A 58,439-nucleotide genomic window follows, 5' to 3' on the forward strand; every position below is an offset into this window, starting at 1 on the left:
CTGCACATGCCTCCGAATACAAGTTAAATTTGTTTCTCAAACTAAAGAAACAACATCTTTGCTCTATTTTTGTTTTAAAGCTTGAAATGAAAAGGCTATGATGCATGCACACAAAACATAGTTTGGTGTATTCACTACAACGAAAAAGACATAATACAACAAGTATTATTGCAAAAAAAAATAATGGAGGTAATATATATACTATTGCATCTCTAGGTTGTTTTTAGTTGTAATAGTAATTTAAATTTATTACATCAATATGAGAGTGTAGCAATAATTATTATGTTACATCGAAATGTGTTGTTGTAATATAAATCTTATTATACATTGAGATATGTTGTTGCAATAGGTAATCTTTTATTTCACATCGAACTATATTGTTAGTATAGTTCCTAAATATGGTTTTTGAATTGCAAAACAGGTTAATGAAAAAAATAATTATTTAAGAAAATGATTTATTTATTTTTGATTTTTTTTGATAAAAAAATCAACCTATTGCAATGAGATTATTTCAACCTATTGCCTCAGAGTTTATTACAACGGCTTGCATCGACTTTTTTGCCATTAAAATAACACCTATTGCAACGAGATTTTCAAAATAAACCATTACAATATGTGGAACTTATTGCAACGAAAATCTAGTGTTGCATAAACATATTGCCTCGGAGTTTATTACATCGGCTTGCATCGACTTTTTTATCGTTGCAATAACACCTATTACAATGACATTAGTTGTTATTGCAACGATTTATTTTGTTATATTAAGTCTTTTTTCCTGTAGTGATTGATGGCATTCTGAAACGTCACTTATGATATTTTCTTTATAAAATATAAGCATTGCATCACCCTAACCCCTCTGAATACAAGTTAAATTTGTTTCTCAAACTAAAGAAACAACGTCTTTGCTTTGTTTTTATTTTAACGCTTAAAATGAAAAAGCTCTAATGCATGCACATGAAACATGGCTTGGTGTATTGATGGTATTATAAAATGTTGGTGGAGATATTTTCTCTATAAAATATCAGCATTGCATGGAATTCATTACCTCCCTCTCTCTCTCTCTCTCTCTCTCTCTCTCTCTCTCTCTCTCTCTCTCTTTGTTTTTACATATCTTATCTTCTCTTCTCCCTCTCTCAATGACAATGGCTGGCAACCATTTTATTGTCCATGTCTTCAACCTAGAAGTTGCCTTGAACATCATGACGACTGCCCCAACTGAATTTGCAGACACTGAGATTTGGTGCAGCCTTTCTAGCCAAATCTCTAAATTGGACTATCAGATAATCGTAAATGATATGATTCTGTGCAATGTAACACGAAACCGAGCTAATCGAATTATCGATCAACGCTCGGCCCCTTTTTTACCACCACCAACCATACGAATTCTGACATTGGAGGAGTTTCATACTGCCTTCGCCGAACGTGAGACTTTGTTCATGATATATGTTCCTGCTTTGCCAGTTGTCCATCTTGATGTTCGGCAAGCCATCATCAACACGGCAATGCTCAATGGTGTTGAATAAGCTTGATCAGTAGAAATGGGGAAGGAACTTGTTTCTCTGTTTTGTTTTGATGACACAAGGGATGAGGTTGCATACTAGTGGACAAAGCATCCAGTAGCTTTAACAAGAAGCACATGCCAATGACACTAGAATTCTAAATCTACCTTTAATTTATTTACCAATCTGAAGAAACTAAACTATTGTCATCTGTTTTTGTTTCAACTCCTGAAGTGAGGATAATTACTATTCCATGGTGACACCTTCCATCAAGTTCAAGTAGCTGCACATGCCTCTGAATACAAGTTAAATTTGTTTCTCAAACTAAAGAAACAACGTCTTTGCTCTGTTCTTGTTTTAATGCTTGAAATGAAAAGGTTATGATGCATGCACACGAAACATGGTTTGGTGTATTCACTAGAAGAAAAAAGATATAATGCAACAAGTATTATTGCAACAAAAAAAAAATGGAGGTAATATATACTATTGCATCTCTAGGTTGTTTTTTGTTGTAATAGTAGCTTAAATTTATTACATCAATATGAGATTGTAGCAATAATTATTATGTTACATCAAAATGTGTTGTTGTACTAGGTAACTCTTATTATACATTGAAATATGTTGTTGCAATAGGTAATCTTTTATTTCACATCGAACTATATTGTTAGTATAGTTCCTAAATATGGTTTTTGAATTGCAAAACAGGTTAATGAAAAAATGATTTATTTATTTTTAAATTTTTTTGGATAAAAAAAATCAACCTATTGCAATTAGATTTTTTCAATATATTGCCTTGGAGTTTATTAAAACGGCTTGCATCGACTTTTTTGTTATTGTAATAACACCTATTGCAATGAGATTTTCAAAATAAATCATTACAATATGTGGAACTTATTGCAATGAAAATCTAGTGTTGCATAAACTTATTGCCTCGGAGTATATTACAACGGTTTGCATCGACTTTTTTATCGTTGCAATAACACCTATTACAATGACATTAGTTGTTATTGCAACGATTTATTTTGTTGTATTAAGTCTTTTTTCTTGTAGTGATTGATGGCATTCTGAAACGTCGGTTGTGATATTTTCTTTATAAAATATAAGCATTGCATCACCCTAACCCCTTTGAATACAAGTTAAATTTGTTTCTCAAACTAAAGAACCAACGTCTTTGCTCTGGTTTTTTTTTAACGCTTAAAATGAAAAAGCTCTGATGCATGCACATGAAACATGGCTTGGTGTATTGATGGTATTCTAAAAATGTTGGTTGAGATATTCTCTTTATAAAATATCAGAATTGCATGGAATTATTACCTCTCTCTCTCTCTCTCTCTCTCTCTCTCTCTCTCTCTCTCTCTTTGTTTTTACATATCTTCTCTTCTCTTCTCCCTCTCTCAACGACAATGGCTGGCAACCATTTTACTGTCCATGTCTTTAACCCAGAAGTTGCCTTGAACATCATGGCAACTGCCCCAACTGAATTTGCAGACATTAAGATTTGGTTCCGCCTCTCTGGCCAAATCTCTAAAGAGGACTATTAGATAATCGTAAATGATATGATTCTGTGCAATGTAACACAAAACCGAGTTGATCGAATTATCGATAAACACCCAGCCCCTTTTTTACCACCACCAACCATACGAATTTTGACATTGGAGGAGTTTCATTTTGCCTTTGCGGAAGGTGAGACTCTGTTCATGATATATGTTCCTGCTCTGCCAATAGTCCATCCTGATATTCGGCAAGCCATCATCAACATGGCAATGCTCAATGGTGTTGAATAGCTTGATCAGTAGAAATGGGGAAGAAACTTGTTTCTCTGTTTTTGTTTTGATGACACAAGGGATGAGGTTGGATACTAGTGGACGAAGCATCCTGTAGCTTTAACAAGAAGCACATGCCAATGACACTAGAATTCTAAATCTACCTTTAATTTATTTACCAATCTGAAGAAACTAAACTATTGTCATCTGTTTTTGTTTCAACTCCTGAAGTGAGGATAATTACTATTCCATGGTGACACCTTGCATCAAGTTCAAGTAGCTGCACATGCCTCCGAATACAAGTTAAATTTGTTTCTCAAACTAAAGAAACAACGTCTTTGCTCTGTTTTTGTTTTAACTCTTGAAATGAAAAAGCTATGATGCATGCACACAAAACATGGCTTGGTGTATTCACTACAAGAAAAAAGACATAATACAACAAGTATTATTGCAATAGAAAAAATAATGGAGGTAATATATATACTATTGCATCTCTAGGTTGTTTTTTGTTGTAATAATAACTTAAATTTATAACATCAATATGAGATTGTAGCAATAATTATTATGTTACATCGAGATGTGTTGTTGTAATAGGTAACTCTTTTTATACATTGAGATATGTTGTTGTAATAGGTAATCTTTTATTTCACATCGAACTATATTGTTAGTATAGTTCTTAGATATGATTTTTGAATTGATAAACAGGTTAATGAAAAAGTTATTATTTAAGAAACTGATTTATTTATTTTTAAATTTTTTTGATAAAAAAAAAAATCAATCTATTGCAATGAGATTTTTTCAACCTATTGCCTCGAAATTTATTACAACGGCTTGCATCTACTTTTTTGTCATTGCAATAACACCTATTGCAACAAGATTTTCAAAATAAATCTTTGCAATATGTGGAACTTATTGTAACGAAAATCTAGTGTTGCATAAACCTATTGCCTCGAAATTTATTACAACGGCTTGCATTGACTTTTTTATCATTGCAATAACACCTATAACAATGACATTAGTTTGTGTTTGTGTTTATTTGCTTTCCAAGAATGTTTAGTTTGGTTTGTTTCTAGTTATGAGTGTAGTTATTGTTCATCCTCCTTTGTCATAGCAGCAAGTTTTAAAATTATAATTTACTCTACTCTACTCTACTCCCTCTTATTCCCCCCTCCATCCAAACGGGGCCCTATATCCCAAACAAGACAAGGAGTCCCAAGTCATAAATTAATTAATTACTCCTCCTCCTCATTTTGCTTAAGTTTTTTTTTTTTTTTTTTTGAGAGAGAGTTTCAATCTATGGCGTTTGCTCTTTGATGATAGCTTTTTATCATCAGACCAAGGCATTAATCAGTTTTTTGTGTGGATTAAACCCCAAATCTCTTATACAACTATCAGAAACTTTACTAGTTGAGCTAATTGGAACCCACTCATTCTGCTTAAGTTGATAGTGTTGTAATTTGCAAAGCTCTATATAATATAATATGAGCATATGAGTCTCTTATTAGAGTGAGCTAATGACCATACATAATAGCAATTAATAGCAATCAATAATGTTGACGTAAATAAATTTTTAAGAGTGCATTAATGATCAATGCATCATTTATAATACAGTAGGGGATGCTCTTTAAACTAATTCAACATCATCAAACTGACGATTAAAGTCCAAGTGTGTCAAATGTGAAAAGTACTAATTTTTTTAAATGGTACCAAAAGATTGAGATGTAAAGTTTTGAATTTTTGTTAGGGGAATTAGAGGTATTTAGTGTTGTATTGCGTTGCATCACTTGCTGGATCTAAATCTGGATATAAATTTTGGGCTTTTTTCGTGGTGGTGAAAATGAGAAATGCATTTCTGCTTAAAATATTCTGTAGCCATATTGCCGACTATGCTATAGTGTATTTATAGATATGGAAATATTAAAACACTTCATTTCTCGGATACTAAGTGTGCATTTGGATACCGCTTATTTTGCTGAAAACTGAAAATAATAAAAATAATAATAAAAAAGTTACTGTTTGAGCTTTGGTTACTGTTCATATGCCTAATTGCACTGTTCATGGAAACAGGCACTGGACTTAAAAAAAAAAAAGAAGCCAAAAATGCAAACAATCCAAACGCAAATGCCAAATCCAAACGGAGCTTAAGTTGAGCTCGAGCGAGTTACAACAAGATGAGAGAGAGAGAAAACAATCATCTAATGTATAAAATCCATAATTGAAGACTTATTTATAAAATCCAAAATTTTAAGAAAACAATCATTTAATGCATGGTCTTTTACATAAAATTGAAGACCCTCGACTCATTGGAAATAAGAGAAATGCCCAACATATGTTTCCAACATTCCCAAATCTCAATGATACACTTCAAAACTTTGCTTGCTACCCGCGAGGCAATCCCAATTGATTTTCAAATCGATGTAACAATAAATACAATTAACATATATGTCACTTTAACACCATAATAAATAAATAAATAAATAAATAAATTTTTTAAAATGATTTGTGATGCATTAATTTATACCTTTTATGTAGCATATATTAATATCCCTAGATTACTCATCTTAAATAGTTGGCTTAAGAATATAAGAGAAAATTTAAGACACCATTTGTCTAGAGAAAAATAGATTGATATAAGGAATCATCCAAATAACATAGGGTGTTTCTTTTAATAAAATGAGGTTATATCCTCGAAGCAAAGCTTATAAACTGTCTATGCCAATATAGTTTCAATTTAATTAAGCCTCATATAGAAATATATTTAGAGGAAGAGATCTTTCTAGTACACTTTTTCACCTGCATATAAGTAATTGGATAGGGACCAGATTAAGGGTGCACCGAACATGGGTATATCTACTGTGGATAATTTTGCTGTAGCATTTTGACTAATCACTTATAATATTTGCTCAGTTGTCACAAGTTTTGCTACTTCTTAGAAGCGTAATCTGTGATTTCATATTGTTAAACAACTCATCATTGCCAATAGGTACAAAAGAAACTGCAGATGAGGATAGAGCCCAAGGGAAGCAGGCTATATTAATCAGAGAAAGCCCAAAAGATTACTCTTTAGGCTGTTCACTAAAATTCTAGCAGCACTCAAAAGGAGTACAATTGCATTACAAGCTACATTACAGAGGAGATTCCTGGCCGAACAAGTGCATCTCAAAAAGTTACTGTTGTGTGTCAAAATGGAAGTTCAAGATAAAACAGGTCCTGCAGTAAAGCAAGTTCACATCCAAACAAATAATTAACGCTTGACCCATTGAAAGCTCTTTCTTGCTTTAGCTTTGCCCGGTTTTTTCCTTTCCACCACACGTGAGTCCCTTGTCAAGAAACCAGCTGGTAAACAAATTAGCTGTTTTAGTTTTTGATAATTATAAGATCAATATAAATTAATAATCAGAATTCAGAATGCAAGAACTAGCCTTGTAAAGATGCATGGCCACAAATTATATTTGAAAGAGCTACCCGGTAAAGTGGGAAAGAGTTTTTTTTTTTTTTTAATGTTTTCCTCAGAATATGGTGTGATGTGCAATATATGGTATATTAACCCTATTAGGCAGAAAAAAAGAATATATAAAAAGTTAATATGTATTTAGAGATTATACCATCTCTGAGTGCGGGTCGTAGGTCTGGTTCCCAATTTTGCAAGGCCCTGCTGATCCCCAACCGAATAGCTCCGACTTGACCTGTCACCAAGTTCAGGCTATTAGTTCATGAGGTCAGCAATTAAGTTACTGGTTTATAGATAGTACAAGAATATAGAGCTCATAGTCATATATTAAAAAATCAGGAAAGGAAAGGAATCAGCTTCCACTGTAATATTAATACTACAAGGCCAAAGCCCAGAAGCTATTTGTAAATTATACACTTCAACCACAACTAACACCACCCCCCCCCCCCCCCCCCTCCCCTCTCAAAAAAAAAAGTAATCAAAAAGGTCTAATAACTTAGTCCATGTATGTTTCCAACACGTGCAGGCAGAGCTAATATGATGAAATAGCCGAGATTGTCTAAATTAAATCACCAACACTCAATCACAAATATAATTTAGATTTTCTTGAGAAGATACATACATATGGGCATTTCTTCTTTCTTTACATTGGTTTTCAAAAATAAAAATAAAAAACCTAAAAAGAGGTTGGAAATTTTTCATATAAAAAGGAACACTAATGAACAAAAAAAACAAAGCAAACACTATAAACCAGGATTCAAAAAAAAATGTAAGGTTTTTCTTAGCAGGTAGTGATACAACTCAGACAAAAGTCTTGGAACTTCCCCCCACCTTTATGTAGGGGGAAGGTGCCATTTGGCCCAAAGACCATAGGTAGCGGCAAAAACCAGAAAGGTTAAGACAAAAGTCCCAACTAATATCCTCAGTAAAGATGGCACCCTTTCTGGACAAGGAAACAAGGTAATGATATTCTGAACTTGAAATGGATGTCAAGGAGCACCGATTCAGTTTATCAATTTCAATCACCTTTATAATCTATAATACATCTACAAACCTTATGAACACATCTCCTTCTGGCATCTTGTATTCCACCGCTAGCATACAGTTTAGAAAAGGTCAAGACGACTGTTTCTTATAATCTGTCACATTACAACCTCCTATTCCAGCACTCTATATGAAAAGGCAAGGGGGCTTCATATTAGGAGGGATGTTGGGAGTGACAGTCTACATTAGTGCCTTAATGGAAGTAAATTCGATACTCGGTCCATTTACCATGAGCTTCAGGATGCTCCTAACTCCATCTTCCCTTGGAAAGGAATTTGGAAAGTAAAGGTTCCTAAAAGGGTGGCTTTCTTTATGTCGACAACAGCTCATTATCAAATTCTTACTTTGGATAATCTCATGAGTAGGGGTCTCCCTTTGGCGAATCAGTGTCGTATGTGCCGTTGTAATGGGGAATCTGTGGATCATCTCCTTCTTCATTGTCATGTAGCACATTCTTTATGGGTGCATATGCTTTAGGTTTTTGGGATTCAATGGGTCATGCCAGGCTCTATAACAAGTTTATTATTTTGTTGGAGACACTAACTTGGGAAACATTATTCAGATATTTTGAATTTGGTTTCAGGTTGTTTAAGGTGGATTGTTTGGATGGAACAAATCATTGCTCCATTGATAATACTAAGAAATCATTGGTTTAGTTAAAAGGTTTGTGCCAGCGAACACTTTTTGGTTGGTCTTGGGGTTTCCTTGGATTGTTCTTCTATCATAGAGTTCCTCTTTTCTCTTAGAATAGTCTCTTGATTTTTCTGTTTCTTTGCCTTTTGTTGTTGTTGTTGTTGTTTTTTTTTTTTTTTTTTTTTTGTGTGTGCTCATGATTGTGAACACCTTGTATTCTTTCTTTTTTTTTTCTTTTTTTTTTTTGTACCCATGATTGTGAACACCTTGTATTTTTCTTTTCTTTATCTTTTATCAATAATATTACACTCATTACCTATCAAAAAAGAGATGATAACGAAAAAGAAAAATAGATGCTAATCAATTGGAGTAGGCTAATTTCAGGGAGAGTCAATTGCTAGAAACTGAGAGACAGATAGTATAAACACACCCAAGGAATCACCAATACAGTGCAGTCCTTAATGAGGTATATTTTACAGTGGTAATCATCTTAATACAGCTATTCAAGAGGGCAAAGATATGGGGACAGAAAATGCCAGGTAGAAGCAAGTTTGGATGGCTGAAGTAGAGATGTAGAATCCACAAACAATCAGTGTCAATAGACTTTCAACCAAATAGCATCTCCTCCCACATAAAAAAGAGATGGAGGGTGAGGTCATGGGTACAATCATGTATAGGTGTATCAGTTGTATATACCAATCAAAAGAAAATCAAATAAATAACAAACGCCGCACCAAGCATGCTGAGGCAGAGGAAGGAATATGATGGGAAGCAGGGATTGTGTAACATACTTTTTTTGGAAGAAATTTTATTAGAAAATACAATCTATTCCCCCAGAAATTACAATATAAGATTCAAGGAATGAACACACAAAATCAGTTGGAAAACTGAGCAACAATACTTGCTAGGTAAGGAGCTTATGAGAATGTAAAGATGGTTTGGTAAGCAAATACTGACAAAAAATATATATGATACCAGAGAGAGAGAGAGAGAGAGATGGAGTTCAATGGGTCATGCCAGGCTTTGTTGCATGTTTGCTATTTTGTTGGAGAAATTGGCTTAGGAAGTATAAATCAGATATTTGGAATTTGGTTCTAGGTTGTTTGATAAGGATTGTTAGGTCAGAGCGGAATCATCGCTTATTTAAAAATACTGAAAAATCATTGGATCATTTAAAAGATTTGTGTCAGCAAACTCTATTTGATTGGTATCGGTGTTGGGGTTCCTCAAAATGTTCATCCAGCATTTAGTTTCTTGCTTCTCTTAGTATAGCCCTTTGATTTTTTTGTCCTTCTGTTTTCTTTACTGTTTGCCCTTTTGTGTTCGTCATCGTGGATCCTTTGTTTCTTATTTTTTTATGATCAATAATACTACTCTTATTACCTATCAAAGAGAGAGAGAGAGAGAGAGAGAGAGAGACACACACGCTGAATGAAGCTGCTTTCAGTATGCTTGGCTAACATCAAAGCTATTTTTGAACCAGGCTTATGCTCAGTTAATATTTTAAGTGATCTATAATAAAGGGCAAGTAGACAAAGCAATCAAAAGAATTCAACTTGTGCTCAGTACAACTACTGGTTCTTAACATAGGAACATCTTCTTTTCTTTTTATTTTTCTTTTTGGGGAAGGCCGGATGGGGTGGGGTCAAACTCAGAAATGATGTGGAAGGAAAAACTAGTTCAACTACTGATTGCTATTGACAGAAAGATGTGAGTCGATGTAAAAGGCACTATTTTCATATGTAGATAAGTTTAAAGGCCAAAATGAAGAACAAATTATGTGTCGAGAACAAAGACAAACTAGTAATATGAGTAATGACTATACATGTATCTCAATCCTCATACGTAAGAAGAAAGCGTTGATTCTATATTGGTGTTATACGTGCAAAAGTAATGGAGAATCGGTAAACCATCTTTTACTCATTGTCCTATTGATTATGAGTTGTGGTCTATGGTGCTCACCTTGTTTGGTATCCACTAGGCGATGCCAAAGACTGTAGTTGAGCTCCTTGCTTGTTGGCAAGGAAATTTTGGTCATCATCGTAATGGTGTTATTTGGATGGCTGTCCCTCATTGTTTGATATGGTGCATTTGGCGGGAGAGAGACAACCGGTGTTTTGAAGATTCTGAAAGGACTATAGTTGATTTAAAACTTTTCTTCTTTAAATCTCTATCGAATTGGATGTCTATCACCAAAAGTCATTCTATTTCTTCGGTCTATGATTTGATGGATGCTTGTAATTTATGTATTTGATTATGTTGGTTCCCAGCTGAATACTTCCCGTATACTCGGGTGACTCATTATTAAGTTCTTGAATAAAATTTCCTTTACTTATCAAAAAAAAAAAAAAAAAAAAAGTATCTCAATCCTCATCCATTTAATAAAAGAAACCCCCTTTGAGATATTGTTTAGCTGGAAGCCTAAACGTCTACAGATGGCACGTATCCCGGTCTCGAATGGATATTTTGGATTCTCTATCTATTCTATTGTAATTTCAGGGGTACAGCCCAGTAAACAGCCAGTGTACTTTAGCAATCTTTCTCTGTTATGGAATAAATTTTCATACACTTAGAAATATAGTCCCAGCCTATTCCAGCCACACTAGCCTTACTGCCTTATCCAATCTGGCCAAAGCTTGGCTTGCATAGTTAAAAAATTAAGGATTCCCAACCCATTTTGAACTGAGATTAACCACCATGGATACACACAAGTCACTATTTCAGGACAACATGAAAATCAGAGAACAAATTGGGAAGTCTGGTCAAAAATTTAGAAGTACAAATATGAATGATCAGACTAAGAAGCATGTACTTCAAAGTTCAAAACTAAAATGATCTCATAGGTACATATATAGATTTGCTATGTATAAGTGATGGAAGACATTAAAAATTTTCTACTACCTTTAATTACCACATATATAAATATATATATATATATATATATTATATCAGTTTATACTAACATATTCAATAAAAGTAACAATATACTCAAATTGGAACGTAAAAACAAAATAAGAGAACTAAATCCTAGGTGTTTGGTTAGTAGAAGATGTCTTTGCTGAATAGAACTCAAGTAAGTGCAAAACAGAGTTGGTGGAACATCCCCTCATTCATTGCTCAGTAGCTAGGAAACTTTTAACCTTCTGTGGATTATGCCTGAATCCATGAAAGATCTATCCAAAACTCAGGAGGTTACAAGATTGACAAGCCTTCTTAGCCTATATTACATAATTTATATGGGTTTATTAATCATTTTAATTTATGCAAAATAAGATTAGCTATAAAAATATATACATGCATTTGTTTTACATTCTCCAGACGAAGCATATTCATACCATATCAAAAAGAATAATTTGGCCCAAATTAAGTCATAACAGATAGTGGGATGAAAAAAGAAGAAGCATGTGATAAGATCAAAGTGCTCCCTAATTTTCAACTTGCATAAACTGAACTCAACAAAATAAAAAATTTATACCTTTTAGCAGAATTTTAGCTACAAACACTTAACTCACCTGAGACACCACCTCCTTTCACAGTACAGTTGACATCCCAAAGGCCCAAAGTCTTTGTCTCTGAAAAAGGTCGCAGGAGTGCAGCACGATGATCAAGCATGGGAAAATAGACATCGAATTCTTTATCATTAACTACGAATTTTCCATCACCAGGTTGAAGAAAGACACGGGCTATACTGCATTTTCTCCTCCCTGTTCCATAAGCTCTTCCCTTCTCATCTACTTGTCTCACTCTTGCTTTGGCAACTTCCTCCTGTTTCTGGCGCTCTATTTCGGCTCTTGAGGATTTTCTTGTATTTTTCTCATATCGCATTTCCTCTATTTCACTTAATGGAGGTAATCCCTCAATCCCTTCTAAGTCCTTGAGGGCAATCAAACTGTCCAGCATTTCATCTGTGATTCCAGATGCAGCAATAAGGTCACCAAATGCACGATTTGGACCTGCAATCAGAAACACAGAATCAGTACACATTTCACTGCTTATTTGTAAACTTGATATGAGAAAAGTGATGGGTTTCACCATGATAGTTTAAGCTAGTAAACAACCACCAATTAAGTCAAACTTACTCAAACTCCTTTCAGTCAAGCTTGTTTTCACTCAATCAAGTTGAAGTTGTATTGGAAATTTACTAAACGTCTAAACCAAAACCAACACTTGGCTTGGCCTGGCTAAGCTACCATTCTCAATAACATAAAAAAATAAATAAAAATAAATAAAAAATAAAAAATAAAAAAATCTCAAGGAAATCAAGAAAATAAAAAGAGCATGACATTCAAATTCAACAGCAACAACCAAATCTTACTCCTATAATTTTGGTGTCTGCAATGGATTCCAGACATATTAGATAAGGTGAACCACATTTATTCTTTTCTGCCATTCTATTCTATCTAAAGCCATACTCTCTATTACTTCCTTAATTAACATTTTTTCATTACTATTTCTATCATTGTTATTTTTGGTATTCCTCTACCTTTTTCCGTTCCCTTAACTTAAATCAAACTCACCCTCTCATTGGAGAAGGTATTTGGTATCAAATGATCCCATGTTAGTGGTATCAAAAATTAATAAGTGTGAGACATATCAACAACAAATGACTAACCCACTAACAATTGAAAGACATGTGTTAGTGGGTAGTTATTTTTGAACACGTGTCTCTCTCATTTATTGGATTTTGATACGGGGTGACGGGGTATCATTTGATACAAAATACTTTTTCCTCTCGTTGGCTCCAATAACCAGCATGACATTTATATTCACCAATCAAAATTTCCTAAGCTACAAACTTAACAAAAAGCCTATATACCATGTTCAATATCGTCATTAAGAATTCTACCATCAAGTATTTACATAAAAATAGCCTTTTTATTATATTTGATTATAAATCCTGAGAAGAATTACTTGGCAAGAGAAAATAGTTGGTGAAAAGTATAAATGCAGTATTCCCATTCCTAGTCACAGACCAATAAAACAGAAATCCCATTTTTTTTCTTTCTTTGGTCTAAAAATATAGAAATGCATCCGAAATACCCATCATCCAAAATGATCAATTATATGGGGTGGTCTCATTTCTTGAAAATTGGGTATAGTAAGTCAAATTTTGCTATACTAATTTAGAAACCCATATGCAAAAACTAATATCCAAAAAACCAAAAATAAAATTATGCTCTAAATAATACAATGTACCATTGAGTACAGCAGTGAGCTCTTGTTTCTCTCTCTCTAAAATCAATGCCGCCTTTCTCTTTCCTCTCTCCTCATCATCGCCATCACCACCACCACTAGTACAGCTAACACTACTCTCACCCGCGGTATCGCCGAGCTCCCGTACACCCACCTCCTCCTCCTTCAATCCGAACACGTCGTCCTTGTCCTCGTCAACAAGGTTCCAGGGCTTGTACTCCACGTCCTCGCCACTCTTCACTCCAATCGCCTCGCTCGATTTCAACCATGAGTCCACGTCTTCGTTTCCGGCCGGAGAGTCCTGGCTGAAGAACTGGTCGAATTTCGAATCGCTCTCGTGGGAAAGGTTCCATGAAGTCGATGAAGGTGGGTCTCTGCCATTGTTGTTGGAGGAGGAGAAGAAGAATTTGGGGATGAAATTGGGGTTTGGGATTTGTGGGGTTTGGGGATGTGAATGGGATTTTGGGGAAATTAGGGTTAGACGACGGAGGTGCGAGGGTTTAGGAAGGAGACGAGAGAGCATGGTGGTGAAGGTGAATCACAGTTCACAGAGAGTGAGAGAGAGAGAGAGAGTTTAGGGAGGTTTGGACCGTTTGGTTTTGGTAGGGTTTTAGAAATGGAAAGAAGGGTCCGGGACAGTCCAATTGTAGAAATTGGGCCGGTAACTCAGATGGATTTGGCTGTCTTGGCCCGTTTGGAAGAAAGGAAACCCAATGGTCTAATAAAATTATATATATTTTTAAGATTGAAAATTTGCTAATCCGTACGTTTACACCGTCCAACAAGGACAAAAACACTAAAACTTCTATCACGTTTAAATATTAAGAGAAAAGTCACTCTGGTTCACTAAAATATTGACTAATTTAGAGCATAACATGGGCTCATGAATGCACACCTTTGGCTAATTTAATTCAATGGAGAGATAAATCAGTAGCTATTTTCATTGTGCAAGCAAGATTGGTTGAATTAGCCCATTTTTCTATAGGTTATGTGGGGGTAATAAGTCCAAGAGTACATATCCATGTATATACTGGACCAGAAACCCAATTCGAGAACAGATAAATATCTTTCTAAGAATCCGTGTTGATAAGTAAAGAGGTAAAAGCTGATCATGATCATTCAAGAAGGTGGTACGAGGAGGTATACTTCCTCGGCTGAACAAAGCCGAGGTCAGAAGGTGCTGTCTACCACCTTGAAACAATGTTCTAGGAGATTCTGTAAATAAGGCTATACATTGTGAGAGCACAGGATAAGGAAAGACCATGAAATATCTAAGAGAAAGTTGCTACCACCACATTGAATACTTTGTAACTAACTCTTTGGTCGTATTAATGAAAAAGTGATGTCTGAGCAACAGTGTTTAGCTTTACAGCTACTTCCAAAGGCTTCAAGAAGGTGCTGATAGGACAAGTATCCATACTAACAATTTAATCCATACGTGGAGGGTACAGAGAGGAGGAACGATGATATAAAAGGGAGAGAAGACCCTCGAGATGGGGGGATTGGAGAAGAATGAGAGAAAAATACTGTAGACTGAAGAACAATATTTTTAAGTTGACATTAAGTTAGATGTATAGAATAACCAATCTCCTTGGACTGAGTCTGAGGACGATTTTCCTTATATAAAACTGCTTCATCTTTATTCTATGGTCATCTTGGCCAACTACAATAGATGTACAAACTCATTAAAACCTAGATTTCAAATTCATTATCTATAAATTCATTGTATTAGACTCTTTTGGCCTATTCCTTTCCTATTTTGGGCTTAGGTACAAATTGTGTCCCTACAGGTGATATATTTACTTACGCGGCTTTCTTGATTTCCTCTACATTGGGCAAATTTGGTTAATTCTTATGTGTTATATCATCGATAATATCATTTCTTTCACTTCTCCAATAGAAAAGCTAATACCAAAATTCTAGTCTATAGGCAAAGTAGAGAGTGAAGCTTAAAACCAAAGTCCAGTAGTGTTTCCAAACGAGACAAATTGTTTTTTTTTTTTTCTCATCTACAGCCACTCAAGTAGTCTCTGATAATTGTATAAGAGATCTGACATTCAATCTCTGCCTACACCAAAAACTGATTAGTGTCTTGATCTGATAATAAAAAACTATTATTAATAGTGGATACTATAGGTTGAAACCCTTTAAAAAAAAATAGTTACTGTAAATTAGCAAAATAATTTAAACTTAATATTTTCTCTCTCCTCTCTTCACATCTTTTTTATATTTTTTTTATACAGTTGTTGAAAAGGAATAAAAAGATTAAATTTTTTTTTTTTAATGAGATAAGAAAATAATAAATAAAAAATAGGGTGAGAAATAAATTATAAAAAAATACCTGGGCAAAATGTAAAAGACAAAAACAACCACGCGTTAAAAAAAAAAAAAAAAAAAAAAAAACCTAAACGCCATACCCTTAAACCAAACGGCACACCCCTCAAAGAAAGATGAATCTCCGTTTGATGAAATACAAAGGTCTCTTCCTCCTTCCAATTATCAGCTTGACACCCCCGTTCTGTTTCGCTTCTTTTCTGCAACACCAAATACCCAAAGGTCAGCATTTTGTTACTTGCTCTTTATTTTGATGCTTTCTTCCCGATTTATCACAATCCAGGTTCTTTTTTTTTTTTTTTTTTTTCTTTTTTTAATGGGGTTTAGCCCTTGAATATTTGTAAAAAAAGAAAAAAATGTTTACCCTTGAATGGTTCACTTTTCAATGCTGCTATGAGCATCTATATCTGAAACTTAAAAAAAGTCTAAAACATGTTTTGTGCTAAAAACTAATGTTTTCACTTATTGAATTTGATTGACGCCTGTAAAACTGTTGTGTGCCCATTAAATTTTTTTTTAGATGGTTAGAGATTCTTTTTTTATTTATTTATTATTATTTATATTTTGTCATTCCTTTAATAATGACACTAATCTATAATATTTTCCAGTTTCATTGCTAAAGTTTATAGTTTAAATTGGTTAGGATTGAAAACTGATACTGTCAATGTACAAATTAACCCTCTCTCTACCAATTTTATTGGAATTCTTCTATCTCTATAATACTATTGGGATTATATTCACTTATGCTATGTTTGGAAGTTTTGAGAGAGAGAGAGAGAGGAGGGTAGAGGAAAGGAGAGTAGTGGAGAAGAGAGTAAAGAGGAATGATTATCCTCCACCTTGTTTGGATGTATTTAAAGTTAAGTAAGGGAGAAGTGAATAATTAGTTTTTTTATTTATAATTTTGTTAATTTAATAAGGGCAAATTTGGTAATTCATTTGGTTAAGTATTTTTATGTTCCACTTATCTCCCTCTAAATCTCTCCAATTTGGAGGAATTAAAAATGAGGGGCTAGAAGTAGTTCAAACCCCTCCAAATCCCTCTTCCTCCTTCCTTAAAAAACATTCAAATAAGGTAATTTAATTACTCTCCCTCCCTTTACTCTACTCCCCTCCTTTTTTTAACATCCAAAGATAGCATTAAGTATTTGAAATCACCTAAATTGAACACAATCTTTAAATTCTCCACTATTTGTGAGATTTGCATATTGTACTCTATATGTGCTTTGCTGTGTTAAAAAAAAAAAAAAAAAAAAATTTGATGCATTGTCTTAGAGATTATTATTGTGGATGTTTGATAGCAATGTTACGAACTACTACATTATGTGTATTTGAACACGAACACGAGCATAATCATAATATAACTAATGTCCTTCTTATTTTATCTAAAGTCTATAACTTCACCTTTTGATTCCATTGTACCTTTACCTTTGTCTTGGAATTTTAAAAGTTTGTATGTTTTCATTATAGATAAAAGCCTATGTTACAAAAAATATATAACAATAACAGTAGATGAAGAAGAAATTAGCTTGATGAAACTTTTTTTTTTCTTTTTTTGTGTTTCAGTAAACGGGTAACATTTAGTCAATGGGATTTGAATCTGAATTTGATGTGGTAGCTGTTCTTAATTGGTAGACTCTCTTTGAGTCCAGATTGTTCGATTAAAATCCCAAAAAAAAAACTTTTTGTCACTTGCCAAAACTTGCAAATCATTCCAAATCATTCTTAAGATATGTGGATCAGTTTTGCCAATTGAATAGTGGTTTATAGTATTGATATCATATTTCTACTCCAAATAATTCTACTGTCAACGCTTTTCATCTTTATGCATATGTAGTACCACCTTAGTACCATAGGTTTGCTATTCTCCACGACGCAAGTCACTACCATCTTAATTATTCTCTACATCATTTTGCACATGTGACCAAACCTACTTCTAGATTTTTTGTGGATGGAATGTGTGTAGGAACTCAGTTTGTATTTTGTAGAACCGGTTTTACATTGATGTTTATCAGGGTTTATGTATTTTCTGACATCTTTTTTTTTTTTTCACGTGTTTTTGTAGAAGCACAGAGGCAAATAAGACCGTTGGTTGTTGTTCAAGAAGAGTTACTGAATTAAATTGAAAGGTCAGGATAGCATAATTTTCCCTCTGTTGCTTTTATTTTTAAATGATTGTCTTTCTCATTTGTTAATGCTTGATAATTAAATAAAAAATAAAAAAATTAGACCAAAAATAGTATACCCAGATTTTCACGTATGTACTCTCTATAACAAAAAATAAAAAACTATTAAAATTACTTTTGATCATTTATAATGTTATCAAAGAAAAAAAATAGTGCAAGAGTAGCACGTCAAAGAAGACGGATGATAATGTTTGAGAAGTGAACCAAAAGAAAATGGCATGGAAGACGAAATAATTTCCAAAGTATGTGTTAGAAATGGTCCTACACAAGCTAGGAAAAACAGGAGAATGGTCGTGGGAAAAATTGGATCCATCTTCTACTAGAGTTTCATTTATATGTTTGATTTAGTTGCTCCATAGGAATGGCCAATATGCATATATTATGCCATTTCTTGAGGCGCCAATTAATTAAAGTGTCAATCATTGTAGGAAACAAAAAAGTCCAATGACATTTTTTTTTTTTTGATAAGTAACGATAAAAATATAATAGAGAAGAACACAGCCCCGTACATAGGAAATGTACTAAAGAGGCAAAAATATCAAGAAACCAAATTACAATGATCAAGCAAAATAGGAAGGGAAAGACAAGAAAAAGATGGTAAAACTAAACACCATTCCAGAAGAGTAAAAAAGAAAAAAGACTTAATCTCAAGAATGGACCGATCGCGACCCTCAAAACTTCTAGAATTCCGTTCCCGCCAGATACACCACATCAAACAGTGCGGCACCATCCTCCAAATCACTATATTGTGATGATGCCTGAAATTGCAAGCCCAACAATCCAATTGATCCACTACCCTTTGCGGCATCACCCAACAAATACCAAACAAGCCTGAAAATACAAATGACACAAACCTCAGAAATTTTTTTATGAAATTTTTTTTGTGTTAAGTTGATTTATACAACTATTATAGAATTGTTATGATATAATGTTTATACAATTAAAGTCTGAAGTTGGTTGATTTCAACACTCAATTAAATTGTATTATGCTAAAATGGATTTTTGGTATTATCTTAATATAGATTTCAAGATTAGATTTCGAAGTCTCTATGAAAGACTCCCTAAATTTAGGTTTTTTCCTTGCAAGTAATTATTTGAATTTTTTTTGGTATTATCTTAATATAAAATGTTTAAATTTTCATTTTTCACCTTTTTTTAGAAACATTAAATTTTCACTTACCATGTGTCTTTGTAATAAATAAAAGTATCCTGCACATTATGCAGGTTATAAGCTAGTATAATTAATTCAAGCTCTCATGTTTACGAGCTTGTTCACAAACACATTACTATGTTTGAGCTTGGCTTGTTTAGTAAATAAACGAACATAAACAAGCTTTTTCTTGAGCCCAGTTCAAGTTGTTCATAGATAACTTGGTTTATTTACAGCTATAAAATGATCCCTTCCCCTACTATAGAGAGAGAGCTTTGCACATACCGTAAATGGGTGTGGTTGAGTGTTGAATGATCAATGGATGTAACATGGTAATGAGATTGAGATACTCAAATTTTATCATTTTATGGGGAAATGGAGATGGAGAAGGGGATGGGGATGGAGATGAGGGCGAGGGAGGACATAGAAATAGGGGAAGACATAACACCTCCAATACCTCCACTCTCATACGCTCTCCACCACTCATTCCTCCACTCCCACTGCTACTCCTGCTTCTCCCCTCTCCCTCTCCCTCTAAATTCCAATTACAATAATACTAAAAACCACCACCATTACTACTACTGCTCCCCTGCCTGTAGTACTACTAGGGTTGTCTCCACCGAAGAACTCCGCATCCTCCAATCCCACCACCACCACCCCTTCTCCTCTGACCTCCGTGCTGCCCTCCGCTTCCTCCAATCCCATCCTGACGATCGCATTGCCGGTTTGCTCACCAATTGCCACAAACTACTACTCCAAGAGGATGATGAGTTTGCGGCCACAATTCGTGAGGGTGCCAAAGCCATAGCCACAGCCACAGACATTGCTTCAGCCTCAGCAGCACTGTGCCTTGTGCTAACTAATGGCGTGGAGGTGCAGGATTATGATGGGCGCAATCTGGGTATAGCAGTATACCCAAAAAACTTCTCATGGATCAATCACAGCTGCTCTCCCAACGCTTCTTACCACTTTTTCCTCTCTCCACCGCCACCCTGTTGCCCCAACTCCACCAAGCTTCGGATTCTTCCCCAACATACTGTCTTAACAAAAGGTGTGTTTCCCTCTCTCTCTACTCATTTTGTTCTTCTCTATTATATTTCAAACTTTAGTCAATCTTCATTGTTAATAGTAAAATGTTATAGATGATGAGGTGTGCCAGGATAATGGTCCCAAAATTGTTGTTAGGAGTATTAAGAGGATTAAGCAAGGGGAGCAAGTCACTGTTACCTACACTAACTTGTTGCAGCCTAAGGTATTCTTTTAATTATTTTAGTATTCTCTACCTTTTGGTTTATCATACCCTTTTTTTCTACTACTATTTCTTTGAATACTATAATTTCTTTTTTGTGGGAAATGTCAACACTAAACTTGGGTGATTATTACAATTATCGTGCTCAAAATTCACCTGAAGCTAAGCATTTATAGTCCAAGTACATTTCATCAAGATGTCTTTGATTCTTTGAAGTCCTTTTCAAGTCTCTGTATTATCTAAATCAATTAGATCTTTTGAACTGATATTTTACATGCAACCTTTTTCCCCAGCAAATGAGGCAATCAGAGTTATGGTCAAGGTATCGATTTATCTGCTGTTGTGAGCGATGTAGTGCTTCACCCCCAACCAATGTGGATCATACTCTGCAGGTAAGAATTGAGGGGAAAAATAAAGGCATAACATCTGTTTGTCTGAATTTTTCATGTCTTTGGATATAATCTATTGACTTATAGTTGTAATTCAATGATTTTTCCTTTTTTCTTTTTTCTTAATTTGCTTTTTGATGGACTTTGTATTGAGTTTATATTTATATTTTCCAAACCTTTGGCTGGATCTATAAATTTTTTTTACAAACACACCTTTTAACATAATTATATCAAACTTGCCAACATTCTTCTTAACATGACTTAATTAAGATTTTAACCCCAAACAGGCAAATATTGACGATTGTTATAGATTCATTTGCATGTATAAATGGTCTCATTTAACTGGACTTCATGAAGTTTAGTTCTAGGAAAATATATGTAATGTTTTCAAATTCTTTACCAAATTACTCTGATTGCTTCCTAATTTATTTTCTAACTCTAGTTCATGCTAGTTTCTGATCCCAAAAAAAAAGTTCATGCTTTTTACTGTCTTAATTACATATCTTATGTTCTCAAAAAGTAGCATAATTCTGCAACGTGGGAAATTATTGATTAGTTATCAATACTAATTGAAATTATCTCCAGTTGCTGTTATTTTTTGCTTTCCTTGCATGCTTCCTAATTCTTGTGACTTCTCAAAAACAAGCACCTTTCAATGCCTTGTGCCATTGGAAGTTTTAACCATATTTACCTTTTTCACCTAGCCTAATTCGCCTCTTTGAACCTAATGTTATCTGTCAGAGATATTACTTAGCAGAATATTACTTTTTTTTTTTTGGTTTAATGGTACGGAGATGCCTGAACTCTCTATGAAAGGGTATCTTCAACTAATTTAACTTTGTGCTATATTCCTCTCCAGGAAATTTCTTCAGCAAGTCTTGATGCTTCCAGTGTGAGTTCTGATCAAAATGTCTATCGCGACTATGCAATAAGAAGGTTGACTGATTACATTGATGATGTGATACTTCAGTATCTTTCATTTGGTGATCCCGAATTGTGTTGCGAGAAGCTTGAAAACTTGTTGACACAAGGTCTCCTTTATGAACAGTTAGAAGGCGGGGAAGTAAAATCACAACCAACCATCAAGTTGCATCCCCTGCACTTCCTCTGTCTAAATGCCTATACTACACTGGCTTCAGCATATAAAGTCCGTGCAAGTGACTTGTTGGGTCTATATTCTGAAATGGATGAGCATCTGTTGGAAGCTCTGGACTTAAGCAGGACCAGCGCAGCATACTCATTATTGCTTGCAGGTGCTACTCACCATCTGTTTCGCTTTGAATCTTCTCTAATTGCAACAGTTGCAAATTTCTGGATAAGTGCCGGGGACTCCTTATTAACTCTTTCTAGAAGTCCTGCATGGAGTGAGTTTGCAAAATGGGATCTGCCTATAGCAAACCCTCCTCTCTTGAAACACATATGCTCTAAGTGCTCACTAATGGATAATTTTAAAGCCATTCTATTTCATAGGGAAGCTCAAAATGCAGATTTTGAGGATATATCTAGTGAGTTCCTTGATTGTGTCACTATCATTACACAAAAGGTTTGGAGTTTTCTTATTCCTGGTTGCTGTTATTTGAGAGCATTTAAACATCCCATTGACTTTAGCTGGCTTGGAACTTCAAAATATTCCAGCTTAAGGGATGTTCGGCCTCATCTTTGCTGCACTGCTGAAGGACATGGTTACACCCTCCAAGAAAGGATGCATATCTTCCAGCTTGGTGTCCATTGCTTATTGTATGGAGGGTATTTAGCAAGCATATGTTACGGTCGACATTCCAATTTGACTAGTCAGGTTCAAAATATTCTAGACTGTGAAGAGTGTTTGATAAATGATTCACATGAATCAGATTGAGTTATGGATTAAAAGGAGTTTTATACTTTGTCCATGTAGTTACTGGTTAACTTGAGCTAGTATTACTAAAATATAAATACATATGATCACACAAGATAACATTTTAACAAATACCATATTTCAGGTTTTAAGTAAATGGCTGATAAAAGTATTATTACGTGTAGTATTGAGTTTTTAAGTAAAAAAAAAAACTAATATGGTAATCTCTTATTAGATGTTGTAAAATATGAGTTTTATACTTCATTCTTGTCAAATTCAACCTTTTAATATATATATATATATATATATAACTCTCAAATAATGAGTTTTTTAGGAAAGAGGACATGAAATTTGTATCTAAAAAAACAAAACAGAAGAACACATTTCCCTGATAAGCTAAAAGAAAAAGGACAAAGATTGGCCTAGGTGTAGAATGGAGACTGCATCCAATTCGTCCTTCAATAAAATCAATAACATGTTTGCAAACTTTCAACTTTGGATTCAACTCTTTTAGTTTATTTAAATTTCCCAATACCTAAAGGATTTGGATTGGATCCATTGCTCCAAATATATTGGACTAACATATGTTTACTTTTTTTTTTTTTCACCGTGTTTTCTCAAAACTTTCAATTAGAGACTAATTACTGTTCGTGTCAGGTAGGCCCACGGAGGGGTAAAGCGCTGACCCAGAAAATTATTTTCAAACCCAAGAAATTCTTTTCAAGTGCAGGTAGCAGGACTTGAACTAGGGAACACACTCAGTCATGCCCAGTATAAGCATCTTGAGATCGAGAGCCCAACCAACTCAGCCAACTCTGGGTTACATATGTTTACTTTTAACCATCTATTAACGAATAAATGCATTAAAGTTATTGGACCAAACTTTATTCTATCTCAAGAACTTTTAGATATATGTAATTGGTTGATACGAGGTCAAATGGATAAGGTCTTATGTTCACACCACAACTTTTATCGAGGAGTGTGATACATGAATACTAGTGATTAATAATCATAAAATAAAGATAAAGAGACGTACAAAAAATTAAAGCTAAAGAGGAAGAAAATGTAAAATTAAAATAAAATAATGACAAAAGAAGGACAAGATAGTTTAAAGAAAAATCCTTGAAATTCATTTTATGTATTTTTATTGAATGTGAATTTTAAAAATCTAACTAGTAAATTGAATAAACTTATTTTTTATGCATAATTTTAGATTATAAAAACTTGAAATTTAAATATTTGATTAATGATATAACTATTGATCTTTAATTTTCTTGAAATTTTACAAATATTGAAGATATAATAAAAGCATGTAATTTAATGGTTAGATTTTTAAAATTTGCGTCAAATAAAAAAAATATAGAATATAGAAAAAGTTAAAAGAGTTGAAGAGAAACTGGGAAGAATAATTTACTTTTTTATTTTTTGAAAAAAAATGAAGAATAATCTACTAAGAATGGAAAATGACTATAAATGGGTTTGTGGAGATATTGGGCTTTTGTTCTTATTTTGCAAAAATAACAGCAATATATTCCTATTTTGAAATTATTTAGGTCCATATCCCTGTTTTTGAAACTCAATTTTAATAAAATTGAGTTCGGTATAAAACTTGATATTCTCAAAATTAAGTTATTTATAAATTATTAATTGAAACTTGACTTTAGTAAAGTCGAGTTTCTATTAAAAAAAAAGATTAAGTGACAAAATATACATAAAATTTGATATTATTAATATCAGGTTTCACTTGTAATTTGATTTAAAAAAAAAAATTAAGTATTAAAATAGGGACAAACTTAAATAGTTTTAAAATATGAATAAATTTAAATAGTTTTAAAACATGAATATTATGCTAAATTTTTTACAAATGAAAGGCAAAAGCCCAATATTCCCATGGGCTTGTATATTTACATTAGAGTACTAGAGAAAGTGACAAAAGAAGGGGTAATTACGGGTTTAGATAAGAATAAAAAAAATTATAATTGCGAGTACCGTGGGGCAGGTTTATCCGTTTATGCCGTGTGCAAACCGCGCAGCACTGTTGGATGTTGACTGGGTCACGTGTGATAATTGGTGCCAAGATACGGTTCTTTCCTTTGGTGGAAAATAAAATCCACAGAAAAGCCAAAACGGACTTATTTTCCAGCTCCGCCAATTGTTGCTTTGGCTCCCACATGGAACAAAAATATCAATCAATTGCTAGACGACTAAAAGACCGAGTAAACAAAAATCAAAGCCTAGCATTTTTTGAGTTTTTTTTTTTAAGAAATAGTTTTAACCTAAGACAAGTGATTTTAATATAGACAAGAATTAAATCTCAAAATTCTATTTTAACTATTAGAAATTTAACAATTTAATTAACTGGAACATGCTTAAAGACTTGCCAATAAAAAATTCCCTTAGATTTGACTTGTACAAGAATGTGCCTTCCTCGGATAAGCACTTCATCTCAATTCCCAAATCCCAATGTTTACGTAACGTTTCTCATTCATGAAAGCAGGCAAATGGACACTGAACTTGAGTACTAAATTTTAAAATTTAACAACCCCCCATCCCACCAGCAATTCCGGTTATAGCTCATGATACTACCTCCCCCTCTTCGTATGAGAAACCGCTATCTGTCAGTCATTACAAATAGTATATACTTAGTTGCTAAGCATTCGTTTTCCATATTAACCCACCCCACCAAATCCAAGTATTTACCACCTAAGTTACTTATCATAAACAAACCTGCCTAAGCTAATAACTCAACCATATCTACCTTCCCCAAAATACCCTTTCACCAAATCCACTCTCTTCCTCCCCATTCAATCTCACAAAGGGCAATTCAGTAATTGAAACAAAAATATTCTTCTCAAGGGCGATATTGTAATAATCTTATCTGTGGGAGCTATAAATACCAGACCCAAGATTTAGACACACCCAAACATTCCAAAGCAGTCCCTTCGTTCCCATCAAATTTACCAAATTTTGCCATTATCCCATGGCCTCTCGCTACGAAGTAGAGGTGAAGATCTCCTCAGCCAGGGACCTCAAAAACGTGAATTGGCGCCACGGCCCAAACAGGCCCTACGCCGTCGTCTGGGTCGACCCGAAAAACAAGTGCTCCACCAAAGTCGACGAGGGTGGCGACACGTGTCCCAACTGGGACGAGACACTTGTCCTCCCCATACCTGGCCAAATCGACGACTACTCCACTCTCTACATCGACATCGTCCACGCCGGCTCCGAGGACGGGACCAAGCCGCTCATCGGCTCGGCTCGGCTCAAGCTGACCGAGGTCCTCGATGACGTGGGCTTCAACGGTCGCGCCCAACGGTCGCTCCAAGTGAAACGGCCATCCGGTAGGCCCCACGGGAAGATCGAAGTCAAGGTTGAAATCAGAGAGCCGCGCTACCGTGCGCCGGACCCGTACTACGCGCCGCCGTACGGGGCGGGTTCGAGGTCGAGAGACTACGCTGCTCCGCCGGCGTACGGTAACCCATACGCCGCACCGCCTCCGCCTCAGGACCCTTACTACGCGGCGGCTCCGCCAGCTGGGTACCCTTACAGCGGGTACAACCAACCCGCGCCACCAGTGCAGTACAGTCAGCCTAGCTACGGGCAGCAGAATTACGGGCAGCCGAGTTACGGTCAGCAGAACTACGGGCAGCCTGTGGAGGAGAAGAAGAGTAAGTTCGGTGGTATGGGGACAGGATTGGCTGTGGGTGCGGTCGCAGGTGTGTTGGGTGGAATCGCATTGGTTGAGGGTGCTGAATACGTGGAAGACAAGATCGCTGACGATGCGGCTGATAGGGTGGAGGAAAATCTTGACGACGAGGATGATGGTGGATACGATGGCGATGATTACTAGTCAATTTGCGATCTGATGCTGGTGGGGCCCTTTTAAATTTCTATGGGTTTTTTTTTTTTTTTTTAAAGTATTCGAAAATGCTTTGCTTTAATGGATGGACCTGGCTGGACTATGAACCAAAAAAAAAAAAGTAAAAAAAGAAAAAGCAAAAAAGAATGTGGGCCCTAGGATATTGTTATTGATGTCATCTGCTACATAAAATTTGAGCTAAAGTTTAGGACTTTGGCATGAGTTTTTGTACAATGTGTGTGACCAAACAAATGCATTGATGACTCACTTTTGCATTCGTTCACTGTTGAGCGACATTGCACAGTACACGCACGTGGCAATTGGAATTCGGACTAGGCTTATCTCGATTTATGTTTAATGCATAGGAGCATTAGACCAAACCTTAACTCTTGGATTTCAAAAGCTTCTTACTGAAATGAATGGGGTTTCTTGAGAAAAACATAGAAATTTAGAATTCAAATCTTTTTAGGCAAAAAATTAGAATAAATGAGCTTTCTTTATTATCCATTACTAGCATAGTAGCAATTCCTAAATGTGAGATATGGACGATGGAGTAAGGATGTGAGAATTGAAATAATCCATGTGCATTGTGTACTTTCTATATTTGGACGGTTGATAATAAATTTAGATAGAATTAATTTAGCCGTTACTTTTTATTTTCCTTTTTGATAGACTTCATAACAAATTCTCTCTATCATAAAACTAAAACATTATTTAGTTTTCATTATAAGGAAAAAAAAACACTAATTAAATAGTTTTTGCTGTTACTTTAATGAGAAGGAACATTAAATTTAGATGAAACATAATGTCAATAAAAAGATAAATATCATCAAGGGTAGAGAAAATTAGGATTAGGATAATTGCCATAAAAGCGAAACAGGATTGAAATAAGCTAGTCACATAAAAAGAGATAAGGATTTAAAAAAGAAAAATCGAAATTTTGGGTTTTTTTTTTTTATAGTTTATTTGGGAATAAAATACAAAGGGGTTGAGCCGTTGAGGACGGTTTAGGTTTTTTCCTTCGCGTGCTACATCATTTCAGATAGACCTGATGGCAACTCGGAGTTTTGACTTAAAGTCTCTAATAATAAGTGCAAGAAATAGGAGCTTGACTTTGTTTTGTGCGGAGAAAATAGGAGCTTGCCTTGAACAAAGACAAGATATATGGACTCTTTCTTCTTCGAAAGCTATGGTGTTACTGAGATAAGATATGAACCATAAACATTAACATCATAAAATAAAAAAGGCAAAGTAGACTAAGAAAATGCATTCAGCAAAAAAAAAAAGTAGACTAAGAAAATGCGATACTAGCTAGTGTTGCATCGACTCTTTCCAAGACTAAACTATTCGATGTCTTTTATAACGCTGTCGAGTTTCACTAACCTGAAACTTCTTAAATGCATTTGAATTAAAGATTTGTACCTAATCTGACTGCACCACCACACAACAAAGTCAAAGGAATGAACGTGCTGTCACTAGCTTTAGGATTACAAGTGGGAGACCCAAAAACAGTCTTTTAATTATTATTTTAAAGAAAATTATGTTATTATATTTAGGGCTTCGTGACAACTTCAATAACTTTAATGTGTATTATATTATAGGTAAATTACAAATAATACCCCAAAAGTTTGAGGGTGTTTAAATTTTACACCTTAAAGTTTGAGTGTTTAGGAGTATAAAATTCAAACACTTTCAAACTTTTAGGAGTAAAATCTAAATTCTGAAACATCATGGTGAAAAATCCAAACATTCCAAACTTTAAGAGGTAAAATTCAAATACTAAAATTTTAAGGTGTAAAATCTAAGCATTCTTAAATTTTAGGCGTGTAATTTGCAATTTACTCTATATTATATAAATGTGTTTTTGAAGCCGCGCCATTATAACCCGTGGTTTTTTGCAGGGACGTGCATGAATGATGTATAATATTGTCAAATGTATACAATTGTGTACAATTTACATAAACAATGAATATAAACATATAAATGTCCTATTTTAATTTTAAATAACTTACATTAGAGTGTAGTGTAGCCTAGCATCTTAAGGTTGGTATCTTGCATGACTTGTGCTTTGTTGTGACATCATTTGTTTATGATATATAAGGTGTAACGTGAAGAAAGATGCCAATAGCAATTAGTGGCTTTAGGGTTTAGGCATCTCTGCCTGCCGTGTGGGGAACCTTTGATTTTTCAAAAGAGAGAATAATGCTCGAATATGCTAGGCTTCTTCATGTGGTGGCGACTAATATTATGGCGTTTGGATACGAGGATAGGGCTAAGAAAAAACTTGTTTAGTTGGAGTATTGGATTTGGATATGCTGCTTCCACAAACACAAAAACAAGAAAGATGGTAATGGATATCCATTTACTTGCTAGGTTCAGGAACATACCTTGCTTGAGAATCTAAGTCACAAGTAAAGATCAGCTATTATGGTATTAAAACTTAAAAGGGGTGAGAGAGTAAAGATCAGTTCATGAACTTGGATAGTTATGACTTCTTCCAACTACCAAAAGGTCCAAAACTTGTGGTTAGTAATGTTATCATGATAAGAAAATATTGAAGAAATAATCGAATAAATAAGAAGGGAGATTATAAGATAAATGTTAGGGTTACGTGCAAATTAGGATTTAGGATTAAGTTTTCTTCTTTCTTTGATTTATATATTTTTTTTTAGAAACAAACTAACAGTTAAACACAAACACACTTTTAATTACACTCTCTCACCAAGCTCAAACACATTACTTAACCCAAAATACCACTACAAAAGGACTTTCTTCTATGGTGTCTATTCCATGATGATTGTTTTTTATTATTAGATCAAGATACCAATGAGTTGTTAGTGTAGGCTATTGTGAGACTTGATAAATTGAAGAAGTGCAGTGTAGAAGAAAGCTACAAGTAGTTGATGGTCTGTAGTTAGCTAAACGACCTGTAGTAGTGATGTTAGTAATTTAGTGCTTGCACGTGACATATGTGTGAAGTTGTTAATGAATTAAGATGGTTGTTAGTTAGTTAAGTCAGTTTTCTTTTCTGTTAGTTAGTTTTTCTTCCTCTCTTATCACTCTGTTATGCATATATACAATGATTAGCATTCAATAATACACACGAGGTATTTTTAGCATTGGATTCCTTTCTTACTTCTTTCTCAATATAGGCAGGGTTCAAATATCAGATTTTTTATTTAATGATAAGAGGCTTTATTACAAAGCTAATTGGAACTCACATGATTATAATTTTTAGTCTAATTTGTATGTAAAGACTTGAGTTTTAATTCTTAAAATACAATAGCCTCGACCCTTAATTATATCTTGATTCTTGAATACATTCATTCATACATAATGTGTATGAAATAATCCAAGAACCCTCACACGTGAGCACACTATGCCATTAGAGTTCGACTTAGAGAAACCATTACTCCCCATTATGAGAAGCAACAATTACATGAATAAAATATCGCCCATAATGGAGGAAGTTATGCTTCTCAATAAGAGTTAATTATATCCATGGTAAAGGAAATGGCTCAAGAAAAAAGCAATACAATAGCATGCCTATATATTTTTTTATTGGGAAATCTAAACTAGGAATAGCTGCGAGAAAAACATTGAAACACCCCGAAAAAAATATTGTTCTTGTAAAATAATCAGCATATATATACTATATAATAAAAATTAGACTTAGAAGTTGTAATTACACCAAATGGCTACTCTCCCTAATTAATAAATTAATTATATATTTTTTGTTAGGATATAGGGATAATAATATTTAACAACTGTTTAATTTAGGTAAAGTTTAATTATTTAAATTTCAGCAAATTTAAATTCTATTCAAACTAAAAACCTATTATAATAAATTTCTAAGCTTAAATCTCATTCAACAACTCATGTTTTCTTTCTTTAAAAAAAAACCATGTTTTAACTAGGGAATAATATTTAACAATAATTTAAAACAAATTTAAATTCTATTCAAATTGAAAGCCTATTATCAAAAAATTTCTACACTTAAATTCCACACAACCCATGTTTTTTTTTTCTTCCTCAAGATGCATGGTTCAATTACTATATAATAAAAATTGGGCTTAGAAGCCATGGTTAAGCCAAGTGGCTACTCTTACTAATTAGTAAATTAATTATATATTTTTTGTTAGGATATATTTTCTCAATTAAGGGATAATAATATTTAACAACCGTTTAATTTAGGTAAAATTTAATCATTTAAATTTCAACAAATTTAAATTCTATTTAAACTAAAAGTCTATTATAAAAAATTTCTAAACTTAAATCTCACATAACAACCCACGTTTTCTTTCTTTAAAAAAAAAAAAAAAAACCCACATTTTGACTAAAGTGATAAGATTTAACAATAAATTCTATTCAAACTAAAAGTCTATTATCAAAATTTTCTAAACTTAAATCCCACACAACCTGTGAGATACATGAATTCTAGTAAGGTAATTGCGCCACGTGTCATATTCATGTCTGAGGAGCACTGTTATCCTACCGAGGAGGCCATGCCCTCGGATTGTAAGCTTATGTCAATAGCACGTCATCAGAGGAGGTAGTGCTGTACAAAAAGAGTTTTGGGGAAGGGGCTAGCACTAACATGACTGAAGAGTTGGTGACTGTCACCACATTTAATGCATATCACCAAACCTTCTAACTGCATTTATGTGGAGAAGACCCCTGAATAGTGCTGCCTTGACTGCTGTGACTCACAAGGGGATTGGAAAGGTGTCTGATGGGACAAACACTCAAATAGTGGCCTGGATGGTCAACAAATGGAGGGCCAAGATCATTTAAGGGGGGCTATATAATGCGAGGAACCCTTCAGGGGGGAAAAAGAGAGAAAATTACTGTAGCATCAGGAATAGAACTTGTAACCAAAATTTAACAGAAGCATATATATATATATATATATATATATATATATATATATATATATATATATATATATATATATATATATATAAGATTCAGTCTCCTCGGACCGTGCCGAGGACGACTTACTTCGTGTAACCAATCATATTTTTGTTTTCTTTTCATCTGGGCTTGCTATGGTCATTTTTTGATTCATTAAAGCCTAGTTTTCCAACTCACTCTTTACAAATTCATTGTATTGGGCTCTTTAGGCCTAAGCCTTTTTCCCTTTGGGCTCAGAACCAAATCTAATCCTTACAATTGGCATTGTCTGTGGGAAATTACTGGAGCTCTAGTGAAAACAACATAGAAGTATGGTAGGCTCAACATCAAACCAAGAGAAATCTGTGGGGTCCCAATGTCAAAATGAGCGGGGAAGGGACTGGGAGGTCAGTGTACACACCACATATACTAGTAGGAGCCAGTCCAGGGGTAGGAGCCATATCTCTTATGAGGCAACTACCAGAAGCATGCAATAAGAAATTGATCGTTTGAGAAGAAAATTGTGCCGAGAGCGACGTAGATGACCTTCTTTGAGTTCTGACCATTCTTCTGATAGTAATAATGATAAAAGCTACTGGCACAGGTCAAGTACTCCTCCCAGTGAGTCTTTTTTGTATGACGAGGAGCGTCATGATAGGCGGGGGAGGAGAAGCCCGTCACGTAAAGGCTCGGGCAACGATGCCATGAGTAAGGCTTTGAATCAGATCTCCAAGTCACCTTTTACTCGAAAAATCAAGGAAGGAAGGCTCTCCTAGCGGTTTACTCAGCTAGCATTTACAATTTACAATGGTAGGATGGACCCCGTGAAGCACGTGAGCCATTTCAATCAGAGAATGGTTGTGCACTCTAAGAACGAAACTTTGATGTGCAAAGTGTTTCTGTCTAGCTTAGGGCCTGTGGCGATAAGGTGGTTTAATGGCCTAAAGGAGGGTTCTATTGGCTCTTTTAAGGAGCTTACGAGGGCCTTTGGCTTTCAATTCGTAACTTGTAGTAGGGTTCCTCGACCTTTGGATTCCTTGCTGTCTATGGCCATGCGAGAGGGGGAAACCCTAAAGACGTACTCTGACCGATACTTGAAAATGTTTAACGAAATCGATGGGGATTTTGACGACGTAGCTGTAAGGACGTTTAAGGTCGGTCTGCCCGCCGAGCACGATTTAAGGAAATCATTGATGGGTAAGCTAGTTAGTAATGTGCATCAGCTCATAAACCGCATTGATAAGTATAAGCGGGTTAAGGAAGGCCAACAACTGGGTAAAGGCAAGGCTAATGTGGTCCCTCAGGACAAGTACAACAATAGTTGTCCTTAGAGGGATTTTTCTGGACAATCTAGGGCTGCTGTTGCTCAAATGGTTAGCATGGTGTTCCGAGAACCAGTGCATCAAATCTTGGAGAAAATTAAGAATGAACCATATTTCCAATGGCCAAACAAGATGGGAGGAGATTCCGTGAGGCGCAATCAGAGCCTTCATTGCTAGTACCACCATGAGCGAGGCCATACCATAGAGGACTATAGAACCTTGTAAAATCACCTGGAGCAGCTGGTCCGAGGTGGTAAGTTAAAGCAATTTTTATATCACCCAAACACACAGGGAGACCAAGCAAGGAACGGATCACGAGGAGATGCTTCTTTAAAGCCACCTCTGGGCATGATCAATGTTATTCTTGCCGCCCTGGGAAGGACTGGTTCTCACTCCTCTAGGGTGTTATCTATAGCTTGGCCACCCTGGGAAGGCTCCTCTTTTGAGCCGAAGAGAAATAGGGGGGAAGTCTGACCAGCGCTGAGTTTCTTTGACGAGGACAAGGTTGGCACCTTGCAGCCACACAACGACACATTGGTGGTTACCCTCAGGATAAGGGTATGATGTGAAACGAGTATTGGTTGACTAGGGCAGTGTGGCAGAGATTATGTACACTGACTTGTATAAAGGGTTGAAGCTAAAACTAGAAGATTTGACTAGTAATAATTCACCCTTGGTAGGTTTTGATGGGAAGGTACTCATACTGAAAGGCCAAATTAGACTTCCAGTACAGGCTAGGTCAGAGGTAGTAGAAGTGAACTTCATTGTAGTGGATGCTTACTCCCCCTATACTGCCATCGTGGCAAGACCTTGGCTGCATGTCATGGGCGCTGTCTCTTTCACCTTACACTTGAAGGTAAATATCCTTCTAATGACCAGGTTGAGGAATTAGTTGAGAGCCAGTCTATGACTGGACAGTGTTTGGTTTCCGCTTTCAAGCACTAGGCCGAAAAAAGAGCCATCGGCCTCTGCTAAGCAAGGCTTATAGCAATCAAAGGAACCGGCTTTATTTGCATTTATGGAAGAAGGGGCGAGGTGTGAGGAATCGGAAAAGGTCGTTATAAGTGACGATGGGGAGAAGTTCTTTCAGATCGGGGCTCAGTTGCCCCTTCAGGAGAAGGAAGAGCTGGTAGTATTTCTTAGAGAGAATATTGATGTGTTTGCATGAAATGCCTACGAGGCCCCTAGAGTGGACCCTAGCTTCATCTGCCACTATTTGAATGTCAACCCGGCCATCATCCCCAAAAAGCAACCACCTCGGCGCTTGTCTAAAGAGCACTCTAATGCTGTTAGGGACAAAGTGATCAAGCTCAAGTAGACTGGGGCCATTGAAGAAGTTTTTTACCTTGATTGGCTAGCCAACACAGTGGTAGTGAAGAAGAAAAGTGGGAAATGGCGGGTATGTGTGGATTTTACTGATTTGAACAAGGCGTGCCCCAAGGACCCCTTTCCCATGCTTCAAATAGATCAATTGGTGGATGCCATTATAAGACATCTTTGGATGAGCTTTTTAGATGCTTTCCAAGGGTACCATCAAATACCCTTAACTTTTGATGATCAAGAGAAGACAACTTTTGTTACTCCTACTAGGCACTACCATTATAAGGTGATGCCTTTTGGGTTGAAAAACGCAGGGTCCACTTACCAGAAGATGATGACTAGGATGTTTGAGCCACAACTAGGGAAAAATATTGAGATGTATATAGATGATATGGTAGTGAAGAGCCAGTTAGAATTCGAGCACGTTAGTGACCTCAGAAACATCTTTGGGATATTGAGGAAACACAAGCTGCACCTTAACGCTTTTAAGTGCTCTTTTCGTGTCGTTTCAGGAAAGTTCTTGGGGTACATGGTCATTCATCGTGGAATCAAGGTTAATCCTGATCAAATTAGAGTAATTAACAGTTTGCAACCTCTTCGAAACCCTAATGAAGTCCAGAAGTTAACGAGAATGATTGCTGCCTTGAATCAATCTATCTCTCGGTCAGCAGATAGGTGTAGACATTTCTTCCAATTGTTAAATAAGTGGAAAGGGTTTGAGTGGACTGAGGAGTGCGCCCTAGCCTTTCAGCAGTTAAAGGAATACCTCTATCTGCCACCCATCATGTCCAAGCCTGAGAAAGACGAAGTCCTGTTTGCTTACATTGCTATAGCTCCCCATGCTGTTAGCTTGGTACTAATACGGGTTGATGATGGCATCCAAAGGCCTGTTTATTATGTGAGCAAATCCTTACACGAAGTAGAACTTTGGTACCTGCCACTCGAAAAGGCCATATTAGTAGTGGTGCATGCCACACGTAAACTCCCCTATTATTTCCAAGCTTACACAGTGGTGGTGTTGACTTAACTTCCTATCAAGTCCCTACTGTGGAAAGCCAACTACATGGAGAGGATTGCTAAATAGGGTACTATTCTAGGGCCTTTGATATCAAGTATATGTCACGCACCTCTGTTAAGGGCCAAGTCCTCGCCGACCTGGTGGCTGAGTTTGCAAAACCTTCTATAGAAGAAGAAGAAGAAGAAAAGCAGGGTATGGATGGAAAATCAGTTGGAGTGGCCTCTTTACAAGAGCCTCTGTCTTGGAGGGTATATGTTGATGGCGTTGCTAATAAAAAAGGATCCGGAGTGTGGTTGGTTATGATATCTCTTGAGGGAATCGTTATTGAGAAATCCTTAAGGTTAGGTTTCTTGGCCACGAATAATGAGGCCGAGTACGAGGCCTTATTAGTAGGAATGGCCATGGTTCAGAATATGAGAGGAAAGGCGTTCAAATGTTTTCAGATTCTACGCTGGTTGTTGGACAAGTAGAAGGTGAATTAGAAGCCAGAGACTTGAAGATGCGAGAGTACTTGAGTCAGGTCAAACATATACGCTCGGAATTCAAATTCTTCGCCTTACAACAAATCCCTAGAAGCAGAAATACTCATGCAGATTCCCTTGCCACGCTGTCGACCTTCTCAGCTTAAGGTTTGCCTCGGGCCATTCTAGTTGAAGATTTGTGTATACCTGCCAAGGTAAAGAAGGATGCGGTTCAGGTCCATCAGATTAGGGTGGGACCTAATTGAATGGATCATATTGTTATGTTCCTCAAGGATGACATCTTGCCCGAGGAGAAATGAGAGGCTGACAAGGTGCAAAGAAAAACTCCTTATTTTTGGTTGTCCAAAGATCAAAAATTATATAAATGCTCTTTCTCTGGACCTTGCTTGCTATGTGTACATCTCGAGGCAGTAGAACCCCTCTTGGAAGAGTTGCACGAGGGGATTTGTGGGAGTCATACAGGTGATAGATGTCTATCTCATAGGGCCTTCACTCAAGGGTACTAGTGGCCAGGTATGCAAAGGGAAGCACAAGAGTATGTGAAGATTTGCCCCAAACATTCATTTACTTGGGGGTGTCCTTAGGCAAAAGATAGGCTGCTTTAGGGCATCGGCTAGATAATGGGCGTGCCCTTTTTGGAACTCCTTGATGGTGGAGTTTCGAGGAATCCTTGCCTTGTCCAGCTCCAACCGAAGTTCCCAAGCAGGGTTTTGGTGGCGCACCTCATCCACATCTTGGTCCTCCCTACTCTTAACTAAGGGGGCCCGCACCTGGCCCTCAGCCGTTTTTTGGTGTTTTAACTCTTTTTGGCTGACCACCTCCCCCTCCTCGGCTCCATCCTTCTCTTTCCTCTTCTTCTCCAGGTTAGGTATGGGGAGCAGGCTACCTGTGGGAGGAGAAGGAGGAGGAGGGAGATCAGGAAAGGGCTGGGACGTCGAAGCGTCTTTGGATGTTTCTCCCTTAGCCCAATCTGCAAGGAAATCCCTTAAACCCTTCCTCCTATTCAAGGTCATCTCTTCTTCCTCTTTTGTACTGCTGTTTATACATGCGACTATGAAGTCGGGGGCGCGAACACCCAAGGTTCTGTCCAACTCATCCTCTGCGTCTAAAATGTGGATGGCAGGATCTCCCCACTCCTCCCTTTCTTCCTTAAGTTGGAATTGGTCGATTTCTTCCTCGAGTGACAGTTGTGAGGAAGCGGTCTCTTCCCCTGGAGTCGCTGTTTCTAGGGGAGCAAGTTAGGAAGGCTGATCAACTTGCACGATGTCTTCTTGGGCTATAAAATCGGGCACCGAGACGTCTATGCGGGCAAACCAAGGATCGATTGCTCGGATCGCGTTGCCAACCTCCTGAAAATTATCGGATAAGGGCTCAAAGTCGAGGATGAGGTGCACAGCCCTTAATTACCTATCTTCACTCACGAACACCTCGGCTCTTAGCACCTTGTTAAGATCCTCGACGTTGACGAGTCTGATGTTAGGAGCTACATATCTTTTATCTACAAACACAGCCGAGAAGCAAAATCACGATTAGAAGGATGAACACTTAGTTAGAAAAAAAAAAGAGCCATAAAACTAAGTCCCACGTCAAAGGACCTAAACCTAGGGCACCCCACTTGGCTCCCCCTCTTGGATTGGGCAGTGAAGACCGTTGTGCCATTCCCCAGGGGTGATTAAGTAGTTGTCCTTCATGCCCTTGTTGGACTTGGAAAGACACGAGATAAGCCTAACGACTGAGGACCCAGACTTGAGGAGTCATCAAGCGAATGACACTCGTACATCCAAATGACATCGTGCTAGGTGAGGTTCAAGCCCATGTGCGCATTAAGGGCGTTTACACTACCTAGGACCCTAAATAGGTTAGGTGCACATTAATGGGGGCATAGCCTATGGGTGAACAAGTAATCCTTAGTTACGCTACTCATGGGGAGTGTCATTCCTCCTTCTATGAAGGCAATCATAGGAATGACGACCTCCCCTTCCTTCCTATCGGTGTGCCACTGCCTCAGAGCACAGTACTGTAGAGAAACTCTGGATGGGATGTGATTTTTAGCCCTAAATCCCTTCATACCGGTGGGAGAATCTACGAGGTGAGTGAATCTACCCATCTAAACAGACTAGAGAGAGGCGAAGGAAATATCTGAGAGAAAGAGGTAGAAAGTAGAAGGCCGAGGAGAAAATAGGCTAGAAATGAGAACTTATAGAAATAAGGGTGAGGGACGCCTCAGGAGCTTCTCGAGAATAGGAGGATTTGGGAAATCTTGGAAGCTTGAATGGGAAGTCTAGAGAGTTCGAAGATTTGTAAAGTGGTAAAAATGAACTCTCCAGGTGCCTTATATAGGAGGCAGGTTTGGGTGGGAGTTATCCTGCCCAAAATTCGAGGAGAAATGTTAGTTGTAGGATTTCCATCTCACTGTTAGATGTGGGGAACAGAGCGCCGTCTGGAGCATTTAATGAAGCGTTGTGGACTCTAATGTGTCGAGTACAGTTACAGGACACCCAAAGCGACATTCTCACGTAGGAGAATCAGAAAAAGTGTTAAATTAATTAATTAAGGTCAAAATCCCATTTCTCTCCTTGGATGTAAGGAAACAAATTGGAGTTTTGAGGACTATTGTGAGGTACAAGAATTCCAGTAAGGTAATTGCGCCACGTGTCATACCCATTGCCAAGGAAGACTGTTATACTACCGAGGAGGCCACACCCTTGGATTGTAAGCTTGCGTCAATAGCACGTCATCAGAGAAGGTAGTTCTATACAGAAAGAGCTTTGGGGAAGAGACTAGCACTGATATGACTGAAGAGTTGGTGGCTTTAACCACATTTAATGCATCCCACCAAATCTCCTAGCTGCATTTATGTAGAGAAGATCCCTGAACAGTGCTGTTTTGGCTGCCACAACTCACAAGGGGATTGGAAATGTGTCTAATGGGATAGACACTCAAATAGTGGCTTGGATGGTCAACAAATGAATGGCCAAGATCATCTAAGGGGGGCTATATTATGTGAGGAACCCTTCAGGGAGTGAGGCCCGTGGAAAAAGAGAGAAAATTACTGTAGCATCAAGAATATAACTTGTAACAAAAATCTAACAGAAGCATATATATATAAGATTCAATCTCCTTGGACCGTGTCGAGGACAACTTACTTCGTGCAACCAATCGTATTCTTGTTTTCTTTTCATCTGGGCTTGCTATAGTCGTTTTTGATTCATTAAAGCCTAGTTTTCCAACTCACTCTCTACAAATTCATTGTATTCAGCTCTTTGGGCCTAAGTCTTTTTCCCTTTGGGCTTAGGAACCAAATCTAGTCCTTACACGACCCATGTTTTTTTTTTCCCTTCAAGTTGCATGATTTAACAATAATTTAAAACAAATTTAAATTATATTTAAACTAAAAGTATATTATAAAAAAATTTTAAACTTAAAAATCCCACACAACCCACATTTTTGTTTTTTTCCCAAGTTGCATCTTATTAAATTAATATTTTACGAGGATATTTAACTACAAAGCTCTTGATTAAGGGATAAGATTTAAAATTAATTTAGTATAGATAAAGCTTTATTATCTAATTTTTAGAAATTTAAATTATACTCCAACGAAAAGTCAATTATCAAAATTTTCAGAACTTAATTTTTTTTTCCCCTCAAGTTGCATATTATTAAATTAATATTTTATTAGAATATTAAGCTACAAAACTCTTGCCTAAATGATACGATTTAACAATAATTTAATTTAGATAAAGCTTTATCATATAATAATCTAAATTTTAGAAATTTAAATTCTATTCCAAATAAAAATCTATTATCAAAATTTTTAGAACTTATATATATTTAGCCATGACTTTTTGATATAATCCCTCTTAACCAATACGTCATTCCTATAATTAAATTGCACACAATACAACCAAATTGTTTTTTGTTTTCAAAATGCAACTTACGCTTATATTTTAATCTAAAAAAATTCATCTTACTTATTGTTCTTTACTTTTGAATTTGCGTACAGGATATTATGCCAAAGGAAATTTACTATAAAGAAGTAAAACAATGGACACCAATTTAAGTTCTTGGTTCTCTTATGTAAGTTTTTATTTATTTTTGTTATTCTCAAATTTATAACTCTTTTGTGTTTGTTTTGATTTTCGGTTTTGGTTCTTGTATTTAATTTGTGAGTGTGTTGATTTTTTTCAATTATATTATCACTAGGAAAAAAATCAGTATTGAGGAATTATTTTGTTTATTATTGTTTGTGCTGGCTAATGCATAAATTAAATATAACCTAAATAGGAATGATCAAATCAAACTCATTCCATATCTCATATTAAGAAATTAACACAAAGCACAAAGAGAATATTAAAATATATAAATAGATAAAAACTTATAAAGTCTAAACTCTAAATAATCTGAAATTAAAGTAATTTTTTAATTAAAATTTACTTATTTTATAATTTAATTTTAATTATTTTAAATTTTTTGAGCTTACATATGAATTGTCATCAATTCGCTCGTGATGATAGCTTTTTATCATCAGACCAAGACATCAATCGGTTTTTGGTGTAAGTGGGAATTGAACTTCAAATCTCTTATTCAACTATCAGAAACTTTACCAATTGAGCTAACTAGAACCTCTCTCTCTCTCTATATATATATATATATATAATTATTTTTTTTCTAACTTAGGCATCATTGACTTCCTGCTGGGTCTCATCCTAGTGGAAGTGGTTTCATAGATTACTTTTCTCCTTTTAACAGGTGTTAGAAGTCCAAATTGTTTAATGCAAACTTTATGCATCAACAATTCGTAGTGCGAAATCGTGTAAATTTGGCAATTAAAATGTCAAATTTCATGGTGACATGGAATGGGGTGGTTAGGGTGTGTGACGTTAAAAAGGAGAAGATAGTTGATACAAATTAATGCTGAATTCGGCAGTTGAATGATTGAATCCAAAAGTCCAATTGCTAAATTCAGTTTATTAGAGTGTTATTATTGGTGGTGTTAAAAAATCATATTGCTATTTTTAGTACTACTAATTACAAAATTGGAGCTATATTGGTGGAGCTAAAACTAAATATTTTGGCTTCTCAATTATAGTGCACATCTATTTTTGGCTGTCTATTGTAACTCAAATGTTAAAAAAAGAAAGAAAAAAAGAAAAAAAAAGAAAAAGGATAGTCTTCAGATTCAGCCTACGAACTCAAGATTTAAATAAAATAAAATAAAATAAAATAAAAAGGTAAAAAGAAAAGAAAAGAAAGAAAGAAAGGCGAAGAAGAAGCTTTTGACCAAAAGAATTTATCTCTTACAAGTAAATCCAAGACACCTTCTCTTATTAAAGGTGAGTAAAACTATAGACATAATAATCTTCACAGCAGTTGAAAATTGTTATGACTCTAGAGTTATTAATTAAACGAATAAAAGAGCCACTATGCTATAATATTTAAAATTGATGAATAAGTCCTTTACGTGACTAATTAGTAATTACCAATAAAATGACACCTCTTTATAATTTCAATCTTTACCAAATTATCCACCTCAAAAAGTCCTCTTTGTTGCTAATCTAAGAGTTATAAGTGACCATGACTAAAAACGTATAGTTTTGAACTAATTATAAATTTAGTAGTTCTAATTATAGTATTAACTTACTACTTGTGTCTCTTCTCAAAAAAAAAAAAAAAAAAACTAATTGTGTCTATTTGCAATTGGTCGTAACATGGGTGTGTGGCATTTTCATTTGTCTATTTGCAATTGTTTTATTTTTATTTTTATTTTTAAGAAAAAAGCCAAATTGGCAATTTAAATTAATCCTTGCGACTCAGAATTGTAACAACGATAAAGATCTAGTGGAACAAACTCTATTTAAACTTGAAAACTAGAACAAAATTTCACTCTCTTCGCTAGAACATGAGTCTAAGCGTTGCTTTGCCTAAGGGTATGCGAGAAGGAATAGTTCTGCAAGGAACTAATCGAAGACATTACGTCTTTTATCAAGTGACCAAAAGAATAATTTAAGCAATTTCCATACCAAAGAGCATTTGTAGAGATCTCAGAATCACCTTCGAGGATAGAGTTGAGAATACCAATCTCAAAATCACCTTCTTTGTTTTCTCTTTCATATAAAGACTGTAAACTAAAAAATAAAACAATGTTATTTATTATTTAGCAACCCACATTAAGTCACTGACTCACCATACACTACTATCCACTCAAATGCTCAACTTTTCTACTGTTAAAATAAAAACCCTAAACTTTATTGAGTATAAAGAAAGAGAACTTTGAATGGGTTTGGCTTCTATCGAATGCATATGAACATTGGATGAGACACAAAAACAGACACAACATGTGTCTATAATTAGTCAGGCGTCAATCTCATGTCTTATGTGAAATGCTAAAAAATGGGTTAGTGGAAATTTTTTGCTGTTCTTTGAGCTAAGAGCATTCACACCAGTAAATCTGTATATTTAACCCCAAAATTCCTCAAAATTCTTCCGCATTAGCTTGTCTAAAGTTGTGTAAATTTGCACAATTGTTATGATAATCGTGCAAATATACATGATTATTGTAGTTACGCATATCATTATTTTATATTTTTTCTCTCACCTCTCATCTTTCTCCATTTGACTTCTCTCTCTCCCTCTCCCTCTCACTCTTCCTCTAAACCAGACAAAACTGATTGACCACCGACCATTGTCCAACCACCACCACAACAGCACCACCCACCATCGCAACCTAGCACCACCCATATCACCACCACGACCCATCACAACACCTCATAATTTAACACAAAATTGACCCAAAAATCAACAAAAAATTAAACTAAAATTAACAAAAAAATCAACCGACAATAAACAAAAATGTAAATCAAAATTAAAGGAAAATCACAGTACAATCTTTGCCTCAACCCAGAAAACCCATTTCATCTCAACCCATTTCACCTCAACCCAAAAAACCCATGTTCGGGTCATGGGTGAGATCAAGTGATAAAAGCTTTCAACCCAAAAAACTAGTGATTCTGTCTTGTTGTCGATCAGATTGAAAGAGAGAAATGTTGGGGTCTTGGCTCGGTCAGATCGAGAAAAAAGATAAAGATTAGTGGTGGGTTGAGGGTGGTACAAATTGAGAGAGAGGAAGGACGACGATGGCAATGAAAAAGAGCAGAGAGGAGTGAGGAGCGAGATGTTTGAGATGAGGGAGCTGATAGATGAGAGGATGAAGAGAGGAGAGACCATTGAGATGAGGAAAGGAGACGAGGGAAGGAGAGAGTAGAGAGAACGGAGAAAACAAGAGGCCTGAGTGATGAGAGAGAACCAGAGAAATTAAAGGTAAAAAAAACAATTAAAAAGTTATTATTAAATTAAAATAGTGTAAAATAGACAGTCTCATGTGGATATTTTGTAAAAGTAATTGTGTAAAAAAAAAAAAAAAAGTTCTTAGTGTAAAATAGACAAAAAAAATTTTAGACAAACTAATGTAGAATATTGTAGATGCTCTAAGTTTTGTTACTGTATTTTGGATGATTTAATTTTTGGTTCAAGGGGGCCAAAATTATGTTAGAGCATCTACAGCAGTGGAGCTAAAAATTTAGCAATTTAACTCTACTAAAAGTTACTTTATCTATTTTACCTACACATATGCTGCAGCAGTGGATCTATTTTAGCTTTCAACACAATAAAATAATATAAACATCACAATAAAATAATATATCTACCACAATAAAATAATACATCTCACTACAATAAAAACACCACAATAAAAAAGGTAATGTGAACACAAAATAAAAAATTAATTTTTTTTTAGCTCTCATGAATAGTGCACATCTATCTATAGATGTGCACTGTAGCAATGAGCTAAAAAAATATAGATTTAGCTCCACTGCTGCATACTTCTTTTTGGTGTTTTGGTAGAGCTAAAATAGCTATATAGCTATTTAGCTCCACTGCTACAAGTGCTCTTAGAAAGGGATCGAGTTTAATTTCTTGAATATAGATTCTAAATAAAAATCAATGTATATAGTATTTACTTTTATTATGTTAGTATCTTGATTTCATCTTCTTTGATTACGTTGGTGTCTAATTTCTTCTTCTTTCGTATTAGAGCTTATCATTGAGGACTGAAGTTGCAACTTGGCCCACTCCCAAAGCTTTCTTCACCCACTTAACTTGGAGCCAAATACAGAACAAGTGTCTATGGCAATGATTGAGTAAAATAAAAATTCTACATTTTTCTTCTTCAAGTATCAATAATAGATAAGACTTAACGTGCACTACCAGAAGCAAATCCATTTTCCTTACAAGCAAAAACAACATAATTTTTTTTTTTTGGGGGCTATAAGGACTACTTTTTCCCTTTAATCTCTTCCTCAACTGTTAGAAGAATTGAAGCCCTGTGTCTTTTTGAGCCTCTCAGATATCGAGACGTACAGGTTAGTATTTTCAGCTTATACATGCTAGATGCTACTCTTTATGTTTTGGTCCCTCTGCCTTATATATAATATCCAATAACTTCTTTTTAGATTTTCTTTGTAGTTTTCAAATTTGCATTTGACTAGCCCGGATGAGGAAAAGAATTAGCTCTCGTGTCAGAAAATTTCTTTCATGCACTGGTAAGTATTGTTTACTTTCATTGAAGACCATCAACTTGCCTTGCTTTTGGACAACTAACCAATAAAGTAGAAGAAGATGATGAGTTTAATTTATATAATATCTAAAAGTTGAAAGTAACATTTACTGTTCTTATGTTTATTTTAAGCTATAACAATGTAAATTCAGTTCATTCTGTCTAATTTGGTCCATTTAGTACCATTTGAAATTAATTAGGCTTTAAATTAATTCTTTTTGTATGTTAACTTTTTCAATTTTTGGCTCAAAAATTCATTTTTCCTTAATTTTTGGATTAATTGGAATGAAATTTTATTCTATTTGAGCTAAATTCTTTAGTTTTTTATTAGAAAATACAGACAAAATAGGTATTAGAAATTAGAGATATAGGTACTAAAAAAGCAATAAATAATTATAAATATTCAAAACCTTAAAATTCAAGTTTCAATAATATAGGTATTATACTTACATTAGAAAAGAAAAGAAAAAGCTACAATTCTAAACTTATATGATACTTTAAACTTAATATAACATGTAACATGTGTTCCATGGATGAGAGTGTACATTTTTTAAAAAATATTCTTAAATATGTTTAAATTAGTCAATTGAACATGGTATATTTTATATAAAAAAATCATTTTAATAACATCTTCTCCATTTATATAAAAAAATATTATAATTATGTAATTTAAATATTTTTATTAAATTACATTTTACACACACACACATATATATTTGCATATATGTATTGTCGTTGAATGCGAAATACATTATATGTTCTATTACATAAAACTTATAAAAATAAAAAATACTTTTAAATGACACATGCACTATTTAATCTAAAAATTTTATATTAAATTTTTATATATAAAAAATTATATTACATTTTTTGTTTACGACTAGTTGAATTATAAGAGTATGAAAATGGAATATGATAATCTCTCTCCTGAATTATTTAAAGCAATTCGTTGTATTAACTTATAATAAATTCTTCAAACATGTGACTTGCTGCCTGAACTTTCATGTTTTTATGCTAGCAGGGGTGTTTTTGGTGGGTATATTGAAACCAAAAATGGGATACAATTTTTTACATGAATTTTGATCGGACAAGTGATCTTATGCACCTAAAATCATACCCAAAATAAGAAAAAATAAAATCATTATATATTTATTTATTTACTTATTTATTTGGAATACCAATTTGAATATACCTAATGGTGTTAATTGTTTATTTTCTTGTGCTGGACACATGTAATTTGTTGGGGTCATTGTATCAATAGCTAAAATCGGGTCAAGAAATTGACCCCAAATAAAAATCGGGTCAAGAATTGAACAAAATTTGTGGGGGGCTAAAACTCATAAAAGAGTTTGAATGCCTGATCTCGGCTCAAATAGGAAAGAAGAAAATATTTGCCTTTTTACCTGGTCAAATGGACTAGAACTTGGGCCTAGAATGAGGTGCTTTTGTCTTTTTAGATTACTTCTCAAGGTACAATTAATCACGAGGTGGGCCGTAGTCCCCCACCCAATTCTTTAGGGCATGACAATTGATATCTAGTTTGATACTTTGTTTAAATAATAATTTTGGTTGTTTAAATAATAATAACATATATTTTCATAATATTTTTTTTGTGCATATATTTTCATAACACTTAAATAACATTATCAAATATCTCTTACCAAACAGGCCATAAATAAGGTTATAATTTATACGAACATTTTCACTGACATCAAAACACATATTGAAAAAAATAAAAAATAAAAATCAAGAAAGTGATAATAAAGATAAAAGATAAGCTCATGGAATGAGAGGCCCAGATTGGAACAAAATGGGACAAACCTAAATTGGAGAAATGGCTAAGTATTTTTACTAAAAATTTTATAGACTAATTTGTAATTAATCACAAAAAAATAATTTAAATATTTATTTATTTTATGGGAATTTAAATATTTATTTATTCATCATTATGTTGGTTTTAATGATTTTTATAGCAAAATTTGTTTTAACTATAATTTGTTCACCGATCACTGACTTTGCTTCTTGTAATTACTAAAGGTTTCATATCTCATTTATTTCAATTTAGTCATAAAAAAATTTATATGTTGTTGGAGCCTGTCACCTCCTTGTTTAACAGTCTCCATGTTGTGAGTTTGCTTCTTGTAATTTCTGTAGGATTCATACTTTATCTATTCCAATTTAGCAATTTTATCTTAATTTGTATAATGACAATAATAATTTCATTGTTTACCAATAAAATTTAACCTATTGGATACCAAATGCCCTTAAAACTTCAAGAAATAAGAATTTCAAGTGTTATTTTGTTAATTTTATATTTTTATTTTTGACATGTAATGTAGCTTCCAGAACTAACTCAATTGACCCACCAACCAGAGTGGATGTTCGTGAGGAATACGCAAATGCCTTCCGCACTGAATCATACATAGAATTTTGGACACGTGTCGTCACATTACCCAATGTAGATTCTACTACCACATCCACATGTACCCCAGTGGAGTCTACTACAGCAGCCCGACTCTCATCTTACCGCCTCTTTGTTGAGTATCTCTTGGAACCAAACCAACCCACTGTTACCCGTATTCTAGCTTTGGCCCAAAATCGACCCGTAATCCAATCCCTCCTATTTGATTATTTTACCCAAACTGCTAATGCTTCTCTTCTATGTGGCCTATTATTGAAAGATATTGATCATTCACGTGGCGTATTTCGGCACCTTAAAACCACTATTCAATCCCTCGAAAAAACCCAATTGTCACCAATTGCATTGACCCGCTTAATCGAGTTATCCAAGTTCATCAACCCGTTTGCCTCGACCGCTTCATCAACCACTCGGGTTCGGACTATTCAAGCCAGTTGCTCCGAGTTGTTAAAACAACTTGAGTCAAGCCGTGGCAAGGCTCGAGCCAAGCTTCGACTTGCAAACAGATTAAAACGTGGCTCAGCTATTTGTCTCGTGGCATTAACGGCTTCACTAACTGTAATAGTTGCAGCTCATGCTATGGCTCTGCTCGTGGCTGCCCCGAGTCTTATAGCGGCTTCGTTTGAGCTGGCTTCAACCAGAAGGCTTGCTAGATCAGCAGCTCAGCTCGATGCGGCTGCCAAGGGGACTTATATATTGAATAAGGATTTGGAAACAATAAGCCGGCTAGTGGCTAGGCTGAATGATGAGCTGGAACACATGCGTACAATGGTTAAGTTTTGGCTTGAGCGAAGAGAGGACCGAGTTCAAGCCAGCGGTGAAGTGGCTCACCAGCTTAAGAAGAATGACTGCAGCTTTAGCCGGCAGCTGGATGAGCTAGAGGAGCATTTGTATTTGTGTTTCATGACCATAAACAGGGCTAGAAATCTTGTTGTAAAAGAGATTATGGACCCGGGTCAACCCACCATGGCTCTAGATATATTATTTTAGAGCATCCACAGTAGTGGAATTAAAATTTTAGTTATTTGACACCACAAACAGTTATTTTATCTATTTTAATTTTCAACACGATAAAATAATATAAACATCACAATAAAATAAAATATTTACTACAATAAAATAATATATTCACTACACACAACCATCACAGCCACACACACAACCGGGTAGGGAATAAATTTTATTTTTTTTAGCTCTAAGTTAAAATGCACATCTATAGATAGATGTGCACTGTAGCAATGAAGCTAAAAAAAATAGCTATAACTCCACTGCTGGATGGTGATTTTTTGTGTTTTGGTGGAGCTAAAATAGCTATATTGCTATAAGTGCAACTATAAATAGTTTTTTTTTTATTATTATTATTATTTATCTCAACATGAGAACCAATTAACTCAAGAACTAATCATGTTTAGGGATTAACTTTGGCTGTTATAAATAGGCACTTGACATTAATCACATCAAGAAAAACCGGTTTTGTATTTGATTAGCATTATCTAGAAAAATTTCCTTTCTTCTTTTTCTTGTATAACTAATTCATCACCAATCATTTGGGAAACATTCATATTGGGTATAACATATTGATGAGTTTAGCAAAGTACTTTTCAGTTATAAACTGTCTCAGATTATTAAAATATAAACCTTGATTATTACTTGTTCTTTCCAGATATTATTTAGATACTTTTAAAAAATATATATATATCAAAGAATAAGCAGCCAAAGCTACAATCTTAATTGATTTTAAATTTCATACAAGCTTCTTTTGCATTTTTTAAATAAGAGGGTTATGTATTTAACAATGCCATGTAAAAGTTAAGAAATCCTTAAATGGACTTGATCCTTAAGAGATCCTCAATAAATACAACACCAAAAAAAGATAAAAAAAAATATTTTTGAATGAGTTTGATACTTCAATTATGGAACACGCTTCTCACAAGCATGTGGATCTTACAGGCGTGGAAGTTATGTGCTTGTAAGAGGTGTATATATAAGATAATTTTTCCTTATCACGAGAATATGAAGGAAAGAAAAACCGTAGAAAAAGAGTAGAACGGCAAAGCCGGTGCAACATTGGAGAGTCCTGTACTCCTAATAGTATGATAGATATAACCTACCAATTAATCCAGCCACTCATCGCAAGGCAATAATGACTGTGCCGACTGCCATCTGCATTATCAATTATTTGTTTTCTTAAGCAGTTAAAGCTCTTATTGCAGACCAAAGCTACATTTTAAGCATATCAGTATCATAATAAAAGTAGTTGAGGTTTTTTTTTTGGGTGAAAAAAGTGGTTGAGTTAAACAGTGCTCTTGTTACATCAATGATTTTGGCCGATCCACTAAGCTATTATCCCTTTCATGTGTAATTTGTACTAATATAATAAGTCAAACTAACCTAACATAACAAACAGAAGCAAATTAATTTGTTTACCCTCAATCAAAACTATAAGTTCCTCTCAAAAGTCACAACTCATGACCCAATCAGACATTCAAGAACATAAAATAATGTTAGCCAATGGCAACTGGGCCACACTAAAAGGGCCTGAAAATGATGACTGCACTTATGTCACCCCCATAGTGGTTACTAGTTACTACTTGTGGTTAGGTCAGGTTATATATTGATGGGCATTAACTATATAACCAAACAGGCAACAGTACCAAACCGTAGTGTACGTTTTTAGTTTTGTGATCCAAGTGTCTGTATTATAACCTTGACTAGTTTTGAATTCTAACATGGATTAATATGGAGATTGCCAAAAGCCTAATTTGTACGAAATTCGGCGACATATTTTGTTCTCCTTTATTAGGAGAATCAGAGTTCAAATTTCTTATTTTTCAATTTACTATTCAATTATTTAAAAAATAAAACATTTTTGAATATTTTATGTATTATTTTATTTATCACAGTTTATTTGCAGGGTATAGATGCAATGTTGCGTATAACGTATGTAATGTTGGGTTCGAGTTGAATTATTGCAGAAATTAGGTTGGTCCACCCCTTCTAAGTTCTAAGTGTCATTTATGTTTAAGATTTGTATGGTACTGCAACAAAATTCATACAATCCCCAACATTTCAAAAGTGATTACTATGCTTGCTAATTGGAGCGTATGCTTGTAAAAATGCTATCAACGTCAATGTCAAGAACTGGCGAAAATGGGCAAATGCTCATTTTGCGCAAAAAAAATGGGCAAATGCCCCATTTTTCAAACTAATTAAGAAAATGCCCCTCTTTTGAAACTCGATTTTCTTAAAATCGAGTTTTTTTATTTTATTTTATTATAATTTTTGGAGCCCTATAGTGACATTTTAAGGACCTATAGCGGCGTTTTGTAACTCGAGCTCCATGAACTCGAGTTTCATGCAAGTTTTTTTTAATTTTTTTTTTAACTATAACTCGATTTCATGAAGCTCGTTCCAAAACGCTGCTATAGGCTCCTTAAAACGTCGCTATTGAGCTTAACTCGATTTTGAGAAAATCGAGTTTCAAAAGAAGGGCATTTCTCTAATTAGTTTGGAAAATGGGGCATAATGCTGTTTTTTTTTTTTTTTGGCGTGAAAATGGCATTTGCCAATTTTGGCCTCAAGAACTTGTGATGGTTTTAAAGTTACAAATCATGATGTTTCTATGGATTATACACACCATATGATTATAATATCATAGTAATAGAAACAAGTCGACCAAGATTCTCTTGTTTCCAAAAATTAATGAAATGTTCGCCCCACTTTCACAATGCCTCAATTGTTTTTGAAGACGCCGGTAATAAATCTCTTGCCTTGTGAATATGCCAATGTGTTGTGACATGTTCTTTTCATATTTTTTTTTTCTTTCCTACAAATAATTTCAAGGGGATTAACTAGAAATCCCTGCTAATTAAGAAGAGGCAAAGATACCACTTGATCTGGGGGGCTTGGTGGTTTTCATTATTTCATATGTTTGAAATTGCTCGTTAAAATGTCCTTTTCATAAGTTCATCTTATAAATACATGCTTGATGCTTGTATAGTTTACCTAAATTATAGACTATTAAAAAAGGAAAACCAATAACTCTTTGCTTCCAAGCACTTCAATCTCTCAAATCTCAACTTGAGTTATCAACATAACATCGGCAGAGCACTTATCCCCAGAGGCTACAAGAAGCATTTGTCAATGGCAACATCCCTAAATTGACTAGAAGAAAAGGATTTCTTATGGGCAAAACAATTATAAAGGACTGTGGGGATCCAGTGAAGGTGCATAAATGGCCTTTTTTTTTTTCCTACTTATTAAGCTAACCCATTGAATTAACATCGATCTTTAAGAATTTTGGTATGAAGTCATTCAATTGTGTACAATACTTCCTGATAAATCTATTCAATTTTGTCATGGTATTGGTTGGTGTTGTAGTGTGGTGCTGGACTACTTAGGTGCTGTATTTATTCCCCTCTTTATCTTTATATATACACTGTCAAAGTTTAGCACCCAAAAGCAAGAAGAAGTACCAGCTACAAGCATTAGGTAAGAAGAACTAAACATAGGCTATATGACAGAAAATGATTTTGTACATATAACAGAGCTACAAGTCGTTTTTGTTCTTTTATTTATCTTCTTAGTGTTCACACGTGCCATAACCACCTATAACTATCTCTTACACGTGTTCCTTATAATGTGTTCAGTTAGTTAGTGCTTTGCGAGTTAGTTAGCTTAGTTTCTTGTATAAATATAATCTTGATGTACATAATCATTTATGCTAATACAATCAGAAATTTCTCATCTTTCTATCCTGCTCTCTATTTTTTTCTTCTTTGAAAGTATTAGATTCTTATATGGTATCAGAGCTTAAAGCCTCTGTTAATGGCGTCAAACCCTAGCCAAAATTCCTCTTCTTCTTCTTCTGCTCAGCGTGAGCTCTCTTCAATGGAGGATCCTCGAAGCCCGTTCTTCCTTCACCACGGTGAATCACCTGGTGCGATTCTAGTTTCTCAATCTTTGACGGAGGACAATTACCCTACATGGGCCAGAGCTATGCGAATGGCTTTGGATGCCAAAAGCAACCTCGGATTTGTGGATGGATCTATCATTGCTTCTATGGCAATCATGCCTCTTAAGAAGCTGGCTTGGTCCAAGAACAATTCCATGATTTCCTTATGGATCTTGAATTCGGTCTTTCCTCATATCACAGCCAGTGTGATTTACAGAGATACGGCTCTTGAAGTCTGGAATGCTCTCAGAAATCGTTTTCTCTCAGGCTAATGGACCTAAAATCTCTCAGCTCCAGAAGTAGATATCCAAGGTTATGCAAGGAGACTCAACAGTAACAAGCTTCTTTACTTTTCTTCAAGCAACTTGGGATTAGTTGTTGAATTTCAGGCCTCTACCATGTTGTGCTTGTGGTAAATGTACCTGTGGAGTCAATGACAAAATTACATCTTTTCAACATCAAGATTCATTGATGCAATTCCTCAATAGATTGCATGTTGCCTATTCACAAGTCAAAACTCAAATCTTGATGATGGAGCCTATACCTTCCATTGATAAAGCTTTTTCTTTGGTCATTCAAGAAGAGAGACAAAGAGCTTTGGGATTCAATGTCAATCATTTTGTTGAGTCTACTGCTTTAGCAGTCAAGAACCAAAGGTTCACTCAAAGCTCGAATTTTTTTGGCAATGCTGGCAAGAATGTCAAAGGTAATGGAAGAAAAGGAAGGCCTATTTGCAACCACTATGGGAAAGTTGGTCATGTGATGGAAAAGTGCTACAAGCTTGTAGGTTTTCCACCAGGATACAAGCAGAAGGGCAAAGTTTCAATGGCTAATCAGGTCACAGTTGAAGGAGACCAAGCCCAATCGGATTTCACTCATCAGACTACTCCTTTTCCATTCACTTCAGAGCAATGCCAGCAGCTACTATCAATGTTAAGTGCTCATCCTTTTGGTTCAACTTCCAATGATGCAATTCATTCAGCAAATTCTACAATTTCGGGTAATTCTTGTGAACTGTTTCAAGAATCGATATGCCTGAGCATGGAGCATTCAATATTTGCCGTTAATCCTTGCAACAAAACTGCTTTTGGTAATGAAACTTGGGTTTTAGATACTGGGGTAACAGATCACATAGTTCATTCTATTACCCTATTCACTAAAATTACCAGTTGTGTTTCTACTTTTGTTCAATTACCTAATGGTGAGAAGGTAATTGTCACTCACATAGGTACCATTCAAGTCGCTTCTACTTTAATTCTTGAGAATGTGCTTTGTGTACCAACTTTTACTTTCAACCTCATATCAGTGAGTAAATTGACTAAGTCTCTATCTTGTTGTCTTATTTTTCTCTCCAATTATTGTTTCAGACAAGACCTTACTTGTTGGAAAACGATTGGAGTGGGTAAACTACATTACAATATGTACCTATTGCAATCTTCAAGCATTTGTAATTCTGTTTCAGAAGTTTCCACTATTCTAAAGTTGGTTTTCAATTCCTTTGTCAATTTTGTTTCTACTATTTCTAAGCCATATCTTTGGCATCTTAGGCTAGGACATGTGTCTGATGATAAGCTTCAAGCTTTACATCATTGTTTACCAAATGTACCATCTTTACACAGTAATAAAGATTACATTGTTTGTCCTATTGCTAACCAGGAAAAGACTTCCCTTCCATTTCTTTAATCATATATCTTCTACTGCTTTTGATTTTATTCGTTGTGGTGTTTGGGGGTCATTTGTCAAAGCTACTCATGATGGTTTTCAATATTTCCTTACTATTGTAGATGATGCCACTAGATCTACATGGTTATATCTCATGAAATCTAAATCTAAAACTAGGCCTCTACTGATTTCTTTCTATAGCTTGATATATACACAGTTTAATACCAATATTAAAGCCATTAGGACTGACAATGCTCTAGAATTTTTCATAAAAGATTTCTATGCTAGTTATAATTCACCAGCATTCTTGTGTTGCTACACCACAGCAAAACTCAGTTGTGGAGAGGAAACACCAACATATCCTTAATATAGCTAGAACATTGAAATTTCAGTGCAATGTCCCTATTTCATATTGGGGTGATTGTGTTTTAACTGCTGTGTACATAATAAATAGATTGCCTAATTCAGTTTTAGAAAATAAAACACCATTTGAGAAGCTTTATGGTCAACTCCCATCATTTGATCACTTAAAGATCTTTGGTTGTCTATGTTTTGCTTCCACTTTAGCCCACAACAAAAATAAATTTGAACCTAGATCCACACCTTGTGTTTTCTTGGGTATCCTTTTGGTGTCAAGGGCTACAAACTTCTCAACTTTCACTCTTCCATGAAACTGTGTTTCCTTTTGTTTCTGCTACTTATTCTCCCAATTCCTCTCTTTCTTTGCCTCATATCTTCCCTTCAGTTGCTACTGAACCTGACTTTACATCTCCCCTTGTTCCTGAGTCTTTTCCTTCTCCACACACAGACTGTTGATTCTAGTGCATCCAGTCTAGTGGCTCCACCTATCCTTCCATCTTCAGAGACAACCATACCTTCTCCTTTCATACCTTTGCTTGATGTTCCCATTCCTAGTGTTTATGCAGATTTCAATCATCTTCCTGCAGATTCTCCTTCTCCACCACTTAACTCTAATCCTCCTTTCAGAAAATCTACTAGAGTTTCCAAACCTCCAGCTTTCTTACAAGATTATGAATGCAACAATGTTACTTGTGATAATCATGCTCTTTCCAATCTTACCAACAAGTCTGGTTTTGCTCCCATCACTTCAGGTACAAAATATCCCTTATCTTACTATCTTGACTCTTCTAAATTATCCTCTTCTTATTCCCTTTGTTGTTCCCTAATTGCTACTATCCCTGAACCTAAGTTCTATAATGAGGCTACCAAAGACCCCAAATGACAAGATGCCATGACAGCTGAGATCAATGCCTTAGAATCCAACAATACTTGGACCCTTACTCCTTTGCCTCCTCATAAAAGGGTTATAGACTGTAAATGGGTATATAGAGTGAAGTACAAGGTTGATGGGTCTGTGGAGAGAAACAAAGCAAGGTTGGTAGCAAAAGGGTTAACTCAACAAGAGGGGTTGGACTTTACTAAAACTTTCTCTCCTGTTGCTAAGATGACTACTGTCAAAACTCTACTTGCCATTGCTGCTATGAAAGGCTGGCATTTAAGTCAATTGGATGTCAATAACGCATTTCTTCATGGTGATTTGCATGAAGAAGTGTATATGCAGCTTTCTCAGGGCTTTCACAGCAAAGGGGCCAATATAGTGTGCAAGCTCAACAAGTCCTTGTATGGTCTTAAGTAGGCCTCGAAGTAGTGGTATTCTAAGTTTTCAAATACCTTATTGAAGTATGGTTTCAAGCAATCTAGGACAGATTACTCTTTGTTCACTAAGAGGTTTAATAACTCATTTATAGCATTACTTGTCTATATAGATGACATATTAATTGCTAACAATGACATTCAGGTTGTTGATAAATTGAAGGTTTCATTAGATCAAGAATTCAAACTCAAAGATCTTGGAGTTCTAAAGTATTTCCTTGGACTTGAAGTGGCAAGATCAGATAAGGGCATTTCCATTTGCCAAAGGAAATATGCTCTAGAAGTTTTGAAAGAAGTAGGTATGATAGCATGTAAACCTAGTAAGGTGCCAATGGAGCAGAACTTGAAGTTAAGTAAGTTTCATGGCAAACTACTTTCTGATCCAGGGATTTAGGCTGAGTTTGGATAGCTGAATGCGTCTAGCGTTTTGAGTGTTTTGCATTTTCTACTTTTTTTTTTTTTTTTTTCTTCTTCTTCTGTTGCTGCATGGGTCAGGGGGGACATATGCTACTGTTCATGAACAGTAGCCGCATTTTGTTGACTTTTCAGCATATCTGTGGGTCCCATGTACTGTTCACGGGACCCACAAACTTCATTTTTCAAAAAAAAAAATTATTAAAAATGGGTCCCACGGCACTATTCACATATTTAAAAATTATTTTGCTACAGTATTTTTAGTTTTCAGTTTTCAGCAATAAGCTCTATCCAAACAGACCCTTATAGAAGATTGGTGGGAAGATTATTATATCTTACCATCACTAGACCAGATATAGGTGATGCAGTGAATAAACTCAACCAATTTGTCTTTAAGCCTAGGAAACCACACTTAGATGTAGCTTATAAAGTTCTTCAATACATCAAAGGATGTCCTGGCCAAGTCATTTTGTTATCAACCATGTCTGATTTGCATTTGAAGGCTTACACAGATGTTGATTGGGCTTCTTGTGTAGATAAAAGAAGGTCCACTATTGGATATTGTGTATTTTTGGGAGATTCCTTGATATCATGGAAGTCTAAAAAGCAGTCTATAGTGTCCATATCCTCTGCTGAAGCTAAATATAGAGCCATGGCAGTGACAGTGTGTGAGATGACATGGTTGCTTGTTTTGTTGAAGGATTTGGAAATTTATCATCCGCAACCTGCTCTACTTTTCTGTGATAATCAAGCAGTCATTCACAACGGAGAAAATCTTGTTTTTCATGAAAGAACCAAGCATATTGAAGTTGACTATCACTTGGTTGAAGATAAAGTGCAAGATAAAGTTGTTAGATTGTTTTATACTCCCACACATTCACAATTGGCAGATTTGCTCACTAAAGCTTTAAGTGGTCAACAACTCAAATACTTACTTATCAAGATGAACATATTTAATATTCATAGTCCTGGTTCTCATCTTGAGGAGGATTGTCAAAGTTCAGCGCCCAAAAGCAAGAAGAAGAACTAGCTACAAGCATCAAATAAGAAGAACTAAACATAGGCTATACGACAGAGGATTTTGTACATATAATAGAGCTACAAGTCATTTTTGTTCTTTTATTTATCTTTTTAGTGTTCATACGTGCCATAACCACCTGTAATTATCTCTTACACGTGTTCCTTATAATGTGCTCAGTTAGTTAGTGCTTAGCGAGTTAGTTAGCTTAGTTTCTTGTATAAATATAATCTTGATGTACAAAATCATTTATGCTAATACAATCAGAAATTTCTCATCTTTCTATCTTGCTCTCTGTTTTTTTCTTCTCTAAAAGTATTAGATTCTTATATACACATCTCTCTGATTTGGTAAAAAATAATTGAAGTATAGATTGAATTTGCATCATACGGGTCAGAATCCGCAAGTATAAAACATTTCCACATATTCTTTGATAAGGGTATTTTTAGACCTACAAGACTAACGAACAAATTTCCGTGGGCAGACGGATCCAAAGGAAGTGAACCTCAGTTAGATGGACCTCAATATGAACGGACCCAACAAAGTGGACAGACCTTAGGCGGGCGAACCCAACAAAGGGTAGGGACCCCAGGCGGACTGACCCAATAAAGGGGGGCACGATATTCATGTGGCTGGAAGTGTTCATCAAGAATCCTGATATGGAAAAACCTTGCACCCTACGCCCAACCATAATTGAGGGTAATCTACAAGACCATCCTGAAAAATTCAGAAATTTGATGGAGAGTTCTCCCCAAAAGGAAAAGGTCTTCCTCCTCAAGAAATTAAGGTTAAATCTACACCACTATATAACCCCCAAAACCCTTTCTCACAAAGGTACGCACAATTTCTCTAAAGCTTATACTCTCTAGTATTGTTGGAACTCTCTAGTATTATTGGAGCTCTCTTCTGACTTAACATCAGAGAGTCTTTAGCCGGTTCCCTATTGGTGTCCTTTGATTGGTTCTTCTATTTTATTCTTTAAGTGCACCCATTAACACGTGTGTGGACGATCAACTCACTGACGATTTTTATGCATCATCATTATTGAACCATATACAGCTAAGGAATGCAATTATTGTACCATGTTATGCATCTTATACTTCATAATTATGAGACTCCGTTACTAAAAACTTCTATTATCAATATGTAATTTCTTTGGTTTTCATGACTAAACATTATTATTATTATTATTATTATTATTATTATAATATGGAGCCTATATATAATGCTATTCTGACTATAGTAAATTGACAAGATGGGGAATCTTAAGAAGGTACTTTCATGGATATGTCCAACTTATTAAACAGCTTACAGGTACTTTTCCATTGAGTTGTAGGCCACATGTGAATTCTATAATTAATCTCAACCTACTTTTGTGACTAGGGGCTTGTATTGATTAGGAAAAGTGTGTTGATTGGAACACCTCTACTAGTACAACTTCTTGCAAGAAGAAGAGAAGAGTAAGGAAATAAATGAGCTAGGAGAAGTGGAGAACTAGGGATATGAATGTGTGATGTAATTTGGAATTGGTTCTTGCTGGTCTCCTATATTTCTTTTCTTATTTTGAGAGAGAGAACAAATATATTACTTGATTTCAAAAAATATATGACATCACATTGAATATTTCAACTTACTAGGGATATACTTTTATTTATATTAATATTAATTTTGTTATTGATAGCGTGTTTCTAAGCAAGGATAACATTATTAGAAAAAACACATCTTGTAAAATAGAGTTTTTATGAAAAGCAAAAATTATGGTAGCTGATTAAATTAATTCAAAACAAATAATTAGCTACTTTCAAGTTGGGCTTTAGTTCAATGGCAAGTGTTTTCAACCACAAGTTATAGGTCGTGAGTTGGAGTGTATGGTTTGACCTAAATGAGCCGGCTCAACAATAGTTGCAATTGATGCAACTGCCTAAGGCCCACAAGTAAAAGAAGACCTCCACTTGTAAAAAAAAAAACTATTTATACATATATATTTATAATATTTATCTATATATTTTAATTACAAAAAAAAAATTAAATACTTTTATTGGTAAATAAAATGCATTAAACAGGTTCC

The 58,439-nt window shown here is 35.1% G+C and overlaps 5 protein-coding genes across 6 annotated transcripts; 4 read left to right on the forward strand and 1 right to left on the reverse strand.

Moving 5' to 3' along the window:
* Nucleotides 1–6,267: 6,267 nt before the first annotated feature.
* On the reverse strand, nt 6,268–14,179 carry LOC142619857 (small ribosomal subunit protein uS9m). The gene is made up of 4 exons (XM_075793194.1): nt 13,587–14,179; nt 11,903–12,343; nt 6,868–6,948; nt 6,268–6,598 (listed from the first exon to the last, which is right to left on the reverse strand). Exons 1-4 carry the CDS (start codon nt 14,104–14,106, stop codon nt 6,507–6,509), a joined length of 1,134 nt encoding a protein of 377 aa, XP_075649309.1. The 5' UTR covers nt 14,107–14,179; the 3' UTR covers nt 6,268–6,506.
* A 1,821-nt stretch (nt 14,180–16,000) lies between these two features.
* Nucleotides 16,001–22,857, forward strand: LOC142621219 (protein SET DOMAIN GROUP 41). Its single transcript, XM_075794537.1, has 6 exons — nt 16,001–16,139; nt 17,983–18,046; nt 19,490–20,304; nt 20,396–20,505; nt 20,796–20,894; nt 21,751–22,857. The coding sequence occupies exons 3-6, from the start codon at nt 19,629–19,631 to the stop codon at nt 22,744–22,746; spliced, it is 1,881 nt and encodes a 626-aa protein (XP_075650652.1). The 5' UTR covers nt 16,001–16,139; nt 17,983–18,046; nt 19,490–19,628; the 3' UTR covers nt 22,747–22,857.
* Nucleotides 22,858–25,565: 2,708 nt separating this feature from the next.
* LOC142619639 (uncharacterized) lies at nt 25,566–26,818 on the forward strand. The gene has a single exon (XM_075792837.1). The coding sequence runs from the start codon at nt 25,706–25,708 to the stop codon at nt 26,573–26,575; it is 870 nt and encodes a 289-aa protein (XP_075648952.1). The 5' UTR covers nt 25,566–25,705; the 3' UTR covers nt 26,576–26,818.
* Nucleotides 26,819–43,917: 17,099 nt separating this feature from the next.
* On the forward strand, nt 43,918–47,671 carry LOC142621106 (UPF0496 protein At3g49070). Of its 2 annotated transcripts, none has more exons than XM_075794418.1 (3): nt 43,918–44,036; nt 44,127–44,216; nt 46,570–47,671. In XM_075794418.1, the coding sequence occupies exons 2-3, from the start codon at nt 44,168–44,170 to the stop codon at nt 47,637–47,639; spliced, it is 1,119 nt and encodes a 372-aa protein (XP_075650533.1). In that variant the 5' UTR covers nt 43,918–44,036; nt 44,127–44,167; the 3' UTR covers nt 47,640–47,671. The 2 variants fall into 2 exon arrangements, with proteins under 2 accessions (XP_075650533.1, XP_075650534.1); XM_075794419.1 differs by having other exon boundaries at nt 43,972–44,036; nt 44,140–44,216.
* A 3,805-nt stretch (nt 47,672–51,476) lies between these two features.
* Nucleotides 51,477–51,875, forward strand: LOC142620189 (uncharacterized). The gene has a single exon (XM_075793592.1). It carries the CDS (start codon nt 51,477–51,479, stop codon nt 51,873–51,875), a length of 399 nt encoding a protein of 132 aa, XP_075649707.1.
* The last annotated feature ends 6,564 nt before the right edge of the window (nt 51,876–58,439 follow it).

The sequence above is a fragment of the Castanea sativa genome, chromosome 12, assembly GCF_040712315.1.
Source record: "Castanea sativa cultivar Marrone di Chiusa Pesio chromosome 12, ASM4071231v1".
NCBI classification, from domain to species: domain Eukaryota; kingdom Viridiplantae; phylum Streptophyta; class Magnoliopsida; order Fagales; family Fagaceae; genus Castanea; species Castanea sativa.

What these genes read in the sequence shown, in the direction of transcription:
- LOC142621106 (XM_075794418.1), top strand. Translation starts at nt 44,168, where the DNA reads ATGAGGAAAAGAATTAGCTCTCGTGTCAGAAAATTTCTTTCATGCACT. An exon ending in AAAATTTCTTTCATGCACTG is followed by an intron (nt 44,217 to 46,569) that starts GTAAGTATTGTT and finishes CATGTAATGTAG; the next exon opens with CTTCCAGAACTAACTCAATT.
- LOC142621219 (XM_075794537.1), top strand. Translation starts at nt 19,629, where the DNA reads ATGGAGATGGAGAAGGGGATGGGGATGGAGATGAGGGCGAGGGAGGAC. An exon ending in ACATACTGTCTTAACAAAAG is followed by an intron (nt 20,305 to 20,395) that starts GTGTGTTTCCCT and finishes AAAATGTTATAG; the next exon opens with ATGATGAGGTGTGCCAGGAT. An exon ending in CTAACTTGTTGCAGCCTAAG is followed by an intron (nt 20,506 to 20,795) that starts GTATTCTTTTAA and finishes CTTTTTCCCCAG; the next exon opens with CAAATGAGGCAATCAGAGTT.
- LOC142619639 (XM_075792837.1), top strand. Translation starts at nt 25,706, where the DNA reads ATGGCCTCTCGCTACGAAGTAGAGGTGAAGATCTCCTCAGCCAGGGAC.
- LOC142619857 (XM_075793194.1), bottom strand. Translation starts at nt 14,106, where the DNA reads ATGCTCTCTCGTCTCCTTCCTAAACCCTCGCACCTCCGTCGTCTAACC. An exon ending in GCTCACTGCTGTACTCAATG is followed by an intron (nt 12,344 to 13,586) that starts GTACATTGTATT and finishes TTCTGATTGCAG; the next exon opens with GTCCAAATCGTGCATTTGGT. An exon ending in ACGACCCGCACTCAGAGATG is followed by an intron (nt 6,599 to 6,867) that starts GTATAATCTCTA and finishes TTTGTTTACCAG; the next exon opens with CTGGTTTCTTGACAAGGGAC.
- LOC142620189 (XM_075793592.1), top strand. Translation starts at nt 51,477, where the DNA reads ATGGCGTCAAACCCTAGCCAAAATTCCTCTTCTTCTTCTTCTGCTCAG.